The sequence below is a fragment of the Apium graveolens genome, chromosome 8, assembly GCF_009905375.1.
Source record: "Apium graveolens cultivar Ventura chromosome 8, ASM990537v1, whole genome shotgun sequence".
NCBI classification, from domain to species: Eukaryota; Viridiplantae; Streptophyta; class Magnoliopsida; order Apiales; family Apiaceae; genus Apium; species Apium graveolens.
The window spans coordinates 21507970-21580058 of NC_133654.1; the positions used below are offsets into that span (position 1 = coordinate 21507970).

At 35.2% G+C, this 72089-nt stretch overlaps 7 protein-coding genes across 7 annotated transcripts; all 7 read left to right on the forward strand.

Moving 5' to 3' along the window:
• Positions 1-6741: 6741 nt before the first annotated feature.
• Positions 6742-15235, forward strand: LOC141677109 (uncharacterized). The gene is made up of 6 exons (XM_074482863.1): positions 6742-7012; positions 7671-7713; positions 7797-7880; positions 11565-11727; positions 12935-13208; positions 14651-15235. The coding sequence occupies exons 1-6, from the start codon at positions 6953-6955 to the stop codon at positions 14840-14842; spliced, it is 816 nt and encodes a 271-aa protein (XP_074338964.1). The 5' UTR covers positions 6742-6952; the 3' UTR covers positions 14843-15235.
• Positions 15236-15707: 472 nt separating this feature from the next.
• On the forward strand, positions 15708-19217 carry LOC141677110 (uncharacterized). Its single transcript, XM_074482865.1, has 3 exons — positions 15708-16147; positions 16248-16365; positions 18524-19217. The coding sequence occupies exons 1-3, from the start codon at positions 16014-16016 to the stop codon at positions 18593-18595; spliced, it is 324 nt and encodes a 107-aa protein (XP_074338966.1). The 5' UTR covers positions 15708-16013; the 3' UTR covers positions 18596-19217.
• A 7994-nt stretch (positions 19218-27211) lies between these two features.
• On the forward strand, positions 27212-29261 carry LOC141679378 (uncharacterized). Its single transcript, XM_074485878.1, has 5 exons — positions 27212-27326; positions 27412-27576; positions 27657-27794; positions 27887-28855; positions 28960-29261. Exons 1-5 carry the CDS (start codon positions 27212-27214, stop codon positions 29259-29261), a joined length of 1689 nt encoding a protein of 562 aa, XP_074341979.1.
• A 30-nt stretch (positions 29262-29291) lies between these two features.
• Positions 29292-30681, forward strand: LOC141679379 (uncharacterized). Its single transcript, XM_074485879.1, has 3 exons — positions 29292-29418; positions 29573-29756; positions 29829-30681. The coding sequence occupies exons 1-3, from the start codon at positions 29292-29294 to the stop codon at positions 30679-30681; spliced, it is 1164 nt and encodes a 387-aa protein (XP_074341980.1).
• Positions 30682-30753: 72 nt separating this feature from the next.
• LOC141679380 (uncharacterized) lies at positions 30754-31833 on the forward strand. The gene is made up of 2 exons (XM_074485880.1): positions 30754-30847; positions 30950-31833. Exons 1-2 carry the CDS (start codon positions 30754-30756, stop codon positions 31831-31833), a joined length of 978 nt encoding a protein of 325 aa, XP_074341981.1.
• Position 31834: 1 nt separating this feature from the next.
• LOC141679381 (uncharacterized) lies at positions 31835-32581 on the forward strand. The gene has a single exon (XM_074485881.1). The coding sequence runs from the start codon at positions 31835-31837 to the stop codon at positions 32579-32581; it is 747 nt and encodes a 248-aa protein (XP_074341982.1).
• A 10663-nt stretch (positions 32582-43244) lies between these two features.
• LOC141679159 (uncharacterized) lies at positions 43245-44270 on the forward strand. Its single transcript, XM_074485668.1, has 3 exons — positions 43245-43489; positions 43590-43707; positions 43949-44270. Exons 1-3 carry the CDS (start codon positions 43356-43358, stop codon positions 44018-44020), a joined length of 324 nt encoding a protein of 107 aa, XP_074341769.1. The 5' UTR covers positions 43245-43355; the 3' UTR covers positions 44021-44270.
• The last annotated feature ends 27819 nt before the right edge of the window (positions 44271-72089 follow it).

Genomic DNA, 72089 nt, shown 5'->3' on the forward strand with positions numbered 1-72089 from the left:
TCATTTTGAAGACTTGACCCTGCCAACACTCAACAATCGCCTAACCGTAGCCTTTCTATCGAAGTGCTCTGGGTAGTGTTGCAGATATATCCAATTGGATGATGAACTCATTACGGGAGTTTGCCGCGCCAGGAAGACCACTTACGATGATCAGTCGTAGTAGTACAACCCCACCATTTTCTACATGTAGAGGAGAACCTGTCGGATTTACTTATCAACCGAACACTAGACTCCTAAGGAATGGACCGTCTTAGCAGAACTTCCGGGCCATTTGGGCCAATATAATAAGGCTGGGTCAGCGCTACTCGACCACTTACGTCACTCCTAGTTCAGATGAAATCCATGACTCTGAAACGTAAAGCTCGTCCCCCTTTCCCCAAGTAGAAACTTGTTGATACGGCTCCACCAAGAAGTCGTATCTAGTTGGAAAGGAAAACTCACCGATATTTCCCAGGCGATGCCTGTTAATGGATTAACTTGTTCCGAGAATTTTACTTCCCGAGTGTTGGGTAAGTAATCAAAAACTCTTTTATCAAAATAGCAACCTTGTTGCGAATATGAAACACACCACAGAGCCGGATCCCTCAGGTTTTGAGCGAGTATTTAAATCCCTTTCGAAAGGAGGATCTTAAATATAAAAATGAGTTTTGGGATCCGGCCTAACCCTTTAAAATTATTTTGAAGACTTGAAAATATTTTTAAGAATGTTTGGAGTGATGCTGATTTAATAAAATAAATCAGTCCCAATATATTAGAAAATATCTGAATATTATTATTTAAATAATATTCCCATAAAGAATAATCTTTATAAAAATAATTGAAGTAGAAGTTGTAAAACTTATACTTGAAATGAATATTAAATAACCAAAGATATACTTATACGAAAGTAATATCTTTATTTGAATAATCAAAAGTAAGTTTGATTATCGACACATTATTCTTTAATAAAATAAAGAATATTATTTAGTAAATAATCGGAGTCATAAGTCCTCGAATTAATATTCAAAATAATATTCATTAATAAAATAAACGGAGTCATAAGCCCTCGAATGAATATTCAAAATAATATTCATTAATAAAATAAACGGAGTCATAAGCCCTCGAATGAATATTCAAAATAATATTTATTAAGTAAAATAAAGTTATCGAATAAACCTTATTCGAATAATAGTTTTGAAAACTATTCATATATATATATATATATTATACTCGGGAACATCGACTCCCGATTTAGAAAATGTTTACCTTTGGGTCCCCTATACTAAGGGTATATGCAACTACTGCTTATCTCTAGCATAGGTATTATGCAACTATAAGCATTTGAATCAACAATTAGATATCAAGATTACAAAACAAGCATGCATATATACCATATCAACATGCTCCAATATATCGCAAGATTTGCTAATAACAATCATGCACTTATCACAAGATAATGCATATACATATATACATCACAACAATAGTATAACGGGTAGAAAACTTGTCTGAGTTCTCCCGGATAGACTTAAGCTTAGAGTGGGTCCGATAACCTATGAACAACAACATAAGTCGGAATTAAACCCCGGTCGCTTAAGAAACTAGACTTTAACCATTTAGAGTCCTAACGTTCACTGTCGCGCTTAACGATTCACCTAAGTCGCTCGAGTACCCTCGGCTCCACCATTTTTAATAAATTAACCATTAAGAGTTTTAAGGCGATTCTTTAGCGAGTGCCTTACCAACTGCCTAATACTCTCTACATAAATGTTTCATACCCCAATTAGTCATTTAAGGTCCTTAACCAAGATTTCAAAGTAAGACGAGGGTTAATGGTACGGTCACGAAACGCCGTTACTTAAAACGGTCGTTTCTCCTAAACCGTTCATCGGATTCAAGCGTACCATCTTTATCTGGTTATGAATGTTATGAATGTTATCTGGTCCTTAACCAAGAGTTATGAATGTTGTCTTGGGGATGTCCTTTGGGTTCATCTTTATCTGGTTGTATCCGGAGAAGGCGTCCATGAAGCTGAGCATAATGTGTCCGGAGGTGACATCTATCAGTTGATCAATGTTTGGAAGAGGATATGGGTCCTTCGGGCATGCGTCATTCAGGTCAGTATAGTCCACACACATTCTCCATTTGCCGTTGGATTTCTTAACCATGACCACATTAGCTAGCCACTTCGGATATTTGATTTCTTTGATGATTCCTGCTTTGAGTAGCTTTTCTACTTCTTCGTCAATGGCTTTTTGCCTCTCCGGAGCAAAGTTTCTTCTCTTCTGTTTTACTAGTTTTCTGTTGGGGTTGACATCTAAGCTGTGCATTGCTATGGACTCATGTAGTCCTGGCATGTCCCTTGGACTCCAGGAAAAAACATCTATGTACTCCCGGAGCAAGGATACTAATCTCTTCTTGAAGGACTCCTCGAGTCCTGACCCAACTTTCATTTTTTGCTAGAATTGATTTCGTCTACTTCGACTTCCTCTGTTTCGACTGCAGCTTTGATTTTTGCTTGTTCTTTGTTTGATATCATTTGGTGAATTCGGGATTCAGAGTTCTTCTTCAGATAGATGTTTGCTTGTTCAGGTTCTTTTGTTGCTTTCATAGTAGGATTAGGTTGGTTTGGGACTTGGTTTGTCTTGTCCAGTACCATGACTTGGTTGCTTGCCAGTTCTTCTGGACTTTTTTTGTTCACTTCTTCCCGTGTCTGGGGTCGGTGCTTCTTCATGCTTTGTTGCTTGCGAAGGACTGTAGCCTTCCTTTTGTTATCTTGATATGTCTCTTCCATAACTAATCCCTGGTTGTAGCATGTTTCAGCGACTCCATAATCTCCTTTAATTTCTCCGACTCCTGTCGGGGTTGGGAATTTGATCTTGAGATGGGAGATTGAAGTTATTGCCATAATGGTTAGAGATGATCTGCCAATGATTCCGTTGTATGAAGAAGGAGCATTGATCACATAAAATTTGATGACATGAGTCACTTGGTTAGGAGCTGATCCAAAAATGACTGGTAGATACAAAGTTCCTTGGATCGGGACTAAGTTGTGGCCGAAGCCATAGAGTGGGTCTTCTCGACATTCATTTGAGCGGACGCTCCCTAACTACATTCTATCCACTGTGTGCTTGAAGAGAATATTTACCGAGGAGCCATTGTCTATGAGCATTCTTCTTACTTCATTATCAAAAATGTCTAGGGTGACAACCATAGCTGCATTGTGATGAGGGTTGACTCCTTCATAGTCCTTGCTGCTGAAGGATATCACCAGGTATGGGGGTGATTGGATTGAGAGCACTTCTTCGCCAAAGTCCGGGCTCCGGGGTGGGGAGTAGGATCCACCTAGGACCACATTGACTACATTATTTCCTCTCTTCTGCGCTTCCCCTCTGTTGTCCCGAACTAAGCACTTCTTCATGTTCCCCTTCTTCACTTGGTCCTCGATGAAGTACTTAAGTGATAAGCAATTCTCGGTCTTGTGGCCATGCGTCTCGTGGTAATCACACTGCCTATTATAAGGCCTGCTTTCCGGAGGAGTTTGCATTGGTTTAGGAGGATTATAGAAAGGCTTGTCTTTTACCTCTTTCAAGATTTCCTCCTGGGTCATGTTGAGAGGAGTCCAGTCCGGCTCCTGCTTTAGCTCTCGGGGCTGCTTCGCAGGTCCTGGGTCACTGTTTGACTCCTTCTTAGGACCAAGTCTCTGGAAAATTGGAGTAGTTTGTCTTTCTTGGCCTTGGTTGCTTTGCTTGAACTTCTTATCCTGATGGTAACCCCCTTTCGGTCGGTCATCAGTGTTTTTGCTCCTGGACCCCCCATTCCGGGTCATCCTCATTGCCTGGAGCACATCTGTTTCCTTAATGAACCTGGCAGCCATGGAATAAGCTGCTGCCAGACTTTGCGGCTCCTTATTGATTAGCTCCACTATATACCTCTCGTTGTGCTCTGGATCCAGATTTCTTCTGAAAATGCTTAAAGCTTCCCTCTCATCCAAACTTGAAACTTTATTGATTGCTTCCTGGAACCGGCGCATGTATGCAGAGAGGGACTCATTGTCATGCTGCCGGATCGTCTCCAGGTGACACATGTGCATTTCGTGCGTTTTGTTTGCCCGAAATCTCCGAAGGAAGGAGGCTCAGAATTCCTTCCAGGAGTGGATGCTACGGGAGGGGATTATGCTGAACCATCTCTGGGCCCCTCCTTTAAGAGTTGAAGCGAAGAACCTTGATTTCGTCAAGTCATTGTAGTAATATATCTGCGATATCTGCTCAAAGTAGTTCAAGTGCTCCTCCGGGTCCCCTAGTCCATCGAAGGAGTCGAAGTTGTAATGCTTCAAGTTCCGCTGTCGGGGGATAGCTTCCAAGGAGTGGCTAAATGGAGTTAATGTTTCTCCAACCTCTACTCCTGAGTCTCTGTCCATCTTTCTCTGCAATTCACAGATCATATCTTTGAGGTCCTTCTGCCCCTCTTCTTCTTCGTCATCAGAAATCAGTTCCAGAGTAGGATCTCTCCGGGTTCTTTTGCTCCTAGACTTGGCCAATAGCTTTTCTTCTTCTAGCTGCATTCTTTTTTGGATCTTTAGCTCTAGCTTTGCTTCTTCTTCTTTCCTGATTTGCCCCCGGACTTCTTCCAACTTTCTTTGCTTAGCAGCTTCTGCTTCTTTCTTGTTTTGATCTTTTTTGCTTTTCTTCCCTTTGGCTCCAATTCGGTCGAACACAGACCTCTTTGATTGCTGTGAGTCTCCGGATTCCTCTGGTTCCTCCTCTAGTTCGGCTTCTTCTTGGAGCCGGGTCTGCTCCTGCCTATATAGTCTGATTGCTTCTGCTAGTTCATCGCTTGTAAGGTTTGCCATGTGCTCTTCGTCTACCGGGACATTGGTGTACTTGTACTGATTGAGCTCTATGAGGGTCCTGGCATCCCTGGAGTTTACAATTCTCTCCACTACGGGAGTGTGTAGTGGTTGCTCCTGGAACGTTTCTCTCTCGGCTCCTGGGTCAAGGGCCTGGGAGTGGTCCGGCTCCTGGACCTGAGCACTAGCAGATGGTCTTCCAGAGGTATTCTTTCCTGGTCTTGCCATTTCTCAACAATACCAACAACGAATAACAACAATATGCCACAAAGAATATCGATCTAAGGTTGCTTTATGAAATTTGCAGAAACTACCCAGAATAACAACAGACACTAACAAATAGCTTCCTGGGAGCAGTTCAAACAATTTACTGGGACTACTCAACGATGAAGTATAACGCAAATGCCATATTCAAACTAGAGCAATAATAATTAAAACTAACGACGGCTCACACAAACGTGGCTTAAATAAACAAAACGGGCTCATACAAACGTGGCCTAAAATAACGAGCACACACAAACGTGGCTGAAATAAACAACATTCATGCTTATGGAAAAGGTTGGTTGATTGGGTTCTTACAAGTTTGAATAAATGGACTCTTTGAAGAGTTTGTTGATGAAGGTGAATCCAGGGGCACCGAGACCCAAGGATGGAGAGCCCCTCCTTCTAGCGCCAAATGATAACTCCTGGTGGCGGGGCTGCTCCTTCGTCGCCGTTCTGGATCCTTCGCCGCTGTAGAGGTGTAGCTGTGGTTGGGTTCCTACAAAACAACACCGGAAGGGGGGTTGAAGTCCCGCGGCGCCTCCGGCGTGAGAGTAAGAACTAGCTTTTTGGGAAGATGAAGATGAATATGAATGCAGGGTGGCTCTGTGTGTATATGAGTGTGAGAGTGTGATTAACCCCAAAACCTCACCTTCTTGGGCTATTTATAGCCCAAGGGTTTTGGGGTTGGTACCTTTAGATCATAGCCATTGGTTCTAGGAGCGGAGGACACCTGGCTGGAGTGCATGCTTTACACGTGTCAGTGCGGGACTGGATGACGAATGTTCTGAGGATCCTCTGACACGTGCCATGATTATTCCCATGATTGATGTGTGACAGTTGTCCCCATCATGTGCCTGAGCCAATGTCTCACGTGCTGGGATTTACCAAGGTTAGGCTTGCGGGACTGAGTTGGTTGGGAGCGGTAGTGTGTGGGACTACTCCTTCCAGGAGCTGCGTGGAGTTAGGGGCCTAGGAGTAGTCCTCCCAAGAGTCATATGGAGTTAGGAGCTTAGTAGTAGTCCTTCTAGGAGCTGTATTGAGTTGAAGGCCTAGGAGTAGTCCTTCCAGGAGCTATATGTACTATCAGTGCCCATGTTTTTGGAATGTTATTGTGTTATGTATTGCTGTTTTGTGTGTTCTGTTATGAATTTCGATAACTTTTATGAGAAGGATTTATATGGTATTTTGGAAGATCTGTAAGACTCGCATCGGATCTGAGACGGTGGTGAATATCGCAAAAACCCACCTTTCATAACAAAAAAATATTCATATTTTGGGGGTATTTGTTACTCCAATAGTTCTGAATATTGGGCTACATATGTTATTTACGTGAAGGTCTGTGATGCTACTGGTTCCATAACTGGTGTAGGTTGGATTGATCGAGACGTCATTGTAATACTTTTTAAATCAAAGAATTTGAATATTACATGTGTTAAGCAATTCGAAAATAAAACGGTTATTTATTTTTTATTTCACAATCAAATTATAGTTTACAGTTCAGAGGCCGTGTTATAATGTTTTAATATATCTTTCGTTTATTTGTAAAAACAAAAAAGGTCACATTAATAACTTTGATTAGCTGTTAGCGTGCTGCTGCTCCCACAATTGCTATAGCCCCAGGTCTGGTTGGAGTTTCGCGGTAAAATAATTAATAACATTTCCGGTCAACGTCGGGAATAGTAGCTTAAATAAATGTGAAGAAAGCCTTGTTTATTAAGCAAAAGTAAATTAAACGACTGCAAAAACGAGGAGAGGATTTGGGTCTCTTCTCTAAATTTCAAAATTCTCATCCAAATATTTAAAACTTTATATAAATGAATTGATTCTGTTCTTACTACATAGATCTTGTTTTTCTTCACAATGTCTTCTGATGAATCATACACTAGTCTTCCTACTAGCCACTTGCTTGGCTCTGTTCCGGTACACTCTCTCTCTCTCTCTCTCTCTCTCTCTCTCCTGGTGTGTGTATAAGCTTATGATATGCAATTGACATGTGTTACCTAATCATTGAATCGGATTGATTATATAAGTTTGTTAATGATGAGGTGGTTGTTTAGTTTGATTGTTAAATTGAGGTGAAATACATGTGAATTTAATGACTTCTGTATCCGATTAATGTTTACGCTTCTTGATTTAGTGTTCGTTTCGTGTTTATTGTTACAGTCATGATGATACTGAGTATGTTGCTTAAGGATTGCTAGATTCAGAGCCAAGTGTTCTCTATTGCGATTTATGGGTTAATAGATTTTTAATCACGTGTTTGTAATTCCATTTGCGTGGTATATTGTTGCAAGTTATATTAAGGGTCTTGGAAAGGTTCTTATTAGTTAATTTTATTAATTTATATTGATGCACTTCTTCATAAATGACAGTGAGAATTAATTTGTTTAATTTGTGACATGAATGCCCTCTCCTATGAGCATGAGAGTCTCGTGATTATGAGTATGTTGTTGTTGGCACCACAACGTATGTGTTGGTGTTATATATAAGTTTTTGTTGAATTAGTGTAATATATGAGTTATGTCTTATAACAATACCTGATACTGATAGCACTTTTTTACCTCATATTCGCTTTCAGGCTGTCATCAGTGAAGAAAAGATTAATTCTGCAGCTCACAGCAGTAAGCGCATTGTTTGTCGTCTATCTATTTTAGCTATTGAGTGTTTGTTGATTATGATATTTTCGCAAATTTCTTTGTTGCAGTTCCTGAAGCAAATTTGCAAATATTTCCTCCGAATAGTAATGGAGGAGGACGGCAGGGATACCAAACTATGGCTGGTCCTAGCGGTATGACTTATAGATTAACTATTCTGATCTGCTTTACTTTATTGGGAACTAGTCTATGTTGTAATCATATAAGTGGCCACTTTGATAGTTATGTCGTGTTTTCTGAGATATCATTTTCTTTTGGACTCCTTAGCAGAGTATGTACTTATAAGTATATCATTATACTGCACTTTTAAAGGGAGCCTAATTGCAGCAAATCTGCTGCATTGCACCATCACTGGTGGTGAATATGCAGATTCTCAACCAAATTGAATCATAACGTATAGTAAAATAAATTGAAATTCCTTATATATCTGTTATTAACATACAAGAACATTAATATGAAAAATATAAAAGATTATTGTTCAGATTATAATTAGCTAGTTAATTTATTTGCCTTCATAATGGAAGCGAAAACGCCTCTACAAGGCATCCTCATAAATCTCAATAGCTGATAAAACGAACTTTTGGAATACCTTGGCAAAATGAATCAACAATTGGCTGTCTTTGATCAAAATTTGGCTTGTCTGTCCTTAGTTATAAATAGGCTTTCAGAGTTTCACCTTCTCTTATTCACTATGACTAGAATTTTGGTTTTTGGAGAAGCCTTCGCAGATTAGTAGACCATTCACAGCTGAGGCAGGTCTAATTTTTTGGTGCATCTTGTAACTTTCGTTGTAACTTTAGAATGATGTTGTAGAGAAAATAAATAGGCTTATTTTACGGAGGACCCAAGATGCTTTTTAGAAATGAGCTTATTACTACCAATCATAGACGATGAGGATAATAGTGTTACCTCCACAAATGATGAATGTAGTTTTTATTTCTTATTGTTTTAGGATTTTTGGTTTAATTGGCATGTCCATTGCTCTAGGTAATATAATTTGACGCATATTGTATTTGTAAGTATAGGTGTTTCTGAAGATAAAGCTGTTGATTGTATAAATTCCTTCCATGATGGTCTAATATTGGAGCATTTATGGTTGTGGCATGTGTTGTAGATGTGTTAGAACTTCAAAATCTTCGAGGAGCAATATTGATAATAACTAGAGGTTTGAAGATGTACATGAATACACACACAAAAAGCTATACACGATTGCATGAAAAAAAGAGAAATGTCAGTGACTGTGTATTAAATAAAGTGGTGTTTCTAGCTGGATCTCAAACATAGAAGTCTTATAGTTGTGCATATTATGTATATAGCGACGATTTGTGTAAATGCATAAATGCATGTGAAAAGGTGAAAGCATTTTATGTAACAGTAGCAAGTCAGCAACTCAATAATAAATATTTTTCATAGTTTGTAGGTTGGTGAATTGTTTAGAGTGATAATAGTAAAAAAACTGGTCATCGTTTGTAGGTTGGTGAATTGTTTAGAGTGGTAATAAATATAATGATGCAAGGGATGAGTTAGTGTTAAGTTTTCAAGCCTGTAAATAAGGTTTGCCTATATGCATTGTAATTTTACTGAAGTGAAGTTCTAATAGATACAAGGAAGAGAAAATAGAGTTTGAGCTCTTCGAGAGAAAAAGGAAGGATGTAGCATTGTTGTGTAACAAAGTAAAAGTTGTAGCTTTGTGAGTGACAATAAAAAATGAGTGTTTCATTATCAAACATTCTGTTATCCAATATATCTTAATTTAATATGTCAGATGCTTGGTGTATTTACAAATTTGGTGAGAAGCCGATTATGTGCCCAACTACAATGCTTTTGGGTGTTGGTTTTGAAATCCATGAATTTTGTGAGCTACATTAACTGTAATAAACAACTGGCAGATTGATATTAGTGATGGGGCAGTCATGTAAGAGCTTATGAATTAGACATCTCAGCATGCCAATTTCTTACAACGATTGGCGTTAAAGTTGTAAAAGTTTAAAGAGATTAGGAGTTGCTTTCACAATGCAATTATGAGCTCGTTATGCCCTCTTTCCACTATATCCCAGTTATCATAGGAAACGAGCAACACCTCTATTTATATGATCCAGTTCTTGTAACTTGCATCTGTCAATTTCAGAATTTACATTTTACAGTTGAATCATATTTGCCTTCATTTTTTTTCATAAATGGATCCTTTGCTCTGACACTACTTGTTGGATGTCAATGGCTCAATCAAATTATTTTCGTATGTTGTATCTGAAATAAAACAACGCTTGCGTTTTTCTTTAAAAGCTATAGCTTTTTATTTGCTTCACATAAGACTACAAGGCTATACTTTGATAAAAGAGACAAGCTTCAGTTTTTTATTATTCTCTAAACTGATATAACTTTTACTTCAATCAATATAATAAATAAGCTTGCCGAGATGTCTTATTTGTAGGCTCTAATTTGAATGCTTCATTTCTTACATCAGTCCCCGGGTACTTCATTGCTAACATCAATCCACCAATTGTTGCCTTCTTTCCACTTAATAGAGCCCGCCATATTTATGGCTCCGACAGCAGCAACATCCAGAAGCATTCTAGTTGGATATGTGCTTTTAAACCAAATGTATTTTACATCTATTTTACATGTAGATATTTTGGATGATAGAATTTATCATTCTTGATAATAAAGCTCCAAAAGAGAAAAACAGCAACGCCAAGAAAAAAAGTAGTCCTAACAAAACAAATTATAATGGAAACACAATAATAAAGCTCACGATGTTTAATTATTACTCACAGAGTTATAGCTTTTATTTTGTAACACGCACAACATGCTACAACCTTCTTTCTCTTCTCTCAAAGAGCTACAACTCTATCTCTTTTCTATGTCTATACAAATTAAATTTGATACAATTACAATGCATATGAGCAGCCTTACATGCATGCTTGCAAACTAACACCACATCATGCCTTGCATCATTGTATTTATTACTAGTCTAAATGATTTACCAGCCTACAATCTATGCCTTTTTACTGAGTTCGACTTACTGCTACTGTATAATGCTTTCACCTTTTCACATGCATCGTTGCAATGTGTACATGTCTCTTGCATATGAACTCAAGCAATATCTTTCTTGACAATTGCCTTCTCCCTGCACAATCGTAAGATTCTTTTCTTTGAACTCTAACTAAAACACATTTAATAATAGACACGCACTTGACTATCACCTTGCATGCATATTAAAAACCAGGAAACAGAGCATCTTTTCTTTATTTCCAATGCAATCTGTTATAGCTACTTCTTTGTATCATGGGCATATTCAAACCACCAGCCGTTATTAATGATTTTTCTTCTCGAAGAGTTTGCAACTTTAAAAATATATTCGATGTCAGAATCATCAAACATCTTCGTCATCCTTAAAATTTCATCATTTGAATAGTGCTATGGGACCGAGTTGTTGCTGTTGATGATGAAGGCAACACAGATAAAATAATTTAATCACCTTACTTTATGAATTACATGACAATGTTTAGGTATTAACTTGGTTTCATTAATTGATTCAAGCTTTTATCTTGTGCAAGAAAAATCTAGCTTCTTCTAGTTTGTAACACTTTTTATAAAATTCTAGGACGTATATCTTTTAACAAAAAATAACTGGCACTTTAGCCATGATTCTATTGCCATCACGTCTAGGGGAAAAATTATAATACGTCAGCATTTTTATTTATGTGTACTTGCTTTGAAGCTAACACTACGCATGATAAGGTTTTGCAAGTTTCAGTAATTCGTTGACCAAAAACATATATGAACGTTATTCTTACTGTTGTGGCTTGTATGTGCAGAGGGTGATGGACAGCAATCTGCAAACAGCTGGAAAGGAGTATTTAGCATCTCATCATACACGCAGTACTTCAATGTAGATACAGATGTTGTCCTGAACAGAGTGACTAGTTCTTTGTTTCCAAGTGGAGATTTTTTCAGTAAGATTGACGCAAATCCTGATCTGTAAGTTCTGCACTATTATAATGAACTTGTATACTATATATATATATACTCTTTATTAATAAGCGAAACAATGTATAATTTGGTGCTAAAAGTACCAAAGTACCAAATTTGGTACTTATCTGATATAAGTTGACTTCTATTCTCAATAAACTTTGTTTTTAACACAAATCGACTTATATTGTTTATAAATTTTATTTTATTTTTAGTTAGTGTTCATTCAATCGTCTATTTACTTTATAAAATAAAAATATTTTTTAAATGATTTGTAAATTATATTAAAAATTTATTAAGTTACGTTAAATTAAGTAAAATAACTTATAAGGCCCGTGTGTCACACGGGTTATCAACTATCAATATTAATAAGGAAACCATGTTTAGGTCCTAAATCTTGGTACTCACTAAAAAATTATACAACTATTTTTAAAATTTTATGTAATAAAATCTCAACGGACAAAAATTAACTTTTACTCTCTGTAAATTTTATTTCTCTTTCAATTTTTATTTGTTGCTGAACATCCAAGTGTCGGTTTACTTTAAAATAATTGTATTAGTAAGTTAACATGTCAGATTTATATAAGTAAATAATTAGGTGCATCCATAACTAGAACTATACGTTAAAATTTTAGAGTTACACTTAACTTCGACTTTTTTAACTACATATTTTAACAACATTTTATGTATTATATTTAGATTTGTATTTTGCAGGATTATGTTTCAGTTTTATGCAAATAATAATGTGATACTATTATTTTTAATTTCGGACCCGTGCTTCGCACGGGTTACCAACTAGTACCCTATAAAAGTGAATACAGTAGTTAGGTTGTTTTGAGAACAACCCTGCTCTAAAGCACCTCTGTGTGGATGGCACGCAATAATATTCCTTCATCGGCATGTTCAATAAACTGATAAGAATGAGACATTTTGTTAAAATTACATATGAATATATTCGAAATGTGTGTGTTCTACGGTAGGGGAAATTTACCAGGAATCAGTCATCTGATTAGATAGCATGATGGAGTTAAAATGCTACGAGACGGTCAGAACAGTCATGAAATGGTAGATTTGAATGTGCAATTTGTAACCAGCGGTAGCTTTAGAATAAATATCTACATTGCAGACCTCGCATGGTGCCTGTGTCCCAACACTAATGCCATAATTGTTAACTTAATAAATTTTGTGTTGTGGTGCTGAATATTTTACGTAACAGCTATGGGCTTGTCTGGATATCCACTACATTGGTATTTGTGATTGCTTCCTTTGGCAACTGTGCAACATATCTGATGCAAAAAAGAAGTGTCAGCAATAGTTCTTGGAACTTTGATGTCAGCTATATCAATATGGCAGCAGGCGCAGTTTATGGTTATGCACTTCTTGTGCCTATGGTATTCTACTTCTTGCTCCAGTATCTGGGTTCAAATGTCAGCCTTGTACGCTTTTGGTGCATGTGGGGATACTCTCTCTCCATCTTTATCTTCAGCTCTGTAAGTATCAATTCAATCTGTTTCTATATTTTCCTTTGACAATCGAAATATATCTATACATCTGTACTTGAACCTCTATTGACAAGGCTGAATTTGGCTTCAAGCATTAAAGTTGTATGTTAGAGCGTATAATTTTCATTTTAAGCTCTATCCAAGCCTGCCCCTTGCAGGTCTGTGAAGGAGTATCTTTAGATTCTTTTTTGCATTTGATAAATGTAGGTGCATTTCGTTAGAGCCTCATTACTGGAGTAGGTTTATTTACATTTAGAAAGCAGCTGAAACGGAAGATTAAAGAAGAAACAATGAGAAACTCTACAAAAAAATTGAATTGAGTTATCTATTAAATAATAGAGAACTTATATACTTTTGTGTGTGCATATGCATATGCTAAAAGGTGTGTGGACCATGTTAGTATAGTTCATTTCTCAAATTCTTCATGATAATATTTAGTAAAAGAAGTAGCTTAATTATTGAGAAAACATGAACTTCACACTTGTTACACTTATAACCTACAAGGTTTTTATAAAAAAACGAATTAATTTATTTTGACCCTATTTTTGCTGCCTTCACCTGATAAATATTTTATTCGTGCTTGGTCAATATTTGTTCTCTGAATACTCAAGTCTAAAAGTGACTAACAATATTTATTTGTCGCTGCTGGGCCATTGGTCATTTGGTCTACTGAACTATCCCCCCCCCCAAAACCACCTATCATAGTTTCTAGGTCGTAGGCCCCGTTCACAGATCATAGTACATTCCTGATGCCTCTTTGCACATCTCCTCAACTAAAAGTGCCTCCCACACCTTCCACTCATCTATATATAATATAAGATCCTGGAAAGGGCTATTCTCTAACACCTTGAGGTTTTAGAGTAACTGGTTCCTTGACATGGTATCAGAGCTCAGACTGATATGGTATCAGAGCTCAGGCTGGCAGAGGACTCAGGTTCGATCCCTGCCACCCCCAATATTTCTCACAATCTATGAGGGACACGAAAGACAAATTTATACCCCAAAGATGGGCGCCCGTGATCCACTCTTCGACCCATAAATGGGCTCTCGAGTGAGGGGGGGTGTTAGAATAATATAAGATCCCGGAAAGGGCCATTCTCTAACACCTTGAGGTTTTAGAGTAACTGGTTCCTTGACAATATATACCGTCATTATATGTGGATGACTTCGGTATATAACACTCTTGTCAGCCCACGTTCTTGCATCTTTTCCTATCTTTTTATTTCTTTGCCGATGGGACCAGGGCCAATCAATCCTTCCAGATACATATAGAATTTTACGTGTTACCTTGTTACACAGTTATTGTACCTGGTCCTTTTTTGCAAGATACAAAACCTTACAGTACACATTTTAGGCTAGAAAATTTACAGATCATTAATGAAATTTGAAGTCCTTTTTCCCCTAACATATTCTACTTGTATTACATGCAGTTCTTATTGGTTATACCTGTGGAGTTTATCCGGTGGACCATCATTCTCATTGCAGGTGCTGCATCAGCTAGCTTTGTCACTTTAAATCTAAGGTCTTATTCGCAGATGAATGATCTAACAGTGGTGTTGGTTGCTGCATGTGTCTTGCAATATGGGTTGGCATTTTTCATCAAGATGTGGTTTTTTGCCTAATCTCTTGGCAGTAGGATTGTGGTAGACACATGGGCCAGTTTTTAGTTTTGTCAGTATATTTGACTAACTAATATAGAAGGTACATTGTCTTGGTTTATGTCCTGTTTCTACTATGTAGCATTGGTATACTTACTGGGTTTATTGCAGTGAGGTGATCAGTCATTTTAATGCAAGGAATTTTTAAGTAACTAAGTGAATTTGACTAGCGACTTCACGAAGTTGGCTGGTTCCGGTTGTTTTGTTATGAATTTTAGAAGCCCAATGTTCGATACATGCAACTCTGTTGTACAAAACTTGTATGTTGGAGAGTTTGTGTGCGCATTTGTTGCATTTTCACTTTGTACATAGATGCTGCTTAAATATATAAAGATAATAGACATTTCTTTTTATACAGCACACAAGTATTTCTTGATATCTTTACAATACAATAATGGCAAAGCTGCATTATAGAGATGCACAAAAAGCCTGCATGTAACCAGCATTCCACGTATTCTACTATTCTTCCGATTTCCAGTCATGGGGTGTAGTGTAAATTGTACTTGCTAAGTTTAGTTGCTCGGTTTCTCATGAGACTGAGAATATGGAATCACGATATCCCTCTAATGGATATACGTTTTATTGACGAGTTGTAATTCATGGTTGCTCTTGCTCTGTTAGTTTGGTGTCTGGTGAAAATGGGTGTTTGGGAGGGGAATGAATGAAATTTGTCGAGTAAGCATTCATAGTTTGCATGCTGTACGCGTTTCGGGGAAAGAACCAGTCGACTGGTGACATACTTGAGAGAACATACATGACCTTGATGGTTGGACTAAATGCGGAATGTGTTGACATTCATATGCTTCTTCGACTTTACATAAACACCCCAGTTGCTATAATACGACACTAGTACATTTTGTGGGCAAAGTAGATTCATAATTTCTTTCAAGTTGTATAAAGTTTAGACTGCAAGCACATCACAAGTCAACTACATAGTCATTTTCCGTTGAAAACAAACAGCCAACCTATTGATCAAGCAAACAACTAATACATATTACTCAATTAGTCTCGTTCTCAATTACTACTACTACTGCTGCTACTATATATAACATGAACAATCTGCACAAAATATTTGAACACGCAAATATCCTAGCAGAAGATTGCATAGTTTGTACTCAGATTACGGATACAGACCATGGCGAAAGTGTTTATTACCTTCATTTGCTTGCTCGTATCGGTCAGTGCCTACACAACCAACATTTCCTCTAATTTCATTACCTTCGATGAATTCATCAAACTCAGCTTATCCGATGCTAAACTTCTATACAAGTATGCGCCTCTGATCTTCAGTTCTTTCACTTCTTTGTATTTTCCAACTACGTACTTTGGAATATTGTGAAGGATATTACTGATAGTTTGCATTTACCAGGCTCATGATTACAGTGACCGTTGTCGGAGCAATTGCGTTTGTTCTCTCGCAATTTGCATCCTCAATCTACGAAGCCACCTGTGTTGGCTTCCAATTTGTAGGCTACTGCGGTTACAAGGTACATTATTCATGAAATTTAACTTGACATTATCAGCATAGAATAAAACTTATATATAATTGTTCAAATATTGTATATTCGAAATTTATAACTTGACATAATCGGCATAAAGCAAAACTTATAGAGTAAATTACAGGGTGTGGCTAACGTTTACACTCATTTTCAAAATATTTATTTTCAAAATATTAGCCGAACTTTCAAATTCACAAAATAGTGGCTGAATTTCATTTTCGCCTTTCAAAAACGTCCCTCCAGTCAAGACCGTTAAGTTCGCACCATTAATCCAAATAAAAAACGTAAAAAACAGGGGTATAAAGGTAAAAATACTTATGTGTTTAAGAAAAATAAATAATGAAAATATATAATATTCTCTGCAAGTCCCCGTCCCCAACTTCAACTCCTCCCCACAAATCATCCACTCCAACCTAATTTAGAATCTCACCCCTAATCTTTCTCTTCCTCCTCCTAATCGTCGCCGCACTCCTTCCCTCTCCATCTCTCGCCAAAGTCAAAACCCTAAAAGTCGTCAACGACTAAATCCTAAATAACAACAACAATACATACAAACTATACATCACTGGATGTGATTGGAAATTTAGGGATTTGTAATGGATTTGATCGGAAATTTGGAGGTAATTGGAGAATTTGGGGGTGTCGGTGGCGGCCACCATCGGCCGATGGCAACGGCGGTGGTGGTAGGTGATGGAGACGGAGAAAGGGATTTTATTATTTTTGAACTGGGGAGGGTTTGGTGGTTTTAAATGATCGGAGACGGAAGAGACAGATGGATGATATTGTGCTTATGTTGTGGGTGTATTTTGTGTGTTTATCGGAAAACAAGTGGGACTGAGAGGCTTAGTATGAGAGATTAGAGCACCCCCAGTATGAGAGATTAGAGCACCCCCAGTGCGTGCGGGGCTACTTGACTGCATGGGGACACTAAATGCTCCACATGACTGGACACTTTATAAAATAACCATTGCATGAGACACTTGAAAGTGGCTGGAGATGGTTAACTGGGTCGGGGTCAGGGTCTGAATTTCATTTACAATTTATTTTATCTAACAACGGTTATGTTAATGTTAGGAACTGAACAAATATATTTTCAAACGGTAAACTTTTTATTTCTATAAATACCAAATTTTATACCTTATTTTTCACACTCTGTACTCTAATTTTTTTTTTGCAAAAAAATGAATCCAAACAATCTCCATCTTCAAATCAAAATCCAAATTCACAAAATATAAATCATCAATTTTCATATCTAAGAGAGGAGTTAATTACGTTTTTTTGTCTTATTTAATTAGCATATTTAAAATTTTAATCACTTTTATTTGATTATTATAATTTTCAAATTGTTACTTAATTAAAATTTTAAGCTAGTACAATCGAGTTATATTTGCAAATTAAATATATAAGTTAATGTCGAGTTAATGAAAATGTATAATTAAATTAGTGCAATCAAATTTAATAAAAGAGAACTAATACATTTATATATATATAAGTAGATGTATAAAATATTATAAAAATAATTTTAAAAGGAGGCTAAACTGACCCTCCATTGGACAAACTCGTCCACTTGATTCTCAGGGACATATTAACTTAGGTGTACGTTAAAAGGGGTTCACTAAATTTAAAAAGAGGCACTCTCTGTACGTTAAAAGGGGTCCACTAAATTTAAAAAGAGGCTGCCTCTCCACTGTGGGTGCTCTTAGAGATAAGGCTGAGTGTGTGTTGAGTAGATTTGTGTGCGCAGCAGGAATAAGGCAAAGCAACCACTATGGTGGCGATGGTGTTCCCAAATCTAAATAAAGAAGATGATGATGATGAAAAGCTGAAGTGAGGACCGGCAGAAACCGAAGTGAAAAAAGGACAAAAAAGTGAAGAAAATGATAGATAATTAAATGGATAAAGAAATTTATTATAAATAAAAAAATTCAAAAATACCCTTTGCTCCGTTAGAGCCATTAGGCTATATTTGACGGGAGACACATTTTTAAAAGACGGGAAGGAAATTTAGCCACAATTTTGTAAATTTATAAATCTGGCTAATATTTTGAAAATGAGTGTATACGTTGGCCACACCACCGTGATTTACTCAAACTTATATATAATTCAAATTTTGTATACTTGTCCATGATTATTTGTTTTTTACTAGGTTGTCAGAGTTGCAGTTGCTGTCGGGGACAAGACGTTGCAGCTTGGCGACAAGTTGCAGCTTGACAACTAAAATTTCAAAAGGTTAATGCAGCTTCGATAGATGCTGCTTCTGATGAGCATTTCTCTTCACAGTTCCATTTCAAGTTTTAACGCTCACCTGAGAGCCTAGTTCCTTTTCTTTGTCCTTGATTCGAAAGTGTATGTACCTGTTTTTGGAATAAGATGTAGTCGGTGTTGTAAATCTCACTAACAAATATAGTAACATAGAAGTAAGTGTATAAAGAATTTAGGAAGTTTAGGCCAAGACCACAGTTAACAAAACAAAACATGCAGGTAAACAAAATCAGTAACTGAAATAACGAAGAGAGAAAGAAAGATGTACCCGAAACCATAGCTTTTAACAGTGACTGAAATAAAGGTTCACAGATACAAAATGCCAAAAAAATGATCACAGCTGAGTCACCAGGCCTTGCTCGAAGTCCTGGCTGCTCTTGAAGAGAATATTGCCCCTACCTGCTGCGTTTGGGATGCGCACAATATCTCCACCAGGATAAAACAGCTCGGAGTTTATGTTAACAGCAGCAACAAAAGCTCCACTTCGACCAGCACCTCAGTCGCCGGAAAATATCAGCACTTCAGGACTTTTGGGAAAGAAATGCAGAGAGGTTGAAGAGAAGAGAAGAGAATGTAGTGTATATAATACATTCACTTTAACCTCTATTTATAGGAGAGGAAAAAATGAAACTGTCCACACACTTAATGTCTGAATTAAACTGCTTCATTAATAAAAAATCAAAACTGATCAGATTTTGAATTTAAATTACTTGTAACAGCTTTTCACATTAACACCCATTAAAACCCACATTATTATCAGAACTTAAGTTAATTTCTGATCTGATATCAGAACTTAAGTTAAGTTCTGATATCAGAACTTAAGTTAAGTTCTGAGATATCATATCAGAACTTAAGTTCTGATTTTATTCATCAGTTACAGATCAGATTATATTATTTGTCCAGGTTCAAGGTATTTAGACTAAGCCCAACAATTTATAATAATCCAATCACTGATAAATAAATTCGAATTAAAATTAATTCTCAAATAAATAAAATCCTCGCCCAGGTCACCTCGCGTACGCGAGACGCCGAGACATTCGCCCAAATCGCCCTTCGACTCGACCCGGTCCGGTCCGGTGTGGTGCGTGGCGTGGCGTGGCGGGGCGCGCGTGTGTGTGTGTGCGCGCGTGAAGCACACAACAACACAATGGACCATCACACACCTTAGTAGTTGTATACTACTCATGTGGGTAATACCATATAAAGCACACAACCCCCTTTATTTATTTCAATGTGGGACAAACATTCTCAAATTTTTCCAAGCTTTTCCAAGCTACTTTCAACTCTCATTTCATATGGATTTCATTAAGAAAATTCTTAAAACCATACATGAAAATTTAAGTCCAAATATCATTGAACAATTTACAATAATTAGATTTTAGGATTAACATCAAGAACATAATTAAATTAAGCTCTAAAATCCTAATTTTCTAACAGTCGGTTCAGTCCTAATTTTTTAGAAAATTCCGAATAGACCGAAATAAAATTCGGTTCGGTCCGGTTCTTGTAAAAAATATTTCGGTCCGGACCGAATATACCGAATAGACCAAATCATAAATACTATAAATTTATATTATATCTTTTACATATATCTTAAAAATTTTAATCATAAATTTTAATTTAAAATTGTATTTATACACTCCTAGAACTCTATATATCACCTTACTTTAATTATATTTTAGATTTTATATTTTTTGGTTTAAAATTTTAATATAATTTTATTTTTAAAAAAAAACTTTGGTCCGTTCGGTCCAAAACCGGATCGAACCGAATTATTTCGGTTCGGTCTGGTCCGATCCATATTACAATTTCGGTCCAAGGAAATATGATAATTCGGTTTTTCGGTCTATTCGGTTCGGTCCGGTTTTGGACCGAACTGATCGATTGCTCAGCCCTAACTCGGTTCAATAGCACTTTTTTGTGACTACGTTCCCTTCACTTGTGATTGTTGTATGTTGCAACACCCTTTTTTAATAATAAAATGAGATATTACTTAAAGTCCATAAACCTGCAAATAGAGCACTAATATATTTCTAAACAATAATTCAACAATCTAAAAATCTCCAAAATAATATTGAATCTCCAAACTGTCTAAACCAATAATATAAATATCGAATTCTCTAAATAAATAATTAAGTCTAGATAATGATAAAATCGGAAATCCTAATCAATGAAATGGGGCAGCCCTCCATCACACAGTCTCATATTCCCCTAAGCACCTGCTAGAAAAAGAATACGGCATGAGTCAAACGCCTAGTACGGATTTGGAATACAGTTTATAAAACAAAGAGATCAGAAATAAATAATCTGCAATTTATAATAAAACAACAATTTTTAAAATAAGTAAGGCTGACGCAACGAGGGGTTAGGATATTTCATACTGAGATCAGAACATATACAGATACACACATCATAGGGTACCTAATGCGTGCAACGGAATGAATAACGTGTACGACATATACAACTTTACCATAAATCAAACCACAAATCAAACTCTGAGTGCGCCCATGTATCCTGAACAAATATCAAATGCGCAAAAACTACTCTCAAGAGCTAACAGAAGGATACGCCGTGACAAATCACACTGTCACGGAAGTATCATGTCACTGGTGCCGCAATGACATGGTTGTAGTACTAGTACCCCTACAGCGGGTTAACTCGGCATACCCTAAATCACACTAAAAGTTCATAATAAAATATCCTTGCAAAAATTACAATCACCTGAGACAAGTAATTCAGATTTCCAAAATAGAGGGTGTCATAACTAATTTTTGAAAACTGCATAAACAAATATTTAAGATTTTCCAAATCATTTTTAAAATAATTTTCGGAAGTCAGAAAAAGTCAAATCAAATATTGAATGAGCAGGATACAGAAGAACTGAACGAATCAAATATTTCTAAATGCTACGAGAAGCGGCGCAAAATAAAAAGGGGAAAGAATACCTCGAAAATTACAATCTTGCAGTTTAATGAAACTTGCAAACCACCTTACTAAATTCTCGAATCCCCACCTAATAAAAAAATTATAATTTATCATATGGATACATTACTAATGATTAGCAACTAAATATATATTGATACTATATTATATTGATTTTGATTTATTCTATTTATTTAAGTTGACAACTTACCATATTAATGTAACTAAATATAAAAAGCAAGACAAAAATCTAGCCATTAAGGTTATTGATGTGAACTTGTTTACACGCATAACTAATTTTTGAAAATCGCATAAACAAATATTTAAGATTTTCTAAATCATTTTCAAAATAATTTTCGGAAGTCAGAAAAAGTCAAATTAAATATTGAATGAGCAGGAATTGAACAAATCAAATATTTCTAAATGCTAAGAGGATCGGCGCTGAATAAAAAGGGGAAAGAATCTGTACCTCGAAAATTACAATCTTGCAGTTTAACGAAACTTGCAAACCACCTTACTAAATTCTCGAATCCCCGCCTAATAACAAAATTATAATTTATCATTTGAATACATTACTAAAGATTAGCAACTAAATATATATTGATATTATATTATATTGATTTTGATTTATTCTATTTATTTAAATTGACAACATACCATATTAATGTAATTAAATATAAAAAGCAAGACAAAAATCTAGTTATTAAGATTAATGATGTGAACTAGTTTGCACTCTCACAATTCAAATGATATATATTTGCACGTGGCCTCTGTTAGGTAATAAAATAAAAATATATAAGTTTGCTCTTAATTAACTCTAGCTTAAACTTTCTCATATTTTAATCTTTATATATATTATTACTTACTTGCTCACCGTAATCATGCAAATTATTAATTAGGAATTATTAATATTACAATTTTAAATCTAAATTACGAACTCATTGCGGTGTCTCAAGATTTGACTCTAGTTATTGAATTTAAATACACCTACATAATTTCTCAGATATTTCTATTTGGTTAAACTATAAATAAATTCATATTTTAATAACAAATTAATTATAATACTAAAATTATGGCCATCCACCTAGACTAGGGCTGTAATTCGGGCCGAGCGAGCCGAGTTTCGAGCCAGACATTATTCGAGCCGATATTAATCGAGTCGAGCCGAGCCAGCTCGTTTAACTAATCGAGCCTAAACCCTTACCCGAACTCGACTCGTTTAATTTCACGAGACGAGTCGAGCCGGCTCGTTTAGCTAAATGAGCCGATTTTAACGAGTCGGGCGAGCCGTCTCGTTTAATTTTACACTTAATCGGCCAAAAACTCTTATCCGAACTCGGCTCGTTTAATTTCACGAGTCGAGTCGAGCCGGCTGAGGTAATTAAACGAGCCGGAACTTCTGCCCGAACTCGGCTCGTTTAACTAAACGAGCCGAGTCGAGCCCACTTAAACAAGTTCAAGCCGGGTAAGCTCACGAGCCGCCCGACTCGAATTACAGCCCTAACGTAGACCATAGCTTGCCCTGATGTGATGCCTTGCATATATACATGATTAATTAAATAGAAGCACTATCACTTGCACATGAATTGAATGACTTATCTTAATTAATTTTATGTCTTGCATATAATAGTTAGATGTAATACCTAAAAGCAATATCTTATATTTTGAACTCGCCACTCCGTTCCTCTATTTTGGTTTCGGCAACTCTCCCTAGCGCAGCACTTTAGGGTTTGATCTATTAGATCTCTGTGTTTGGCTAAAACAACATTATGTAGGGCGAGTGACCAAAATACCCACAATTTGGGGAGATTTTCCAAAAATACCCACCTGCGGGAAAAATGTCCAAAATACCGACGAAATACGTATTATTATCTTGCGTATTATGATTTTCAATTTTTTTACAAAGAATACGCATGTCAGACATGCGTATTGACTGTTAGAATACGCATGTCAGACATGCACATTCTTTATAAAAATTTGAAAATCAGAATACGCATCTCTCAAATGCGCATTTTGTCGGTATTTTGGGCATTTTTCCCGCCGGTGGGTATTTTGGGCAGTTGAAGCTGGAAAGTGGTGTATTTTGGGCATTCTTTCCTGTATATTTATGTATTTTCTAAATGTCCTATTGCTATAAAAAATAAAATTTATATTAACTAAATGTTATTAATCATTTTTCTTTTCTAATAAGCACATATATTAAATCACTAGTTCTTATCCTAATGCAAATCTCATTCTTATTCTTATTCTTATTATTATTATTATTATTATCATTATTATTATTAAAATTCACATATATTACATATGTGTGATAAATAAATTTTTAGTTTTAATGTTTTACTTCATAGATTTCCCTATTATTGATATAGTTGATAACTCGTGCGAATCATTAGCCCGAGATCAAAATATCAATATTAAATAATGATTATAGAAATTAGTTCTAAATTATAATTAAAATATATTATAAATAAAATTTTGCAATTATTACAATTTTTATTTTGAAATTATATGTAGTTTTTATTTACTCAAATTTTATTAGTACAATAAACTCGACCTTATTTTGTCCCTGTTGTCTGAAAAGACATAAAAATGATTCCATTTTATTATTTTAATACAAATAAACAATAATTTTATGAAAAATAGAAATATCGTAATTATAATATGATTCGAACAATCTATATTTCGTTAAAAATAACATATTTATCTACATGAAATAAAAATCTAGAAGTGAAACCAAAACACGGCGTGGTCATACTAATATGAAATCAAGTACTCTATAAAGAAAAAATTTAGAGTCCTACGGAAATAGAATTGTAATCATAATAAGGTTTGGACATTTTTATTATTTTACGGGGATGAAATCAAAATACAGTGTCTATAATATCCATATCATTTTCTTAAAATGGAATTCCACCAACAAATTAAAAAATTATAAATTAAAATATTTCAATTTAAATACATTATCTACTTACTTGGTCATGGTTTATATTTTTCTGAAATTATTTAGTTGGGCCAATTTATAAACCTATTTATTTTAAAACATAATTAAAAATAGGATTCAAACCTATAAAATAATAAAAAGCATGGCTTCTAAAATTCAATAAATGGGTAAAAATAATATATATATAATTATATAAGTAAATCAAAAAAGATAAAAAATAATACACTTGAAATTAAGACATGACTCATAAAAAGTGAAAACAAAAGGTGGTGAAATAAAAAAAAATAAGTAAAATCAAATTACTACTTAAAAAGGGGTTTCACTTATTAATAAGTGAAACTAAAATACGGCGTAACCGTACTAAGACGAAATCAAGTACTCTGTGAAGAAATAATTTAGAGTTCTACGGAAATAGAATTGTAATCATGATATAGTTTGAACAAATTTTTTATTTTTAGGGGTGAAGCCAAATACATTGTCTATAATACTCGTATCATTTTATTAAAATGGAATTCCACTAACGAATTAAAAAATTCCAATTTAAACACATGACCTATTTACTTGGCCGTGATTTATATTTTTCAGAAATTATTTATTTGGGCCAATTTATCAACCTCTTTATTTTAAAACATAATTTAAAATAAGATTCAAACCTATAAAAATAATAAAAAAACATGGCTTCTAAAATTCAAAAAATGGGTAAAAATAATACATATAGGATTATAAGTGATATAAGAATGAAAAAAAAATAAAAATAATACACTTAGAGTTATAACATTAATCATAAAAGTTGAAAGTAAAAGATGGTGGGACTAAAAAATAAGTGTAATCAAAGTACCACTTAAAAAAAGTTTCGCTTATTAATGAGTGAAACCAAAATACGGCGTAACTGTACTAAGATGAAATCAAGTACTCTATGAAAAAATAATTTAGAATTATCCGAAAATAAATTTGTAATCATAATACGGTTTAAACAAATTATATCCATATCTTTTTACTAAAATGGAATTCCACCAACAAATTAAAAAATTCTAAATTAAAATATTCCAGTTTAACCACATGACTTATTTTCTTGGTCATGGTTTATATTTTTCAGAAACTATTTAGTTGGGCCAATTTATGAACCTATTTATTTTGAAACATAATTAAAAATAGGATTCAAACCTATAAAAAAATAAAAAATTATGGCTTCTAAAATTCAAAAAACGGGTAAAAATATTACATATAGAATTATAAGTCATATAAGAATAAAAAAAGATAAAAAAATAATACATTTGGAGTTATAACATGAATCATAAGATATGAAACCAAAAGGTGGTGACCAAAAAAATTAGTGAAACTAAAGTATCACTTAAAAAGAAGTTTCGCTTATTAATAAAGATTACTAATCATGGATAAACTTGTCCAAAATGCATTGCTAGCTTCTGTTGATCCTCCTCTTGCTTCGACTGTTGCCAATGTTGCTTCTACAAAAAGTTCCTACGAATCACTTCATACCGCTTTCGCCAATAAATCACAGACATGGATTTTTAGTTTACGCGATCAACTGGCTCATGTCACCAAAGACAATCGCTCAGTTGCTGAATATCTTCGTAATATCCGTTCTCTAGCAGATGAACTTGCTACCGCGGGCTCTCTAGTAACCAATGATGAGCTCATTGTCAAAATTCTTAGTGGACTAGGGAAGGAGTTTTATACTATTGCGGGTGCCATCAGGGCACGTGAGCCTCCGATTTCATATGAAGATATGAAAAACTACTAGATCATGAATTATTTTTAAAACATACTGAAATCGCCCAAGCTCCTCCTCCCATTACAGTTGCCGTTGCGCAAAGTCACTCAAAAACGCCCCTATCACAATCTTCGTGGCGTCCATCATTTCCACAATCTCATTCTCATTCTAATGTATGGCGACTGCTTATAATGCCAATTTTAATGGATCTCTTCTCCGCTGTCAACTATGTGATCGTTATGGTCATTCTGCTAAATTTTGTCGCTCTCGCTCAAATAGATGTTCAAAAAATCTGAACCCCGAAATCCGATCCGATCCGAAAAAACTTGAAAAGCTCGATCCGGAAAAAAATCCAGTCTGGTTCAGTCCGGCCCGCGGGCCTTAAATAGGCCTCCTTTTTTCTCGAAAATCCGGCTCGGCCTGAAACACGAAAAGTCCGAATAAAAGCCTGGCTCGACCCAGATAAAAGCCCGGGCTTTTTGAAAAATCCGATTAGTGAATGGTTAGATATAATTTTATTAGTTGTTCGAGTCTTGTGCTTCGTTTAAAGCTTTTTCTGTAAGCTTTCCCAGTTAGTGAATGGTTAGATATAATTTTATTGGTTGTTCAGCCCAAGCAATTTAGTCAAATGCAGATATACAAGCTATCTATTGGAGAGTGATTTCTTCAGGAGGAGAACTGATCATCCCGTAGGGCCTATATTTCATAGTGATTCCTCCAAAAATGGTATGTTCGAGTCTTGTGCTTCGTAAATTCATTATCGTCTGTTTTCTTATAACTCATCCTGAATGTAATAGGCCAGTACTAAACCAAAATCATGGCATCTGTTTTCGTCGGAGGATATGATTGGGGGTTATGCTCGGAAGAAAGTGGTAAAACCGAAGAAGAAATATTACAAAGATTTGCCAGCAAGTGATGTACGTGATCGTCTATCCCATATTACCAGTAACAGTGTACAATCTAAGGGCAAATAGAGGATGACTAAAGTTTCTCTGCAAGTCACATCTGAACGAAATATAGTGGGAACTCCTTCATCAAAATCGTTTAGAGTTTTGTTTGGTGGAGAGGCGCCCTTGCACACTCCTGATAGTGGTGAGTTAACCTGCCTCAATGTGCTGCAAGCTCTATTTCAGTTTTTTTAATTTTGCATTGTTGAAATGTTGTTGCAATCAAGCAGGTGCGTATTGGAGTTCAAATATTACAGAGGAATTTCCACTACCATTTGATGTGCATTCTTCATATGTGAAGAGGAAGAGATGTGAATTTTCCGGTGACTTTGGTCGAACTTTATTTAGATCCCATACAATAGAAAACAGTGAGCCTGCTGATGACTTCCTGGAAGGTAACATTCTATGTGTACTCCACATTAGCTATGAAATTGGGGGCTGGGTATTATAAGATAAACTCCTCTTCTTTTTGCAGGTTCAAATGTTGAGATGCCCCATCTCTTTAGTTCTGACTCTGAGGGTTCTGGGAACTTCAATGGTAATGCAGAGGATTTCAGTGACATCGGAGGTTATTCTTCTCGTGAAGAGTCTGATGAAATTGATAAAGGCCTTGGTATTTATTGCTCGGAGACATAATATATATTACTGATGCATGTATCACCGAGTTTCAGTTTAATCAATTTTTGTTATGTATGTCAATTGCAGAAGAAGGTATGATTCAGTTGAACCCAGGCAGGAATAAGAGACGTTCCAAGCGCTTTATTCCGGAAGAGTATTCCAGTTTGGGGGTACCTTCTGAAATATGCTCAAAGTGCAGTGCTCGAATGTGGAAACAAGAAAGGGTGAATAAGAATGTGACTAAGGGTCCTCCTATATTTTCACTCTGTTGTATGAAGAGGACCGTTAAATTGCCAGAGGTGCATCCTACTCCGCAGTACCTTTTGGAATTGTATAATGACTCTGTCCGAGGTCCAATCTTTCCACGTATGATAAGGCTTTACAATTGTATGTTTAGCTTTACCTCAACTGGTGGTAATATAGATCATTCGATAAATAAGGGGAGAGGTCCTTATATTTATAGATTGAATGGTCAAAATCATCATGCTTTTGGTTCTTTGATTCCAGATGATAGTGAAACGCCAAAATTCTGTCAGTTGTACATTTACGATACTGCGAATGAGGTGAGTAATCGGTTACGGTGGGTTAATCCTGGTGATCAGACATCTGTTGATAGTGATTTTGTTCAGGGGCTTATCACCATGTTGGATGAAACCAATGAACTGGTTCACAAGTTCCAACAGCAGCGTGACAGATTTGAGAGTGGTGAAATTGTTGATCTCGAGGTTACACTTAAAGTTTTTAGGGCAGAAAACGGGCGTGAGAATCATGTTGGCCCAAGTAACGAGGTAGCAGGTATAATTGTGGGTGATACGGAGGATACCTGTGGATTTCGGGATATAGTTATTGATGATCAAATTAAAGGGTTGGTGCGTGCATCATACGTTCACCCAAAATTGATGGCTCTGCAATATCCTTTACTTTTCCCACGGGGAGAAGACGACTTTCACCCCATAATTAAGTTCATTAAGGGTGCTGAAAATGCAACTCGGTCTCGTGGTTATTTGTCAATGAAGGATGATTATCAATATACGTTGCATGTTAGGAGCAATGAAGGTTTGTATTTGAGGTTGATATTGGTAATTTTATTTTGCTGATTATTTTCTTGGTTTGTAGCATTAAATTTATATTCTAACTAATGTCCATATTTCAATTTGCAGGTATGACACCACGCCTCGGTGGCCGACTATTTCAGCAATATTTAGTTGATGCATTTTCGTCAATAGAACAAACTCGACTGTGGTGGTTCCGGGAACATCAGACTATACTACGCAATGAGTTGTATAGCCATATTTGTGACTCTGTGCGCAAAGGTGACTCTAATTCGTCCAATGTTGGTAAAGGCGTCATTCTTCCTGCTGGGTTTGTTGGTTCGAAGCGCTACATGCAACAGAATTTTCAGGATGTGTTGGCTGTGTGTCGTTATGTGGGTCATCCTGACATCTTTCTTACGATGATGTGAAATCCGCTATGGGATGAAATTTTGTAGATGATGGAGTATCTTCCAGGCTGCGATTCAGCAAATTGTCCGGACATTATTACTCGTGTGTTTAGGTTGAAGCTTGATCAACTTTTGAAATACATAAAGAAAAATGGCTACTTTGGTGTTTATAGCGGAGGTGCATGTGAAATTTACTTTATGTTTGTGGATTTAATATTACTTCTTATTTATTACGTACTATTCATATTTCTGCGATTTGTGCCAGTTATGTACGTTGTTGAGTTTCAAAAGCGAGGTCTTCCGCACGTTCACATGTTGATTTGGCTTGACAGTGCTTCAAAAAAAACTGAGACAGAATATGGACAGGTTTGTTAGTGCAGAGATTCTGGACCCTGATTTGGATCCGGTTGGTTATGCAGCTGTGAAAGAATTCATGATTCATGGTACTTGTGGATTGCAAAATCCAAAATGTGCATGTATGAAAGATATGCGTTGTATTAGGCATTTTCCAAAGAGGTATTCATTCTTGATTTTGCATAAATTAATTGCTTTAGAAAATCATATTGATTTATAAACAATTTTATCTAGGTATTGTGATAAGACCACTTTTGATGATAGTGGGTTTCCTATATACCGGCGTCACCAACAAGATATTTCAGTTCATGTTCGTAAGGCTGAATTGGACAATCGATGGGTCGTGCCATATAATCGTAATTTATTAGTCAAATATCAGTGCCATATGAATGTGGAGATTTATTGTCATGCACGCAACTTGAAATATCTATTCAAATATTGCTTAAAAGGTTATGATCGTGCCATAATCGAAGTTAATAGGAGGAAACGGAGGAAAAAAGCCGATTCTACTGAGGATGCTGTTGATGAGAGAAGTGCATATTTTGATGGTAGATATTTGTGTGGGGCTGAAGCTGCATACATGATATTTGGTTTTGCAATTCATCACAGGAGTATTTCTGTGGAGCGTTTGCCATTTCACCTTCCAAATCAGAGGAATTGCACTTTTCGTGCCAACGAGTCACTGGCCAAGGTTGCTGCCCAGGAGAAGTACATGCAAAGTAAACTTGAAGCATTTTTCCAGCTTAATGGTGTTGATGAAGATGCACGTCAATACACTTATGATGAGATACCACAACATTACGTGTGGAATGATAGTGCAAGGCAGTGGAATAGAAGAAAACGAGGATTTCAGATTGGGAGGATTTGCTACACACACCACAGTAGTGGTGAGTCTTGGTTCTTGAGATTGTTACTTACTAAAGTACGTGGTGCGACTTCTTTTAAAAGTATTAGGACTGTTAATGGTGTTCATTTTGATACTTTTCGGGAAGCTTGCAAAGAATATGGTTTGCTAGAGGACGACAATGAGTGGCATGAGGTATTATCTCAGTGTGCGAAAGGTGGTTTACCTCCCCAGATCCGATAACTTTTTGTTCACATTATTGTAAACTGCAAAGTGACTGATATTAAAAATCTGTGGAGTTGTCACTGGAAACATATGATTGAGGATATTTTGTTGAGGCGGCGCAGATTAGTAAAGAACGATAAATTAATTCTTAATGAAAAGCAGCTTGAGTTCTATGCCCTCAGTGGTATGTTAATTGTCATATTATGTTATTTGTCTTATTAATGTTATGCTCAATGATAACCTATGTCAGGATTATGTGAAAAATAAACTTTTTTTTGTTTTGTAGAGATTCACGAGTTGTTTCGTTCTATTGGGAAGTCGTTGAAATTTTTTGATCAGTTACCTCAGCCTCCTGACAGTTACTTGAACTTTGGCAACAATAACTTGGTACTCGAAGAGGCCAATTGCGATGTGTTGCAGATGAAAGCTGAGTATGAAAAGTTGTTGCAGAGTTGTAACCAAGAACAAATGCAAGTGCACAATCCTGTGCTTCAGTCTAGTAACAGTGGAGATGGTGGTCTTTTTTTTGTTTACGGCAGTGGGGGGTGTGGGAAGACCTACCTGTGGAGGACTCTCATAGCAAAATTACGGTCAGAGGGCGAAATTGTCCTTCCTGTAGCAATATCTGGAATAGCAGCAACATTAATGCCTGGTGGGAGGACTGCGCACTCAAGGTTCAAAATTCCCATTATTCTTGATGAATTTTCTGTATGTGGTATAGGCCATGATTCAGATATTAATCAACTGATCAAGCAAACTAAGCTCATTATTTGGGGTGAGGCTCCTATGCAACATCGACATGCATTTGAGTGTTTAGATCGTTCGTTGAAGGATATTATGAAAGCTGTTCATCCATCTCGCTTGGAGCTTCCTTTTGGTGGTATCACCGTCGTATTAGGTGGTGATTTTCGACAAATCTTGCCTGTGATCCCACTTGGTGAAAGAGATGATGTTGTTTCAGCTGTCATTACACGTTCGCGGTTGTGGGATATTTGCAATTTTTTCCAGCTGAAACAAAACATAAGATTACATAAAGGGAATTCCAATATAGAGCTTGAACAATTGAAACTTTTCGGCAAATGGGTTCTTGATATTGGAGAGGGTAAGGTTGCAGCACCTGAAGGTCTGCACAATGATGATGCCATAACAATTCCTGATATGTTTTTGTGATATGAAGAGTAACAACACTGTTGAGAAGATGATTTTAAGTACTTATCCCAATTTTATGGAAAAGAGCTTGGTTCCTCGGTACTTAAGTGAGAGAGCAATTTTGATACCAACAAACCAGACTGCTGGGCTGCTAAACTCTTTCATTGTTGAAAAAGTTGATGGTGAGTGTTTTTCTTACTTCAGTGTTGATGTTGCTGAGGATTTTGGAGGTAGTGAAGACGAACTTAATTCAGCATTTCCTGTAGAGTATTTAAATGCTATTAACATACCAGGATTGCCACTACATGAATTAAAATTAAAAGTTGGGGTGGTTGTAATGCTAATGAGGAATTTGAATCAGACATTGGGTTTGTGCAACAGAACTCGCATGATTGTGACAAAGTGTCTAAAATTCTGTGTTGAGTGTGAGGTGATATGCAGGTCTTTTGTGGGTAGTCGCCATTTTATACCACGTATGGAGTTATGTCCCAGTGACACCAGGTTGTCCTTCAAATTGGTACGTAAACAAATGCCTCTGCAGCTCTGCTATGCGATGACTATAAATAAATTCCAGGGCCAGAGTCTTGAAAATGTTGGCCTGTATTTGCCAAATTTTATTTTTTCCCATGGTCAGTTCTATGTATCAATCAGTAGGGTTACATTGCCAAAAGGTCTATCTATCTTTGTTGATGATAAAAATGGAAATGCCACCAATATAACAAACAATGTGGTGTATAAAGAAATATTTTGCGCTTTACCTAAGACGTAGAATATACTTAGTTATGTTTTGTGTGTGGTCAATGTAACACATTTTGTTAGTAAGCTAAATTTTCAGTTATGATTAATATAAGTTATGTTGATATGAACATGGAAAATGTAGTGGAAGTTGGAATCTTTATAAAGTTATCTTTATCCTTATTACCAGGAAATAGTATATTTGATGGCTAGATGAGCATTTTCTATGAATGGTAATCAGGTGTAATTGCTAAAAATTCCAGGCACAGGGTTACATTACAAGTTTCTGTAGCTATTTGACACTTTTAATTTTGAGCACAAAATTTCCCTCATAAAGAAATTGTAGCTTTTTTCCTTGCTCAAATTTGTTGTTGCAGCTTAATTTGTTCCATCCACAAGCCAAATCTGCATTTTCTACCCCATGGAAGAATAACATCAGTCCATTGTTTGTTGTAGAACTGCAGTGTGACCAATTTTCCTATTTTTCAGGCTGATAAAGTTTAAGCGTTTGAAATTTGTCCTGGTAGGGTTAGTGAGTTGAGTTGGTGTATTGTCAGTTTTTTTACTTTTGTTACTGGAGACTGCAAATATAGTTTCAAAAAATTTCCCAAACTAATTACAAGGTAGCCATACATTTTAGGTATGGCAACATACAATTCTATCTTTTTCTGAGTATCAAGTTGTGGATCAGCGAGCTGAAAGAGAAAGCTCTTGGTATCTTGATCTGTGATGCAAAAGACATGAGAACTATTGTATGACATATTTTTGTGAAAATATGGTTCCTTTGATTGTTGGTGAATTTAATTGGAATCATCAGTTGGCTTGAGAGTGTTAATTCAGGCTCTGGGACATATTTGGTCTGCAGTCATTCCATAAATAATTGATTTATCTTTAATAATAATTTTCTTCTTCATAGCCCCAGAAGAAAAAATGAGCATTTCAGTTATTACTGTAACTGCAGGCAGGTTTAAAGATATTTATACAAATTAAGGTCTATTGATAAGTAGTCGAAAATTATTACAGCCTTCCCAATATTTATGTGGTGACTCTATGCTTAATTTTTTTTGTAATTTCTGCTAAATTTGTTGACAACTGTTCTGCTAAATTAACTTCAAATACATTTTTTCAGTGCATCTAAATATCTAGCAGAAAACATGTCTGATATTGTTTAATTTCTTAGGAATCAAAGGATGATATTGTTTAATTTTTTAGAAATCACAAGATAAATTGCAGTGCCCAAGTCCCAACTGTATGTGCACTGCTGATTATTTTCCATTATATATGATTTTTAAAGTTTTAGACTCTGCTTAAAGATAAAAATGACTACAGTGACATTAGGGTCACGTCTTATTATGTATCCCTAAAGTAGATTCATTATTGTATGCATATAGTGGTATGTAGTAAAGCTCTCTAAAAAATGGATGGTAATTGCTCTGGCCTCATCTCCATGGAAGGAGATTATGTCTATCTTATTGATCTAGAAATTACGCTAACAGAGCAGTGGACCATAATGGTACGAGTGGCAAGGAAATGGCCTAATAACAATGTCCTTGGCGAGCTCAGAGGATTTTATTTGATTCTCATTGATGAATGCGTGAGTTATTGTCATATATTTAACTTATTGTTTTTATTTTTATGCAAGTAATTTAATTCAAATTATGTCTTAGCATAAGCGTATGCATGCTTGGGTTGGTTGTGAACAAGTTCCAGATGCAGCCGACATGTTTGAACAAGGGAAAAACTTTATGCTACGAAACTTCATCGTAGAGCCCTTCTCTGGAAAATATCGATGTTTCAAAGGACAGAAGCACATTGTTGTTACCAGTGGTACATCTGTTACACCTCTTCCTGATGCTTGGGGTCTGATTCCTCATGATGTGTGTTACTTCACCAATCTTCAAGATATTGAAACCATTGAGCCTAAAGATAGTTATTAAATAGGTAAGGTTTTTATTTTAGTCTGTTTAAATTTTATACTTCATTCTGTTTATTCACCTCAATCTAATATATAATTATGTAGATGTTGCTAGAATCGTGGAAAATGTTAGGGTCGTTCAAAATGTTACTAATAAAAGAGGCGAGCAACAGAAATATATTGACTTTACCATTTCTGACTTCAGGTTAATATAATTTTCATAGAATATGGTTTATGCTTCCTTCAAAATATTAATGTTTAGTGGAGAGTTTATAATGATTATGCCTAAGCAGCTATGAGGTTAGAGTACGCCTTTGGAATGAATTGGCGCATTCCTTTGAGATTTTATACTACGATTGTACGGAGTATCCTGTTATCATTATCATTCACTCAGCCAGAATGCTTCGCAATGACTATAATGGTGTATGTAGCTTAACCAGCATGCTTGCTACCTCATTTGACTTCAATTCCAACTGTGCAAAAGTGGACAACTTGCGTAAAAGGTATATCTTGTGAAGTTATTTATTATTTGTCACAAATATTTGTGATTTTTTGCTAATTCGCTTCTTTTCTTTTGTAGATTCTGGGAAGTTAATGGGATGGAACAGCAACCTTCAAGTTATGGGAATGATTTTTAAAAACGTAGTGGTTTTGCTCTATTACTTTGGTTTTGGTCATAATGTTTGTGATGTGTATTATCATGTTTCCTGTATAATTATGTTTGGTGTTGTTAATGCCCCAACGTGTTGTAAAATCAGTCTCGCTCTGTAAGGATGTGAAAGTGACTACAAACATGTCATATTATGTCTCCCAACGCTCCCGTTAGTAGTATGGTTGGTTAGTAGTGTGCTGGGTTACTACTTGGTTCCATTGTAACTTTGGCTGTCTTACTACATGTTTAAATATAAATTTATTAATTTATGCATGAACCTCCTATGTAGTTAGAGCAAAAAGTTTCATTTTTAGAATTATATATTATTGATTCAGATAAGTATTAGCAATCATATCGTACATAATATAATATATAACATAAAAATTATTTTCTTATATTAAGAACACCAACATATTTTAATTATATTAATTAGTAAACAGACTCTTAAAAATATTTATTAATATTAAAAACTAAATAACCTGATTTTTTTTAAGTTCATTAGTATTATAATATTAATCCGATTACTAAGAATGGAATAGAACTATATGTATTTTTGTGCTAAAATTTTATTTACATTTTAACATGTTGAACCAAAATCTTTTAACATGAAAATATCAATTTTAAATATTATAATTTATAATTTAAATTATATTACTACTCATTTGGTGTTGTAAAGAATCATTTATCGTTGTACGTTTGTTAACATTTGAAATATTGAAATTCAAAATTCAATTTTTCAAAAATTTAGAAATGATAAAGACATAAATAATATATAATACTTTAATTTCAATATTATCGCAATATAAAATAGTTTAAAGTAGCTAAAAGAAATTGAGAAGAAAAATAGATAACATATTTTTAAAGTGACATGAAAGATGAAGACAAAAATGAGGGTAGTTTAGGTAAAATTTAAAGTAGAATGTGCAACTATAACTCTAAGATGTGGAGATATCACCATCCAAAAGAAATTGAGAATAAAAGAGATATAACATATATTTAAAATGACATGAAAGATCAAGACAAATAGAAGGGTAGTTTAGGTAAAATTCAAGGCAGGGTGTGCAACTACAACTCTAAAGTGTGCAAATATCATTACTCTACATATTACATAAAATTTATTTTCTTATATTAAGAACACCAACTTATTTTAATTATATTAATTATTAATCAAACTCTTAAACATATTTATTAATATTAAAAACAAAATAAGCTGATTTTTTAAAGATCATTAGTATTATAATATTAATCCAATTAATAAGAATGGAATGGACCTATATCTATTTTTGTGCTAAAATTTTATTTACATTTTAACATGTTGAACCAAAATCTTATAACATGAAAATATCAATTTTAAATATTATAATTCTAAAATTTAAATTATATTACCACTTATTAAGTGTTATAAAGAATCATTTATCGTTGTAAATTTGTTAATGATTAAAATATTAAAATTCAAAACTCAATTTTTGAAGAATTTAGAAATGATAAAATACACAAATAATATAATAATACTTTAATTTCAATATTATCGAAATATAAATTAGTTTGAAGTAGGAAAAATAAATTGAGAATAAGAGAAAAGACATATATTTAAAATAATATGAAAGATGAAGACAAATTTTAAAATAGTGCATGTAACTATAATTCTAAGATGTGCAAATAATACCCTCCATTTTTTTTCTTGCACTATATATACTAATAATTGAAGGAATATGTTAAAACCCCCAAATTTTCTTTGTGTCAGGCAATCTTTTATTTTATTGTTTATATGCTCATGAACTGCCTCAATGTAATTGCAACCATGTCATTAACTTTAACAAAAGAGTCGTATACGTGGTAAGGGTTAAGCCCGGTTTTCTAAATTGTTCAGTACCACTTGCATGCCGTTGTTATTATCAAGCTGCACGTGTCCTATATAAAAATTTACTGTAATAAGTAATTGTGTCAGTACTACTTTCTCTTGCTAAAAGAATAATTATTGAGTGAAGAGGAGTGGATCATTTACACCCACAAAAGTATAGCAAGGACTGGGAGCAACAACTGCAAGCAAGATGCGGTCGTCAGTTAAGACCTTTACTTCCTTATTAAAGTTTCAACCATTTTATCTCATTCATTTACAGGTTTGCAGATCTACAAATATGGAACTTAACAAGTACGACTCATTAATGAAGTTGGAAATGTCTTCTTATGACTGGTGTTGTCGAGTAAGAGCACAGGCGGTGTGGAAAGGAATGAACCGGCAAACGCATGAATTTTGGGGAATGAATATGCTAATAATTGATGATTCAGTACGTTTTTACTAACCTTAATCCATCAATCTAATATTACGCCTTTACTATATGCCGCAATATTAAAATAATCTTAATATATTATCCTTAATAATCAAATTATTTTAGAACAACCGTATCCATGCATATGCGAACGCAAAAGTTTGTGAAAACATAACAGAGGGTTTTGAGGAAGGAAATGTTTACATCTTGGAGAACTTTAAAGTGAAGGACTTCCTAGGCGATGAAAATTATAGACCTGTGAGAAACAACAAACACATATATTTCTCAAAGGATACAAAATGGACAAGAGAGAACAGTGAGAACCCACTGAAAATTGATAAGTACGCTTTTGATTTGGTTCATATGAAAGACATAGCTAAGATGGCTAACGACAATCATTTTTTAGTAGGTTAGTGGAAAAATTCAATATTTTAATTTTCACACTTTTACAAAAACGCTTTGCTTTCTTGTGCTATAACCAATTATCTACTTTCCCGTTTAACATTGTAGACATGGTGGGCATCATGAAAAATAAAAGCCCCATTGTTCAGAGTAGTAAGAATGATCAGAACTAGTACCGTCTAAAGTTTGAAATTGTTGATGGCGGGTTAGTACATTCTTTTGCTAGATACCCTATACAATTTCATGTAATCCATGTTCTGAACAAAACAACAATAAATTATGTGAATTAGGCAAACAACAAAGGTGACACTGTTTGATAAATTTGCTTTGGAAGTTGATCAGCGCTTTTCTAAGGCGACTGGAAGAGATGTCATAGTAATTATTTCATGTGCTAGGGTCACACGATATGATGGTTAGTAAATTAGGTATATATGTTTATAGTTTCGATTGTTATTTGGCATAAAATAATTTTGTTCTTCCACAATGGGCAGGTGAACCGCAACTCACAAATTACCCCGCTACAAGGATCTACATTGAACCTGATCACTACTGTGTTGACATGCTGAGGAAGAAGTGATGACCTTAATACTCTTTCTTAAGAAAAATAAGGTTAATTTGTATTTGCTTAACTACTCGCTACTAAATATAGGGTACAAGAATCTATGCATCTTTCAGATGGGGATGATGAAATGGAAACTCCTGTGATGACCGTGATGCAGATAAAATCCTTACAATTGAAGGATATTGAGGTATCCCTTCACAGTACCAGCTTACATATATTAATAATTTAATTATACCTCAGAACTCTGTTCTGCTACCAGGAACAAGTGAACTGTGAGATTGTGGTTACAAAGGTGGTGGATAGGAATAAATGGTACACAATTTTTTGTTCGAATTGCACAACTAAAGTAGCAATCATTGCTGGAATCATTAAATGCCCTGACTGCAAACAGTTGATTCCTTACCCCAGGCGAAGGTGCAATGCCTCTTTATACCTATAGTAATTTCATCGACAGCAAAATTTAGTGTTGATTTAGATATTAAACTTTATTTTTAAAAAATGTGCAGCTTCAATATCAAAACAGATTGCTCAGATGGGAGTGGTTCAATTGAAGTTATGTTTAGCGATGAGGATGTATGTAGGATTATAGGCAAGAAAGTTGATGATATTTACTGCCCACAAGCTGAGGTAAATTTTCTGCATTACGTGGTACTAATCTTACTCATTTGATTAAACATAGTTTTGGAATTTTTTTAATAGGCGAAAGGAGAACAATTTTTTCCAGATATACTGAATCAGTTGGTCAGGCAGAAATATGTAATCACATTATCTATCACTAAACATAACATTGAGAACTCTTCAACTGTCTATGATGCAACTAATGTGGGTGAATGCATTGAATCAATTGGTAATACGACTCCTTCTCACCAGGATAGCATCATGGAACCTATGTCAATTTCAAAGGTAAATATCCTAACTTTCGTGGATATTGAACTACAACCGTATAACATTTTAATAGCTGATGTGTCCAAATTTACCTTTCCTGGTGAGAAGGAGTCGTATTACCAATTGATTCAATGCATTCACCCACATTAGTTGCATCATGGAACCTATGTCAATTTCAAAGGTAAATATCCTAACTTTCGTGGATATTGAACTACAACCGTATAACATTTTAATAGCTGATGTGTCAAAATTTAGGGGTCAGGTAATATGTTACAGGAAATGGGCTCACCGGAAACAGGAAAATCAACCAGCACGAAAGTGAGAGCAAGAAAGCAAATTGAACCACTTCCCTTTGATCTTCCAGTTAAACAAGGAAAACATCAATCCGTAAGATCATTAATCTACTGTCTTATTTAAATAATGAAATATTTTTTACTTTACTATACAAACAATCTTAATTCTAGAATGTATTGCATAGAAGAAGAAGGCAAAGTGAAGATAAATGCAATTGTGAAATATTATTTGTACCAAAATTGTAAGAACGCTGTAATATTTTTGCTTGATCGTACTGTGTTCACTTATTTCATTACCATGCTCAGAAACCCTCATTTCGTTTCTGCTTTGTCAGTAGCTAACTATGTATAAATAACTCGAAATTATGAACTTTAATTTGTACCAAGATATAATAAGTTAGATCACCACAATAACCATTATCCCAAAAAAAAATTAGAACACATGACAAGATACACGAAAATTCAATCTACGAGGGACACATTTAATTTTCTCAGCAACCTAAAAAACTATTAAACCCCTGTTTACTGTCTAATCAATATTTTATTAATTTTTTTAATCTCTTTTATTGTTCTAATATGTCCCCTTACCATAAATTCATACACTTGCATATCCACCTAACATACACTTCTATTACACCCAAATTCTAATGTCATCATCCTCCTCCAAAAATATAAGCATGTCCAAGAGCAAGTTTTTGGACCTAAGCTCCCTCAGGAAGGATAGATTTGACGGCAAAATCAAAGTAAGGGTGTTGCGTTTTTGGAGAGTTGTCAAAAGAAGTGGAGAAATATTCAAAGGTTTCAACCTGCTGCTGCTAGATCAAAAGGTACGTAATACCATCTAAATTTCTCTTACATTAGGCTCCAAATAATTTTCTTGCCAAATCTTAACAGAGTAATAGGATTCACGCCTTTGTGCCGGCAGTAGCTGCAGATACTTTGGAATCTAAATTCACTGTGGGAACTGTGTTAGTAATCAGAAATTTCACTGTTCAAAGTTATAAACCAGATGACAAGTTTAGATGCGTTAGAAAAGAAGTGCAACTAATATTTTCAAACGAAACACATATTGACCAAGTGGAAGATGACGGGAGAACTATTGCAGCAAATGCGTTCGATTTCGTGGACCACAGCGAGTTAATGGAAATGACAAAACAGACTACTTACTTGGCAGGTTCATACAAATTCTCATGTCCTGCATATGTTGTTATATGCCTTTCATATTTTACTTACATCAGGTGCATCTTATATAGATGTGGTTGGGATTATAAAATTCAGGGAAACCATATCTGATTTGGTAAACAGACTCGGTAATGCTCAAAAACAGTCAAAGTTTACCATCACAGATGGCAGGTACCTTTCAAATATTTATCCAGCTCATGTCCTTAAACTACACAACGCTATTTCTAATATTTAACATGTTGTTGAAGGTCCAACATCAAGGTTACTTTTTGGGACAATTTTGCTCTGAAGTTTGAGAAACTCTTCCTCCAGGTTGTGGAGGAACCTGTCATAATCATTTTAGGAAGTTGTCGTGTTGGATTGTGGAACGGTAATCCAACATAATTATGTAGATTGATATGATATTACATTATCTGTTGAAGTGCATGTTAATATATCATGAGTTTGTCTTATTTTTTACCACAGATGAGGTTGATTTGACTAGCGTTGCTGCCACAGAGTGTTTTGTCAACTATAATCACTTCAGTGTAACACATCTAAGGAAAATGTATACTGTTATTCAATATATTTACCACGCTTTTGTTTTCAAATTACAAAACTTATGTGAATTGTAATCTTGATGTCTAGGTTAACATCTCCTGAATTTGTTGCACAAATTTATGTTACCGTAAACGTACAAAATCTAAACTGCTCAAGGTGTCTGATATAACAGCTCTCGGGAAAGACTATATTGAGGTTAACACCTGATTCATTAGATTTTTCTTCTTCTTTTCCCCCCCTTCATGACATTTTTTATATGTTTAGAGGGAGGTTCTTGCTCATGTGAGAATACACTATGTGGAGGAAAAATAAAAGTGGTTCTCCCTGGTTTGTACAAGCTGTGACAAAGAAGTACAGCCGGATGATGAAGAATGGTTTTGCAATAAATGTATCTGCAACAAGCCGTACCCCGAAAAAAAGAAAATTTTTCAATCACTTTCCTGTTTAGTTTTTTAATCCCTTCAAATTAAAACATATGGTGTTCTTCACAGGTTTGAAATATCAGTGATCGCCACAGACGAAACTGGTGGAATTCAAGTTATTTTAGGAGATCAACAAGTGCGTGCAATACTGCAGAAAAGGGTAGCAGACGTCATCAAAGAGGTAAACCCAAAGCACACAGTTCAATAGAATGATATACACATACTACTCATATGCTCTTAATTCCTAAATTTAATCTGCTTGGATTGCATGATTTCAGGCCGATGGTGATGAACGTTTTCCTCAGGACTTGAAACAATTGGAAAAGAAGAAGTACACCTTGAAACTAACTATCAAAGAAGTGAATGTCTTGAATAAGATACAAATCTACTGGGCCACTAACATATGCAATGGATTTTATGTTCCAGATGATGCAGAGCCATCCATTGTAGATGAAGGAGCTGCTCAGGTAAGAGGGTACAACATAGTTGTATTGTTTGTACAATATTCCAGAAAAACACACAACTTAACTTATTAATATGCCCCTCGCAGGGTTCAACAACATCATATCACTTGGATGGTCTGTCAGAGCTCAACTTCAAATCCCCTAACACATCCACATCGGGACAACTTTAAAAAATCAGGGACTGGATACCAATATATGTACCAACTTTTGATGATAGACTATGTGTTAGACCTAATTATCTTTTTCTTTTACATTGTATTGTGAGGAGTAACTTGACTTATCTTTTGCTATGTTGTACTGTGATGTAACTCATATTTTCGGTTGTATATATCTATGTTACATTTTCACTTCATGAGCCTCAGCGTGGAGGCCAGTAATAGTCACAATTCTGATGAAAAAAATGAAATATTAGAATATTGATCTTCACAACAATGACAGAAAAAAATCTTTTACCTTTACTCACGAAACACCTTCTTCTCACGTAATGCCGAGCGGAGCGGGCACCAATACTAGTATGTATTTATATGTATATTCATGGTTGTTCTTGCTCTGTGAGTTTTGGGGTCGGTGAAAATGGGTGTTTGGGTGGTGAATGAATGAAAATTGTCAAAGTAAACATTCATAGTTTGCATGCTGTACGCGTTTCGGCGAAAGAACCAGTTGACTGGTGACAACATCCTTGTTCCCACGCCCTTAAACCAAAATTTTCCCTTGTCAAAAAACGAACATAAGAGAACATAAGCCAACAAGGTGTTCGTGTAGTGATTGAGCCCTCCTTGTACCCATTACGGGAGGTTAGGAGTTCGACTCCCGACATGTGCGTGTGACCTTTATGGTTGGACTAAATGTGAAATGCGTTGACATGCATATGCTTCTTCGACTTTACATAAACACCCCAGTTGCTATAATACGACACTAGTACATTTTGTGGGCAAAGCAGATTCATAATTTCTTTCAAATTGTATAATGTTTAGACTGTAAGCACATCACAAGTCAACTATATAGTCATTTTCCGCTGAAAACAAACAGCCAACCTATAGATCAAGCAAAGAACTAATACATTAATCAATTAGTCTCATTCTCATCATTTCCCTATTATTGATACTAATACTGCTACTACTGCTACTATATATAACATGAACAATCTGCACAAAATATTTGAACACGCAAATATCCTAGCAGAAGATTACCTAGTTTGTACTCGGATTACGGAAACAGACCATGGCGAAAGTGGTTATTACCTTCATTTGCTTGCTCATATCGGTCAGTGCCTACACAACCAACATTTCCTCTAATTTCATTACCTTCGATGAATACATCAAACTCAGCTTATCCGATGCTAAACTACTATACAAGTATGCGCCTCTGATCTTCAGTTCTTTTACTTCTTTGTATTTTTCAACTACGTACTTTGGAATATTGTCAAGGATATTACTGATTGTTTGCATTTACCAGGCTCATGATTACATTGACTGTTGTCGGAGCAATTGCGTTTGTTCTCTCGCAATTTGCATCCTCAATCTACGAAGCCACCTCTGTTGGCTTCCGATTTGTAGGCTACTACGGTGACAAGGTACATTATCACGAAATTTAACTTGACATTAGCATAGAGTAAAACTTATATATAATTGTTCAAATATGGTCATTTCCGAATTTAACTTGACATTATCAGTATAGAATAAAAGTTATACAACATTTTTAAAATACTGTATATTTTACGAAATTTATACCTTGACATAATCGGCATAGAGCAAAAGTTATATATAATTGTTCAAAATTTGTATACTCGTCCATGATTATTTGTTTTTTACTAGGTTTTCGGAGTTGCAGTTGCTGTCGGGGACAAGACGTTGCAGCTTGGCGACAAGTTGCAGCTTGGCAACTAAAATTTCAAAAGGTTAATGCAGCTTCGATAGATGCTGCTTCTGATGAGCATTTCTCTTCACAGTTCCATTTCAAGTTTTAACGCTCACCTGAGAGCCTAGTTCCTTTTCTTATGTTTTGTCCTTGATTCGAAAGTGTGTGTACCTGTTTTTGGAATAAGATGTACTCGGTTCAATAGCACTCTTTTGTGGCTACGTTCCCTTCACTTGTGATTGTTGTACGTGTGATAAATATATTTTTAGTTTTAATGTTTTACTTCATAGATTTCCCTATTTTTGATATAGTTGATAACCCGTGCTAAGAATTAGGCAGAGATCAAAATAAACATAAACAAGAATTCTACGAAATATAAAAATATTGTAATTATAATATGATTCAAACAATCTATATTTCGTAAAAAATAACATATTTATCTACATGAAATAAAAATTTAGAAGTGAAACCAAAATACGGCGTGATTGTACTAAGATAAAATCAAGTACCCTATAAACAAATAATTTAAAGTTCTACGGAAATAATTGTAATGTTTTGGACAAATTTATTATTTTACAAGGATGAAATCAAAAGTGTCTATAATATCCATATCATTTTCTTAAAATGGAATTTCATCAACAAATTAAAAAAATTCTAAATTAAAATATTCCAATTTAAATACACGACCTACTTACTTGGTCATGGTTTATATTTTTCGGTAAATGTTTAGTTGTGCCAATTTATAAACCTGTTTATTTCAAAACATAATTAAAAATAGGATTCAAACCTATTAAAATAATAAAAAGTATGGCTTCTAAAATTCAATAAATGGGTAAAAATAATACATATAGAATTATAAATAAATAAAAATAAAATAAAAAGATAAAAATAATACACTTGAAATTAAGACATGACTCATAAAAAGTGAAACCAAAAGATGCTGAAATCAAAAAATAAGTAGAACCAAATTACTACTTAAAAAGTAGTTTCGCTAATTAATGAGTGAAACCAAAAATACGGCGTAACCGTATTAAGACGAAATCAAGTATTCTCTGAAGAAATAATTTAGAGTTCTACGGAAATAAAATTGTAATCATAATAAGGTTTGAACAAATTTATTATTTTTTAAGGTTGAAACCAAAATACATTGTCTATAATACTTATATCATTTTATTAAATGGAATCCACCAACAAATTAAAAAATTCTAATTTAAACACATGACCTATTTACTTGGTCGTTTCAGAAATTATTTAGTTGGGCCAATTTATCAACCTATTTATTTTAAAACATAATTAAAAATAAGATTCAAACTTATTAAAATAATAAAAAAATATGGCTTCTAAAATTCAAAAAACGGGTAAAAATAATAAATATAGGATTATAAGTGATATAAGAATGAAAAAAATAAAAATAATAAATTTAGAGTTATAACATGAATTATAAAAGTTGAAAGTAAAAGATGGTGGGACTAAAAAATAAGTGTAATTAAAGTACCACTTAAAAAAAGTTTCGCTTATTAATGAGTGAAACCAAAATAAGGTGTAACTGTACTAATATGAAATCAAGTACCCTATGAAAAAATAATTTAGAGTTCTCCGAAAATAAATTTGTAATCATAATACGGTTTAAACAAATTATATCCATATCTTTTTATTAAAATGGAATTCCACCAACAAACTAAAAAATTCTAAATTAAAATATTCCAGTTTAACCACATGACTTATTTCCTTGGTCATGGTTTATATTTTTCAGAAATTATTTAGATGGGCCAATTTACGAACCTATTTATTTTGAAACATAATTAAAAATAGGATTCAAACCTATAAAAAAATAATAAAAAATATGGCTTCTAAAATTCAAAAAAATGGGTAAAAATATTACATATAGAATTATAAGTCATATAAGAATAAAAAAAGATAAAAAGATAATACATTTGGAGTTATAACATGAATCATAAGATATGAAACCAAAAGGTGGTGACCAAAAAAATTAGTGAAACTAAAGTATCACTTAAAAAGAAGTTTCGCTTATTAATAAAGATTATTAATCATGGATAAACTTGTCCAAAATGCATTGCTAGCTTCTGTTGATCCTCTTCTTGCTTCGACTGTTGCCAATGTTGCTTCTACAAAAAGTTCCTACGAATCACTGCATACCGCTTTCGCCAATAAATCACAGACATGGATTTTTAGTTTACGCGATCAGCTGGCTCATGTCACCAAAGACAATCGCTCAGTTGCTGAATATCTTCGTAATATCCGTTCTCTAGCAGATGAACTTGCTACCGCGGGCTCTCCAATAACCAATGATGAGCTCATTGTCAAAATTCTTAGTGGACTAGGGAAGGAGTTTTACACTATTGCGGGTGCCATCAGGGCACGTGAGCCTCCGATTTCATATGAAGATATGAAAAACTACTAGATCATGAATTATTTTTAAAACATACTGAAATCGCCCAAGCTCCTCCTCCCATTACAGTTGCCGTTGTGCAAAGTCACTCAAAAACGCCCCATATCACAATCTTCGTGGCGTCCATCATTTCCACAATCTCATTTTCATTCTAATGTATGGCGACTGCTTATAATGCCAATTTTAATGGATCTCTTCTCCGCTGTCATCTATGTGATCGTTATGGTCATTCTGCTAAATTTTGTCGCTCTCGCTCAAATAGATGTTCAAAAAATCTGAAGCCCGAAATCCGATCCGATCCGAAAAAACTTGAAAAGCCCGATCTGGAAAAAAATCCAGTCTGGTTCAGTCCGGCCCGCGGGCCTTAAATAGGCCTCCTTTTTTCTCGAAAATCCGGCTCGGCCCGAAACACGAAAAGTCCGAATAAAAACCCGGCTCGACCCGGATAAAAGCCCGGGCTTTTTGAAAAATCCGATTAAAAAACCGAATTTTTTATATAAAATTTAAAAATATACAATACTTTTTTATGATTTTTAAAACATTATATTATAATATTAAAAACAATTAAGTTATATATGATTATATGATTATTTATATATTATATTAAAAAATAATTATTTATTTCGGTGTCTAAACTACTTTATCTGATATATCAAGATATTATTTTCTCCGGTATTTAAACTCCTCATAATTAGAGTTATAAAATATTTTTTAATAAATAAATAAAAAGCCCGAATAAAGCCCGGTCCGACCCGATATAGCCCGGCCCGCGGGCCTAAAACGGGCATTATATTTCTTAGGAAGTCCGGCCAGGCCGACCCAATTTTTTAAAAAGCCCGGCCCAATCCGTTTTAAAAAAATCGGATTTTTTAAAGGCCTGATTGTGACGCCCTCAATCTCGGGGTTAGGAAATGAGGACCCACACACCTCTAATTTACTAATTAAATAAGCATAAACCCCGATTAGCTACTAACAGGATCAAACAGTATAAAGTATGAGACAAGATTACAACTACCAATCATACATATAACTTACAACCCCAAAAATAAAATAAAATAATCATATTCGATCCTGGCTTGGAACCGATAGATAACCCATTGTATCTTTACAACTCTCTGGTTAAGCGCTTGCTCAATCAAAAACTTTACTACCTGCTCTGACAACCGGAAGCCCTCAACACGATGGGGACCACCAGGTACGCTCTTACGAGCAGTGCGCCTAAGCCTGACCATCTTCTTGCATAACTGCCATGATTAGATTTAAACAAAACATATGAGTATAAAACTCAGCAAGTAACTATAAAGCAGTTCTACGATATCAAAATCCATAATATACTTTACCAATCTCAGGGCATTCTACTTTATCAGATCTAAGTGGTAGATTTCTATCTTTCGGGTTAAGAAAGGGTTATGAAGGAAAAATTTGGGGCTTTCAAGGAACAAGGCTCATAGCAGGGTGAAAGCCGACATTCATCACAAATCATTAAGGGATCAAAACAGATATTTCAAAAAGGAAAGCGACAATCTTTTCATTATATGGAATCAATTATATAATCAACAGAATAAAAATCAGGGTTCACGAGTTATAAGCTTCACAATATCACAATCAACTCTTTTCAAAGCAATATAAACCATTTTCATTTTCAAAGAATCAATTACTGAGTAGGAAATTTCAATTCCTTTTAAAATAATCAATATAGAACCCTTGATTGGACCACTTTATCTTTCAGTTCATTATAATACGGGTGATCAGCCCGTACCGACCTCCATCCGGTCCTTAAGGTACCAAATGGCATAATTTCAGCCTTAAACTGGACTAGCCCCTCTAGCCTCTTACTATGACTGAACTAGTCCCACTAGCCTCTTACGTCCCAATCCAATCTATCAGAAATTCGTTTGGAAAACCTTGAGTTGGAAAAAGTAGGTTTTCTAAATTCATTTTATCATTACCAAGAATATGAAATCATTCGGACTCTTTCAAGTCGAAATTCATTCTTAGATTCAATTTCAAGAAATCAAAGTTAAGGAAATGAATCAAGGATAGGAAGGTGCAATTCTAGGGATCTTGAATCAATGATAACAAGGTACTTAAGTTAGAAGAATCAAAACTGTTTCAAGGATCAATAGGGAATATGGTGATCTAGGATTGTAGCATCATTACAAGGGGTTCATAAAGGTACTTATAGGGTTTATAACAATTCATGGTATATCAAATAAGTAGAACATGAAAAAAAAGAGTTACAAAAGGGGGTTGGATCAATAAGCTTATCAATAACAGTTTTACAAGATCAAAGACAAGGTATCTCAAATCAATAACAGGGGTTCATTATTTTAACAGTTCAATACTCTACATGACATGAACAATATCCTCTCTATAACCATTTACACAAGTAATTAGAGTTACTTGCCTGAATTCGCTTTCCTGAAGGTTGAACTACTGCCACCTAGTATACCTTTCCCCTTCCTAGCGTGAATTCCCTCACGCTCCGAATCTACAATAAAAACCAAACCCTTAATCAGTTCTCAACTCTCGTTCCCGGAACGTTCACTCAATACGATAGCTCGGTTATACTCTTGACTCGAACTATACGAGTATAGCTTATATATACACATGCACATAGCACATAACACATTCTTTTCTCGTAGCCTCTATATCTTTATATACTCAATAATCAACTTATACTCGCTTTAATCTCGACTATTCTTTAAATCAAATGATTATAACTCATACGAGTATACGATTCATACACAACTAAATCTTTACGATTATAACTATCACTTATATCCTTTAAAATCAATCGTCTTAGTTCCCTTTTTCTTTTATTCCTTAATTCGAACCACATACTACAATCAAACAATCAAATCCATAGACATTTACATATGTACACCCAATCATTCTTTCGATTATCAAAAACCAAGTTTCATTCTAAGTTTATATGGCCTATTCGGCCTTCTTGCAATTACCAATCACAAAATCAATCAAATACTCACTTAGTTCGTATAAACACATACTCATTCAAAAACCTTTAAAGAATCATTTTCCTTTCTTTCAATTTACAAAAATTCGAACCATAAATATATATATATACAATCAAATTTCTCAAAAATTACACCATGCAACTTTAGTTCTAGCATAATCCAACATTTAAGTTATCACCATTTTCTTTATTGATAAAATTCGAACCAAATCATACATATATGCTCACATGCAAATCAAGTTCATCTCTTAATTAAATCAAACACTCATTTTTATCACAATTTTCGAATTACACATCAAAACATCACTTAGTGACTCAAGCTCAAATCAAATTTTCCAATTAAACATGCATGCATTTCACTTAGCATCAAATCAATCTCTTTTAGACCCATTTTCCATTCGGCTTAAATCATAAATCACAATTCAAGGACCAAACGATGACATGCATCACTAGTTCTTCTTTTAAACCAACATGCAATCACATTTCTCACTAATTAAGCTTAGTTTACACTAAGATCAAGTCTCAAAATCCAATTTCCCTTTTTATTAGTACAAATGCCGAACCAAAACCCCAACATGCAACCCTCAAATTTGATTTCTTAAGCATCCAATCAATTACACAAGTCCAAATACTTTTAAAACAATCATAGCAATCCTTTTATCAATCAACACACTTAAATTTCAAAGGAAGTACAAAACCCTTTTTGAACTCTTCAAGAAACCAAGACATGCAAATGCTACATATAATTTTTAAAGGGCATAAAGCTCAAAAATCACATTAGTACAACTAACACATCATTTTCCTAAAATCCTACAGGCTCTCCTTGGATCATGGCCGGTGGTGGTCGAACTTAAGAGTGCCCATAACGGGTCTCCTCTTGAGTTTTAAACCACAAAATCTCTTAAATCTTCTCTTATGATCATATATCAAGAAATCGTATTTCCTTGAACACAACCATAGAGATGGTGAGACCTTTGAATTTGGGTGAGTATTTGGTGTTGCATGCAAGAGAGAGAAGAGAGATGGGGAGAGAGCCGAGAGAGAGTGTTCGAGAGAGAGAGGAAGAAAGAAAGAGAGGGAGATAGGGGTTCTCAAGGAAAGAAAGAAGAAATAAGGGGGGGGTGAGTTTATATTTGTATTAGGGCCAAGGGTAGTTTAGTAATTTACTAATTCCCTTTTTGTTTGATTTATCCTATCTTTTTACTCAAATAAGATAGAAATCGAATATTGAATATATCCCTCTCGAAAGTCGAAAATTATTGCGAATGACAATTTTAAGACGTAGATCTCGAAATTAGCTTTCCAACCATTACTCATAATAAACTTTTGAGCGTAGGGTTGATTTTAATGATTTTCACAAGTTTGTGCTAAATATTGCATTTTATCACATAAAAATCAATTTAAAATGCAACGATCATCAAATAAATCAGTCCATCATTTTTAGAAAGTCTTTAGGACTATTTCGAAGATAATAGAATAAATCTCATGCCTTTATCTTACTCAGATAATTTTATAAAAATGCGCGAAGGTTAAATAAACCTTATTTAAATCAAATAATTCCCTTAAATCCATAAAAATATTAACAGATCACGTAATCGTGCATATAGACAAGCAAGCACATATATGGACACATCACAACTCATGTCTGATCATAAAAATTGTCCTTCTTTAATATTATTCCTTTCTACGCGTACCGGGTTACGTTCAGCCTGACGGCCCGACACTTAGCGTTTCATTTACGCTTCACAATATCGTTATCTACCGACACGTCATTAGAACACATTACTTTACTCAAGCATTTCATTTCACATAATAACACATAATTCACACTTTAAATACTTTAATCCCCTTTTTGGACGGGTTCCGTTCTTCTTGACGGCTCGACAACACAGCTTAACTCCTAAGCTGACTCTTTAAATTGGAACGCTTCTAATTACGCTCCTAGATACTAATAAACAATAAGGGCGATTAATCAACACTTAATCATATAATTCATATTTACAGCACATAAATCACACTTTATTCACTTATTTACGTCGCAAAATTCTCAGTCGTCACAATCTACCCTCCTTAAAAGGATTCTGTCCCCAGAATCTAGTCTAAGCAAATAGATGGGGATACTTTTCTTGCATTTCACTCTCTAATTCCCAAGTTGATTCTTCCACTATTGGATTTTTCCACAACACTCTAACTAGAGGTACAATTTTATTTCTAAGTGTCCTCTATTTTTGGTCTAAGATTCGAACTGGTTGTTCCACGTAAGACAAATCTGGTTGAATTTCCACTGGTTCCAATTTGATCACATGACTCGCATCAGCATTATACTTCTTCAGAAGAGATACATGAAATACATTGTGTAAATGTTGCATTTGCGGAGGTAGCGCTAATTCATATGCCACCTTCCCAACTCGTCGCAGTATCTCGAATGGTCCGATATACCTAGGACTCAACTTCCCTTTCTTTCCGAATCGGGTTAAACCTTTCCAAGGAGATATCTTTAACAAGACTTTGTCTCCAGATTCGAATTGCACATCTTTTCGTTCTCGATTTGCATACTTCGTTTGTCGATCTTGAGTTGCAACTAATCTTTTCCGAATCATTTCTACCTTTTCCTTCGTTTGTTGAACTAGCTCTAGGCCAATTAATTTGCGCTCACCAACCTCGTCCCAATACGTAGGGGACCTATATTTTCTTCCATACAACGCTTCAGAAGGCGACATGCCAATACTCGCGTGATAATTGTTGTTGTAGGAAAGCTCAATTAACGGCAAATGATCGTCCCAATTTCCTTTGAAATCTATTGCACAAGTTCGCAATATATCCTTAATTGTATAAATTGTCCTTTCACTTTTTCCGTCCATCTGCGGATGATATGACGTACTCATTTTTAGCTTAGTTCCCAAATGATCATGGAATTGTTTCCAAAATCTCGAGTTAAACCTTGGATCTCTATCAGACACGATAGATACAGGAACTCCATGACGCATCACAATCTCATCCAAATACAATTTGACCAACTTTTCTAACGAAAATCTTTCATTTATCGACAAGAAATGTTCTGACTTCGTCAATCGATCAATTACTACCCAAATCGCATCATGATTAGACTTGGTTTTAGGTAATTCTACCACGAAATCCATCGCAATATGTTCCCATTTCCATTCTGGTATGTCTAGTGGTTGAAGCAATCCACTTGGCCTTTGATGTTCCGCTTTGACTCTTTGACATGTATAACACTTACTTATCCATTCCTCAATTTCCTTTTTCATGTTGGGCCACCAATAACTTTTTTTTAAATCCTGTACATTTTCGTGCTTCCAGGGTGAATTGAAAATCTCGAGTTATGCGCTTCTTGCAAAATCTCGTGATTTAATTCCACAACATTAAGTATCCAAATACGTGAATTAACACGATATATCCCTTTCTCATCCTTTTGAGCTTTAATTTCTTCTCCAGATAACTTATCCTTTTCGCAATTCATCACTTGCTCTTGACAATATCGAATATTTCCGAAATTTCGGGTTGAAATGACATCGCATATATAGTTTACCTCCAAATTCTGGAGTCTGCACTTCTATTTCCATCTTTTCAAAATCCTTGATCAAATCTTCCGATGACGTTAACATATTCAACCTTTCTTTGCGACTTAGAGCATCTGCTACCACATTTGCCTTTCCAAGATGATAGTTTATCGTACAATCATAATCTTTGATCAAATCTAACCATCTTCTTTGTCTCATATTCAACTCCTTTTGAGTGAATATACACTTTAAACTTTTATGATCTGTATAAATCTCGCACTTTTCCCCGTATAAATAATGCCTCAAAATCTTAAGGGTAAACACAATTGCTGCCAATTCCAAATCATGCGTGGGATACTTTTGCTCGTGCGGCTTGAGTTGCCTCGACGCATATGCTATTACCTTTCCGTGTTGCATTAGCACACATCCAAGTCCTTTATATGAAGCATCACTAAATATTACAAATTCTCCTTTTTCATCTGGTAACACTAACACTGGGGCGGTTACCAACCTCTTCTTTAACTCTTGAAAGCTTTCTTCGCATTTTTCCGTCCATACAAACTTCTCGTTGTTCCTTGTCAACTTTGTTAATGGGACAGCAATCTTAGAGAAATCTTCCACAAACCTTCTCTAGTATCCGGATAATCCCAAAAAACTTCTGACTTCCGTAGGAGTCTTGGGTCTTTCTCAATTCATTACAACTTCTATCTTGGCTGGGTCCATTTTGATTCCTTCTTTATTAACTACGTGACCAAGAAATTGCACTTCCTTTAGCCAAAATTCACATTTTGAAAACTTAGCATACAACCTTTCTTTCATCAAAATTTCCAAGGAAATCCTCAAATGCTCCTTATGATCTTTTTCCGTCTTGGAATAAATCAGTATATCATCAATAAACACAATAACGAACTTATCCAAATATTGCTTGAACACTCTGTTCATAAGATCCATAAATGCGGCTGGCGTGTTCGTCAAACCAAACGCCATTACCAAAAACTCGTAGTGTCCATATCTCGTTCGAAATGCTGTCTTGGGTATATCTTCCGCTTTAATCTTTAATTGATGATACTCAGCTCTTAAATCAATCTTGGAGAAACACGAAGCTCCTTTTAGTTGATCAAACAAGTCATCGATTCGCAGTAGAGGGTACTTATTCTTAATCATCAACTTATTCAATTCTCTATAGTCAATGCACAACCTCAAACTTCCATCCTTTTTCTTTACAAACAACACCGGTGCGCCCCACGGGGATACACTCGTCCGAATTACTCCTTTATCTAACAATTCTTGCAACTGTGCTGCCAATTCCTTCATCTCTACTGGCGCCATACGATATGGAGCTTTCGATACTGGTTCCGTTCCAGGAGCCAAATCAATCGTAAACTCGATCTCTCTATTTGGAGGTAGTCCAGGCAATTCATCAGGATATACATCAGGAAAATTTCTTACTATTGGAATATCTTCAATCCTTACAGATTCTTTTTCCATGTCTTTAACATGAGCCAAATAAACTTCACATCCTTGACGTATTAATCTTCTCGCCTCGACAGCCGTTAGAAATTTCTTCTCTTTCCTTTTCCCTTTGAATATCACTTCCTCGCCATCCTTGGCTCTTAATTTCACCTTCTTACTTTTACATTCTATTTGCGCCTCATGGGTTGACAACCAATCCATTCCTAGTATAACCTCAAATTCTCCTAACTTAAAGGGAATTAAGTCAGCAGAAAAGTGCCGACCTTCTACAATCACATCGTAATTGGGACAAACTTTATTAACAATAACTTTCTCTTGATTTGCTACCTCTATAATCAAATTAGGTTCCAGAGGATACGCAACACAATTTAACTTATCAAGAATACTTTCAGAGATAAAAGATCTAGTTGCTCCAGAATCCATCAATACTTTTACTTCTACTGAGTTAATAACAAGCATACCTGCTACCATGTCCACATCTTGCACCGCATCTTTCATTGTCATATTAAAGGTCCTAGCTCTGGGTTTAGTTGATGGTGCTGGGAGAGACGGCGGTCCAGCAATCCTAAGAACATTGGCCTTCTGAACAGGCTCCTTGTAATTTCTGGTCATATGGCCCACCTTTCCACATTTGAAACAAGCCAAGTCAGGCTTCTTTGCTCCATTTGGATATTCTGAAGAGTAATGCTCTTTCTGGTTGCACTTGAAACAGGTCACGTCTAACTTATTACCCCTTCCCGGGTGTCTGTTTCCACAATTCTTGCATTCTTGAATCCAAGGTCTATCATCCTTCCCCGGTTGTCCTGCTTTCTGGAAACGGTTCTTCTGAGCTCCGTTACCGGGTTTAAACTTCTGAAACTTTTGGTGCTGACCTCCACCATTCCTTCCAAACTTTCCTCTAAACTTTGAACTCCCTTGCTCTTGCTCCGAGCTTTCAAACTTTCTTTTCCTTCCTTCATTTTCTCTCTTCGCAGCTTCACGCTCTCCTTCTACTATCATTGCCTTCTGTACCAAGGCAGCATAATTCTTGATCTCTAATAATGCCACTTGACTCCTAATCCATGACTTAAGTCCCTATTGGAACCTCTTAGCCTTCTTTGCCTCCGTATTTACATACTCAGGTACGAATCTAGACAGCTCCGAAAATTTCACTTCATACTCCGCTGCCGACATATCTTCTTGTCTAAGGTCCAGAAATTTCATTTCCAACTGATCTTGCATATAACTCGGCAAATATTTCTCCAGAAACATTTCAGTAAACTTCTCCCATGTTAAGTCCTTTCCTTCCAACAATGCCTTTGAAGATTCCCACCAGAAACTCGCTTCATCTTTAAGGTAATAACTCGCATACTGGGCTTTCTTGTCGTCCTTAACTTCTGCCAATTCAAAGGCTTTTTCCATTTCTCTTAACCACGACTGTGCTTTTATCGGATCGGGTAATCCTAAGAATTCGGGGGATGAACAGATTGAAAGTGTTTGAAGTTTCCAACTTTAGGGGCCACAGGTTGTTGCAAAAGCTGAGCAAGTCTGCTCATCATGGTGGTTTCTGGGTTTACTTCTGGGTCTTGGGTTGGAATTTCTTCTTCTTGGTGATCTGGTGAGTTGGCCATTTCTTACAAACCTGATTGAGCAATTATTTAGCAATACGATAGCATGGCTTATATAACAATATTTTACTATAAAATCTCTTTTGTGGGTTTTAAGCTTTACCCAATTTTGCACATGCAATTCTATTACTACATAATTCTCATATCAGTGTTGTTTTCTTATGGTACATGATAGGGTATTACGAATTTTAAACATGGTTATACGAAAACATGGTATTTAGAACAGTTTATGCAGATCTTTAGGGTGCATAATAGAAAACGAGATAATGAATTTATCAACACAGGGTTCATAAATAAAAGTCTGGTTACCAAAGTTCAGAAATAAGGTACAATAATATAGCAGGGTTAAACAGAGGAAAAACTGGAAAATATCCCCCTATCTACCCCTAACTTCTAACAGCTACTACTACCACAAAGTTCTGAAATACAATACAACAAATGAAAAAGGGATCCCGGCATCTGACCAAGTATCCCAAAACCTACTGGCGCTGATAAACAACAACTACGGGTTCAACCAAGAGACCCGCCTAACAACTAATCATCCAAAATCTCTCTCAACACAACCAACATCCAGCGAATGATCTTATGCAGCCTCTGGGCCTCAGCATCAGCATCACTGGTGGATGGTCCCTCATCCAATCTCCTCCGGGAAACCTGCTCCACCAACTGAACCCTAGCTCTCCACTCCTCATCCATAACTGAAGTACTCTGCCCAGAGTCTCGAATCAACCTATCCACCAAAGCTCCCAACTCAGGGATAAGGGAGTAAACAAAGTCTCGGTCCTGGGCTAACTTGCCACCAACACTGACAGGTACAGTCTTAGGCATCTCAGACTCTGCCAAAATCAAATTTTCCAATTAAACATGCATGCATTTCACTTAGCATCAAATCAATCTCTTTTAGACCCATTTTCCATTCGGCTAAAATCATAAATCACAATTCAAGGACCAAACGATGACATGCATCACTAGTTCTTCTTTTAAACCAACATGCAATCACATTTCTCACTAATTAAGCTTAGTTTACACTAAGATCAAGTCTCAAAATCCAATTTCCCTTTTTATTAGTACAAATGCCGAACCAAAACCCCAACATGCAACCCTCAAATTTGATTTCTTAAGCATCCAATCAATTACACAAGTCCAAATAATTTTAAAACAATCATAGCAATCCTTTTATCAATCAACACACTTAAATTTCAAAGGAAGTACAAAACCCTTTTTGAACTCTTCAAGAAACCAAGACATGCAAAGGTTATATATAATTTTTAAAGGGCATAAAACTCAAAAATCCATTAGTACAACTAACACATCATTTTCTTAAAATCCCACCGGCTCTCCTTGGATCATGGACGGTGGTGGTCGAACTTAAGAGTGCCCATAACGGGTCTCCTCTTGAGTTTTAAACCACAAAATCTCTTAAATCTTCTCTTATGATCATATATAAAAAAAATCGTATTTTCTTGAACACAACCATAGAGATGGAATCCATGAAACTTACATAAACACTTACATGCAAGTGGTCTTTGAGTAGTATATCGAAAATAGAAGCTATGGATGGTGAGAACTTTGAATTTGGGTGAGTATTTGGTGTTGCATGCAAGTGAGAAAAGAGAGATGGGGAGAGAGCCGAGAGAGAGTGTTCGAGAGAGAGAGGAAGAAAGAAAGAGAGGGAGAGAGGGGTGCTCGCGGAAAGAAAAAAAGAAAGAAGGGGGTGAGTTTATATTTGTATTAGGGCCAAGGGTAGTTTAGTAATTTACTAATTCCCTTTATGTTTGATTTATCCTATCTTTTTACTCAAATAAGATAGAAATCGAATATTGAATATATCCCTCTCGGAAACTCAAAAATTATTGTGAATGACAATTTTAAGACGTAGATCTCGAAATTAACATTCCAACCATTACTCATAATAAACTTTTGAGAGTACAGTTGATTTTATATGATTTTCACAAGTTTGTGCTAAATATAGCATTTTATCACATAAAAATCAATTTAAAATGCAACGATCATCAAATAAATCCGTCCATCATTTTTAGAAAGTCTTTAGGACTATTTCGAAGATAACAGAACAAATCTCATGCCTTTATCTTACTCAGATAATTTTATAAACACATCACAACTCATGTCTGATCATAAAAATTATCCTTCTTTAATATTATTCCTTTCTACGCGTACCGGGTCACGTTCAGCCTGACGGCCCGACGCTTACTGTTTCATTTACGCTTCACAATATCGTTATCGACCGACACGTCATTAGAACGCATTACTTTACTCAAGCATTTCATTTCACATAATAACACATAATTCACACTTTAAATACTTCAATCCCCTTTTTTGGACGGGTTCCGTTCTTCCTGACGGCCCGACAACACAGCTTAACTCCTAAGCTGACTCTTTAAATTGGAACGCTTCTAATTACGCTCCTAGATACTAATAAACAATAAGGGCGATTAATCAACACTTAATCACATAATTCATATTTACACTACATAAATCACACTTTATTCACTTAATTACGTCACAAAATTCTCAGTCGTCACATTGATAAAGTTCGGCCCTATGGGCTTTTTGAGCATCTCTACGGTCGCTCTCATAACCACTTCAAAGCCAAAGCCAATTCTGGTGACACAAATAACCAGCCAAATGTCCCTTAGATTATCGGCCCTGGTGCCTCCCACCACATCACATCTGACACTCAGAATCTTGCATATCTGCATGATTACAACGGTTCTTCTTCAAAATCGATGGGAGATGGTAATTCCATACCAATTACCCATTCTGGTAACACATGCCTCTCTACTCCTAATCATATTATCCAGCTTAATAACACCTTATGTGCTCCTGCAATTAAACAAAATTTAGTATCTATTTTTAAGTTTTGTTTAGATAACTCAACATCAATTGAATTCTCTCCAACTTCTTTTTGTGTGAAGAATCTGCATTCGGAAGTACCCCTAGTTCGCGGCTAGAATAAGGATGGTCTCTATCAATGGCTTCAATTATCAATGCCTTCAGCTCCAGGTCCTCGGTCTTATGTGGCCTCTAACAAACCTTCGCTCTTTCTTTGGCATCAACGACTCGGTCATCCGCATCTTTAGTCACTCAAGTTGTTTTTAAATTCCTTTTCATTACCATTTAGTCAGTCAAATAAATTTTCAGTGTGCAATTCTTGTAGCTGCAATAAAAGTCATAGGTTGTCTTTTTCCTGTCAGCACTTTACAGTGTGCTCGACCTTTGAAAATTCTCTTTAGTGATATATGGGGGCATTATCACGTACCTTCTATTGATAATAAATTATATTATGTAATTTTTGTTGATTTTTACACTAAATATACTTTATTGTACACACTGAAAAATAAAAATGAGATTTCGAATATTTTTAAAATCTTTAACCCATTAATTTAACGCCATTTTGAGAACAATATTAAATCTTTATATACTGATGGGGGTGGTGAATTTGTTGGGATTAGAGCAACTCCAAGTGACTCTCTATTTCTTCTCTTAAGTCATTTTTTGACAAAATTAATACAAAACTCAACTCCAACACACTCCTAATCACTCCCTAAATATTTAAAATCTTCAAAACTTTCCTCATTATTGAGGAACCTCTAATGTATGTTAAACTAATTTAATATTAGTATATATTTTCCCTCCAAAATGCTTTCACCGTTCCTATTTGTATTTGGTACATCAGATTCCCCCTATTTGTTGCCATTTAGTATCATGTCCAAAGATGATTCTGATTCCTCCTGCAAGTCCAAGCAACGGTAGCACAATAACAAATTTGAACCTCTGTGGGCAGCTCCTAACCACACTGTAGGAAAAAAAGCATGCCTAGTAGATGACAAAACGCTTCAGAACCTACCCAAGCACCTAGTTATAATTCTACAGGTACAGCAACTATATAGTTTCCTTTGCCCAATGCAGGTGACCGTTGTTATAAAACAGAATTAAAATGTATGAAGATACAAACTTTGAGGAGGGCTGTTGGAGCAGACCCAAATAATATGACTTAAGAGCCCATATAATATTTGTTTTTATAAGGAGGCTCACAGCAACTCTTGGAGTTGCTCTTAGTCCCTATCTTCAAGCCCATGATATTGAATATTTAACATCTCTGCATAACGTTGTCACTGTCACATCATTGAAACTGCTAAAACTTTGCTCCATCAGGCTTCATTACAGCTTCCTTTTGGTCATTCGCTTATCATCATGTTGTATATCTTATTAATAAATTACCTTCTCAATCTTTACATAATAAAACCCCATTTCAGGCATTATTCAATGATGTTCCAACATACACACTTACGTGTATTTGGTTGTTTATGTTATCCTTGGTTGCGACCCTATACATCTAATAAATTACATCCTCGTTCTACTCCTTTTGTGTATCTTGGATTTTCAACTCAACATCATGCACATCAGCGTTATGCACAATAATTCTCCTACACAGTGGGATGTTGTATTTTCTAACCAGTCACATTCAAGTTCACCAATAGCTTTCATTAAAGATCAAGTGTCACCCTTCCTTCCACCAATACCCATTTCCATTCTTCAACCATCATCATCATAGATTGAGCCGCCATCGATCATACCAGGGTACTTCCCACTTCACCGGGTTTGTTAAATTTCACGCCTCCTTTATTATCTTCATCTACTACTGATACATCATCATTTCTTCACGACTCATCTGCCACTAGTGTCCTTGAGAGCATCTCCAACAACCTCTTATGATCACTCTTTAATATAATATAAATTATTAGCTCTTAACAATTTAGTGTACATTCATCTCCAACAATACTCTTTATATCCACTCCTCATTCAATTTTATATTATTAAAAGTAACTTGAAATTATTAAAGTACAAAATATAAAGTGGAAAGAGAGAGAGTATATCTTACCAATTTATAATAAAATAATAGTTAAGAGCTAGCTAGTGGCTTTTAAAAATGAGGAGAGAGAATGGGCTCTTAAGCTTTTAAAGAGCCTCTAAGAGTCTCTTGAAGCTCAAATTTTAACACCACTCTTTATTTTTGAAATTAAGAGTCTATATGAAGAGTTTGTTGGAGATGCTCTGAGTCCCCCCTTCTTAGTGCACCGCAAATTTAATTAACTCACCAAATGAACACCCGTTCCAAGACTTAGATTCACAAACCAAAATTACCATTTGATTATACAGCCCAACTAACACATTTGGTTGTTCCCACTACATATAGACATGCACAATAACTTCCTCATTGGCGTAAGGCGATGCAAGATGAGTTTGATGCTTTACTTAAAAATCATACATGGGATCCTGTTTCTCGGGATGATTCAAAAAATATTTGTTGCTTGCAAATGTTCATTCTAAGTGAAGCATAAGTCTGATGGCTTCATTAACTTTTACAAAGTGCGACTTGTTGTTAAGGGTTTCACTCAACGCCTTGGATTGAATTACCATTCAACTTTCAGTCTTGTTATTATAGCTGCAACTATGCGTCTAGTACTGTCTATTGCTTTGCAAAATAAATGGCCACTCCACCAGCTTGATGTCAATAACGCTTTTTTTAAGGTCATTTGAATATGGATGTATAATGTTCCAATCCCCATGTATTGAACATCCTGATTTTTCGCATCATGTCTAAACTCAGAAAAGCATTTTATAGCCTTAGACAAGCCTTCCGGGTACGGTATACTGAACTAAAAAATTATCTTCTTTCTACGGGATTTATCATGTCACCGTTAGATACATCACCATTTATTTTGCATACTTCCCAATTTACAATATATGTGCTTGTTTATGTGGATGACATTATTCTGACTGGTTCTAACTACAGTATTATACAATAAGTTATCTCTTGTTTATCTACCAGATCACTTTAAAAGACCTTGGTTCACTCGAATATTTCTTGGGCTTTGCGGTGTTACACAGGCCTAAGAGCAACTCCAAGAGTTTGGTCCAAATTTGGACCGTACCTCGGTCTAAATTTGGACCGAACCCCTCTCCAACTCCAATAGTTTGGTCTAAATTTCGATCCAAATCTCAAAATGTATATTTAATTATTTTAAGGTCTTATAATAATAAATATATTATTTTTGTATGATATATGATATTAACTTTATATATTATTATTATTATTATAATTATTATTATAATTATTATTAATTACTTATTTTATTCAGTATTCTAAAAATCCCTGATTTTTAAAAAAAATCATCGATTAATCCCTGATTAGTCCCCTACAAAATATACGACCGATTCGATCTTTGAAATCCGATTTATTTTTACCATTTTTTTTATTGCAGTATATATAATTATTTATTAAAATTAAAATACTATATTAATTTAAATATGAATAATTATAGAAATTATGATATAATAAATATATATTTGTTAATAAATAACTAATATAATCATAATAATATATTAAATATAATTTAATATTATAATACATCAGATTTTGACCCCGATTAATCCTTCCGATTAATCCCCGATTTTCAATTAATCCTAAATCGGTAGCTCGGCCGATCTTCCCCAATTCTCGATTTTTACAACACTGGTTTTATTTTAAAATTGTTAATAAATGAATAATAAAATTATAATTAAACTTTAAATATATATAAAATAGTAAACACATTTAGTTATAATTTTTATAATAAAACCGTTAATAAAACATTACATTCAAATAAGAAAAGTACAAATATTAATTAAATCCTAATAATAATATCCTAATATCGGTTAATTGCATTTATAAATACCCGAAATCAAAACTTTATGTAATAAACTAAAAAAAATACATTAAAAACTATTATTTTAATCTCGGTCCAAATTTGGACCGATAAATAGTGTCGGCCAAAATTTAGGCCCGCACTATTCATCGGTCCAAATTTGGGCCGAGATTTAGGCCACTGTTGAGTAAATTTGGACCGAAATCGGTCCAAATTTGGACCTTTAGGACATTCTTGGAGTTGGCCTAATGGTATAATTCTTTCCTAGAAATAATATATCGGTACCTTGCTACAGGAGACTGAAATGACAGATAGTAATGGCGTACAGACACTAATGGCATCCACTCTTCCGCTTTCTTTAGACTCTGGGATCCCTGGAGTATATGAAACAGCATATCACAGGGTACTTGAAAAATTGCAATATCTTTCTTTTACGCGGCATGATATCTCTTTTGTGTCTATAAATTATCACAATTTATGCAATTTATACATTGTCCCAAATAGTCTCATTGGCAAGCTGTCAAGCGGCTCCGTCCCTTTTTTGGTATGTTTGAATGAAAAAGTCATTTATTTGGTACATCTGTTCAAAAAATGCCATTTATGGTACAGAACGCCAGTACTTGTGGGAATCAACCATTGACCCCCAGAACAAGTGGCGTTCTGGGGTCATTTTATTAAAAAAAAATCTCTTTTCCCCGGAATGAACTTGTGTTAGTGTGTTTTTGAAGGAAAAATAATTAGGTGAAGGGCTGTTTTTGGACTCCTATATTAAATAAATGGAAAATGTTTGTAGTTAATTTTTTTTGTGTTGTAATATAAACCTATTTTATGTGTGTATTTTTTAATTTAAAGAAAAAAACGTATAAATAAGACTTTTCTAGCTCCAAAAAAGGTGTCGTGCAATGTGAGTGCAAAATTTTTAGGTGAGGGCATGTTTTGACACGTGCGTATGTAAATAACCGTAGATTTTTTGGGTTCCAAATTTTTTTGTTGTATTGTAATGTAAACCTATATTTTGGGAAAAAAATAATTTTGAATTAAAAATTTATATGACCAAAACTTTTGTAGCTTGGAAGATGGTGTCTTGAGCGGCGAGTGCGTAATTATCACCGGGGGGGGGGGGAATTTGTGCACGGGCATATTTAAATAACCAAAAATTTTTTTAGGTCCATTTTTCTATTGTTTGGTAGGTATGTAAAAAAAGTTTGAGTTTGTATGATTAAATATAAAATTTTATTTATTCGAGAAAGGGTGTCATAACATTAAATATAATGGAAACCAAAATATTATGATAGAACAAGTAAATAATGAAATGGAAAACAAGGAAACAGAACCATATTACAAGTAGACTTCTTGTAATAGCAGTAGTATATATGTTTGACAACAAGATTAAGTGTTTCAGTGTGGGTGTCCTGGGCATTTCTTACTACGCTTGGTGTGACCTTCTTGGCTACATACACTACATTTCTTTCCAGACCGCGGACCATCAATCTCCGTTCGGATCCGTACCGATTGTCCCTTATCCCCGCGCTTTTTCTTTATCTTTTTCAAGGACTCTTCCGGCACTAACTTTCCATACCCCTGCCAAGGTACGGGTAAGTTGTAGTTCCAATATTGAGGTGGTTCCAACGGATAAATTATTGGCTTGTACAAGTCCTACATTGTTTGGTTCTTATGGAAATTTTCGATTAAATGCTCCCAACTCAATCCATTTATTATACAACCTGCCATTGCATGGGAGCACAGCATGTGATGGGTCGCCCATTTTCCACAGGTGCACGTACGGTCATTGAGGTTGACAACCTGGGTTTTACCTCCCTTTACCATTCCCTTAGCAGTTGTGTACTGATGTGTTAGTATTTTCATAATTCCGCGGAGACGATGGAAAGTAATAACCGTAGGTCCTGTTGCCTTCCTCCGAATTTTTGCTAACATAGCGGCGGAACGTGCACATAACTGTTGCCCCTCTTGTAGACCGTCATCCACTATGTTTCGATGTTTGTCTACAACTGTGACCTCCTTGTAAAAGAGGTACTCCATCATTGCTGTTACTGGAAGAAAACGAGCCCTCCTTATGTTGTCGTTGAAGCCCTCAAGCATGTTTGTGGTTGTTTAACCGTAGCGAACACCACTATCGTGGGAAAGTGTCCACCTCTCCACGGGTATTGTAGCAAGATATTGTAGGGCGGTGGGGGAAATTTCACCAATCCTTGACATATATGCGTCGTGCTTTGAGACTTGTGTGGTTCTTCCAGCTTTTCACATTAATTTTTTTAGTTCACCACCTGGGTAATGACTGCAAAAGTTACTTTTTACATGGAGGAGACAGAACCTATGGATGCCGAGTGGCTCAGCAAAACCGTTCTGAGGGTCTCGTAGGGCGGAGATAATGCTGGCTGCACGGTCAGAAATGATGCAGACGTCGGTCCGTTGCCGACAGACATGTCTTTGAAGACGCTGCAAAAACCAAGACCAGTTTTCGTACGTCTCCTCATCAACCAAGCCATAACAGAGAGGGAACGAGTGGTTGTTCGAATCAACACCCATAGAAATAAGCAGCTTGCCCCTATATCTTCCTTTCAAGAATGTCCCATCTATTGAAATCTTTTAGGTCTCAATATGTTTGTAGAAGGGGGGTTGAATACAAACAACACCGTTTAATCGAATAAAATGCGGAATAAAAAAGGTGAAACAAAATTCAAGTTAAATAAAATTATTATTAAACTTGAAAGGTGTTACAACAACGGTATCGTTTACAAGGGATTAATCTCAAATCAATTATTACAAATCTAGAATAAATTCGACATGAACTTTTTCTATATTTGCAATAAAAAGATCAAATGCTAAAAGCGATTTGAGATTAAGTTCTAGGGATTCCGATCCGCTAGATAGTTACACAAGAACAAGAAAAGTATTTCTAGTGGATTGGATTTACCAATAAATACTAGAAATAAATGATCTGTGAATTTGCAATAATTTCTCTGCAGGTTTCTTTTGTTCTGTGTTCTGCTGAAAGATATTCAATGCTATGCTCTGATGATGAATTATGTTGCTTCTGCTTCTTTTTATCAAACAGCCGAATAGAATGAACTGCAATGACAATCCAATTAGCTCAGCAAGACAATCCATTTGAACTAGAAAGACTTTCGGTAGGACTATCAAATTTCCAGTAGAACTTTCGGCAAGACCATTGTTTGTACTAGCATGACTTTCGGTAGGACTATCAATTGTCATACCGATTGTCATATTAGTACAATCAGATTATCTTGTTGAATTTAAATAGATTTTAATCCAATTTAAATTCTGAAAATCCTTAATATTAATTCTGAATTAATTAATCAATTAATCAATAAATTAATCTTTGCAGATATAATTTATTTTCTTAATTAAATTATATGACTTAATTAATTAATAGAGAATTAATACTGATCTTGAGCAGCAACCATTCTTCTGAATATCTTCTGAAAATCACTGAAAATTATGAATCAATTCCACCACTTCAATGTTGACACTCGATGCACTGTCTGGTTCATGAGTGACTAACTTCCGTGACGTTTCTTCATGCCTTGACCTTGATACTCTTGATTTTCTTCAGACTAAATCCTTGTAATTAATTGATACCCTGACGAGATCTCTGTCACTTGATTAAATCCACAATCTTGATTTATATCACTGAGGCTTGATCAATTGCTTGAGCTTCTTCCAGTGAATTAAGTCATCAAGTCTGTAGAAGAACAATGTTATTTAATCCTTTGACATATGTTACTCTGTGAGATCTCTCTGACGATAGATCCACTATTTACTTATTACATTTTTATTTGAGTTGAGTTAAATCCTCGAATAAACAAATAGGCTATGACATATGCCTTTCAATCTCCCCCTATTTGTTTTTTAGACAATAACAACAAATACCTAGAGGATAACTCAACTAACAAATAAGAAAAATATATAAACAGTAATGCAAAGTAAATAGCAGAAAAGTTCTGGATTATATTTAACATTTTCCAGATTCCAAACGAAATTTACAAGTGAATACAAGATAGATATTCCTCTAGCCTGAACATGTAACTACATTAGTCTATCTTGATTCATAAAGCTCTAATCATATTACATTGAGTTTTGAGCTAATTGAATTCAGTTGTCTTCTCTTCCGACTTTACCTTCTTCCAACTCATCACCTTCTTCCAAATCTTGAAGCAACTCATTGTCAAAGACACGATCCTTTTCTGAAGTGAAGATGTCTGGCCTGACTGGTTGAACTCCAACTGTCTTTAGTTTATTCTTGAGTTGATTGTACCTTTTAATATTCTTTTCACAATAAGCTTGAATCAAATCAGCTGCTTGAGTTTTCAACATGGATGAATATCCAGCAGTTCTTAGGTGATGTTCCATCCAGACCAGATGCTTAGCTGAGTAGTCTTTAAGAGATTGTGAATCGAGCTGGAAGATTTGAAGACAGTCAGACTTAAAGAATCTTACCTGATGAGGATTGTTGACCACTTGAGGACTAGCCCTGCTGGCAAACTCTTTGAGTATTTCTCTAAGAACTTCATTCAATTCTGAGCTTCTTTTGACTTTGTTGAGAAGAACCCAAATCTCTGACAAAGAACGATTCTCAAACAGATGAAGTGACACCTTGAAAGATCCTTCGCTCTGACAATATACAAATATGCTCATCTCATTTAGTGATCTGTCAAAGGCAGATGTGATCCTTGAGACTTCAGTCTTTATAGCATTCATGTACATGTCATTGTTTGGATTAGAGATCTCCAGCTTGTCCGGAAGATGTAGAAACTGTCTATCATTATTTGTGCTCAGCTGAGGCATATCAAGTACTCTCCTAGCTTCATCCCATTTTTCACCCATCTTCAGTCTGACATCTCTTCTCCTTTCTTGAGCCTTAATGTCATGAAGACGTTGCTTTTGAAGAGTTTCTGTTCTTTGTATGTCTTTCCTCATGTCAATGATCTGGGATACCTTTTTGAGTTCAGCTTCTTTTCTTTTCATCTCTGAATGCTGCTGCTGAAACTCTTTCTCAAACAGAGGATCCACTTGATCTTCCTCTTCCCATTCTCCAAAATCACTTTCCTCCTCAGCTTCAAAGAAACCATCTTTATCTTCCAAGACTGGTTCAGTGGGAACGTCACAAATATCAAAGTCATCCTGTTCTCCACTATAGTAGATATCATCAGGCTTCCCTGTGCCTCCAGCAGACGACTCTTTTTCTTTTCCCTTTTCACTTCTCCCTTTCTTCTCCCCCTTAGTTGAGGAATCCTCTACAGACTTTCCCTTAGATCCTTCATGACCCCCATCACCTCCCGAGCTTGAGCCTCCACCAGACGGCCCTTCAAAGAAAGTCCTTTGTTCTTCATTGGGACAGTGAGAATTTTTGATCATGTAGTACAGGTGCTTCATCCCTTCATTCAGATGTTCCATACCCGTCTCTATCTTCAGAAATCTGGAGGAATCCAGTGAATGATTCATTTCAACCAAGTCTTCAAAAGAAGTCATTCTTGTATGTAGAGAGCAGAAGTTTGAAATGTCGTCAGCTGATAACGTTGGAGATGCCTGGATTGAGTTTAGCTTCGGTACAACAGATGTCTTCAAATCTGATATTTCAGTCCTGATAAGAGCCAGCTGATTATTGACAGAGGTGGAAGAAGAAGACCGTTCAACCACTTGTGCTTTGAATGATTGAGCTTCAGCCTGACTTTTTGCAAGTTGTTCTTTGAGATCAGCAATTTGAGCTAACAGATTTTCAGTGTTTGTGTCTGTGTGTGCACTCACCTGAATATCTCTCCAGTTTAATTCACTCAACTCATGTGCATGTGTATATCTCAATATAATTGCTCGTGAGGAGTCTTCCTGAGGCTGATCTTCTGTACCTGCATTTAAAATCACCCTAGCCTCTTCAAGAGAGGTCAGTGGTGGTGCAATGGGAATTCGCGAGTCCCGATCCTCAGTCAAACCTATCATTTCATGTGAAATAGATGTCTGAATTGCTTCAGGGATAGATTGACCGAGTTGCCCTCCACTTTCTCCAGATAAATCTGCGAGTGGAGAATCACGTGAGGGAGCCAGAGGTGTTGGATCTGGGAGGGGAGAAAATGACTCTATTGAAGGTGGCTGAGAGCAGATTTTCCCTCAGAAGCATGTGACTGCTCTTCTGCCGTAACTATGGCAGGCACTGTAACCGACTCTATGTGCACTCCTCGCTCCGTGTCCTGAGTATCATCTACTGGTCTGTATGCTTCCATTGTGAGTAATGGAATTGTGCTTGACTCAGTACAGGATGCCATGACCCTATGGCGAATTTCAATAGATTCATCCTGTTGAGAGAATGTTTCTAGTAACTGTTCAGTGGCCATTTCAAAGTCCATGTCCTGTTGGGAGGACAAGGATGGGCTTTCAGATGCCTCAGTAAATGTTCTTCTTTTCTTCGGAGGAGGCAGAGTTGAGGGTTCATTCACATCCACCAACAAACTACTTCCTATTAACCTTCTAGGCAACATTTTAGACAGTGAGGGAGAGGTTGAGATAGGTTGTGACTCTGTGTTTGGCTCTATGACCTGGGATTGAAGCTGTGGTTCTACAACTTCATGGTCAGTCCTATCAACCACTGGGGGTCTTTCAACAGAAGTAGGAATAGGTTGAGTTTGAGGAACTATTACCTGTAGAGGAAGAGCATCTGATGCTTGAGCCTGGGTGGTTTGAACCACTGGAGGTTGAGCTTGATGTTCATGACCGGGAAGATTGAAGATAGGTAAGGGAATATAAGTGGCCATGAAAGCAGATACAAGTACTGGAACTTGCATGAATTTGAAAGTTGTGTCTTGGCGGGTGTAAATCTTTTTGCTTACAGGAGGGGGTTCGGTTACTGCGGAGTTAGCAAAAAGGGCTTTATGCTCAGGTGAGAGAATATGTTCTGCTATGAGCATGAGAAAACGAGCATAGTAACACGAGACCCTACGATTTGTAGAATGATCACGTAAAGCAGTAGTGAGACGTCTCAAAAGAATAGGTAAAAGTAGTTTGCCAAAATTGATTCTTTGATTGAAAACAACCGCAAGACCAATATACTGCATAGTGGAAGTGATGTTGTGAAAGTTGGATTTAGTGCAGTTGGCAAACACTTTAGAAAGTGTATCGAAGAAAATGTCCTATTCAGACACCAAATTGGATTTTGATAACTTGGTTAAATTAATTACCCCCTGATAGTGAATAGCATGGAAAAAGTTTGAAATATCATTTTCAGAGGGCAAATTACAGAAATTGTCCATAGGAAAATTTAAAGCTCGATTGACGACTGTTTCATCAACCACATACTGTGTGTTTGCCACGGTGAATGAAAAAGATTTAAAATCATCGGCCACAGTAGAGGTTGTGCAAATCAGTCTTAGCAGATCAACATTTAAAATCACATTTGATTTAATAGCAGAGCTAACAATCGAATGGTCATTTAAAAATCTAATCCACGGCTTAAATTTTTCTACATCACATTTATCTGGATTAAAATAACCAATAAGATTATGCGAAACAATTTGGAAATTGAGAGTCATTTAAAAATAATGATAAGACACACACTTTCAGAATTTTAAGAATAATATTAAGAAAATTCGAATTAATTAAATTAATTTAATAATTCAAATTAAATAAATTATAATTGAAAAATTTAGAAAGAAATGTATCTCGTTAAAATTCTTAACTCACAAAAGCAGATTTGAAAAACCACAAGACACAAAACATAAATTAAAATAAAAATACCCAAAATCAAACAATCACAAACTGATTTTTTTTTTTAACAAAAAATCGACAGCACTTCTGTATGTATATACGTGTATGTATATATATCACAGGAGTGATGATTTTTTGAGAAGCTGAGTAAAAACTCGAGCAATAAGACAATGGAGGCAAGTTGATTAAGATCGAGTAGAGAGAGAGAAAAAAAAATGAGAGAAAAACTGATATAATTTGAAAGAAAAACTGAAGTGAATGAATTATAAAACAAAACAAACAAAAACTGTTAAGTAGACAACTGGTATGACAATTCAGGATAGTCTTACCGATTGTCATACCGATAGTCATACAAGGCAAATTTGAGAAAACAAAAAACAAAACAAACAAACAAAACAAATAATAATATATATAACTGGTATGACAATCTGATAGTCATACCGATTGTCATACCAGTACAAAATAAAACATAATATATCTGATATTAATTTTATTACTGACATGACAATCAATAGTCATACCGATTATCTTGCCAGTTATAAAATTAAACTGACTTAAAAATAAACATGTATTTGTACTAGAATGACTTTCAGCAAGACAATTTCAATTGTCTTGCCGATTGTCATTCTAGTATAAAATAAATTAAGTATTTAAATATACTGAATAATTAACATAAAAACTGTTAAAAATACATAAAAAAACAGAATATAGAAAATATTATAATTACAGAAAACTGAAATGAATATGGCAGAAAATATTTACATAAATAAAATATTTCAGAGATAATAATATTTTCAGTCCAAAAATAGATTTCTTTTGAATTTTAGCAAATAAAATTCATAGAAAAATATTTTTAGAGAAAATAAAATATTCTGAGACATTAAAATTAACAAGTTGAGTAAATAAATAAGATAAGATAATAAAAATTACATAGAAATAAGCAAGAAATTTTGGAAAATGATAAAATAAATTTGCAAATGAATTTTTCATTTATGAAAAATTCATTTGTAAATTCACTCAAGAACAGATTTCAGATATTCACAAGTTTAATCACTAAAGCTATTCAACATACCCAATTTACCAACTAATTTGGTAAATGTGGATTGATAAATAAAAGTTCCATCTAACCTTTGATTTACTTGTAATCCAAGAAAGAACTTCAGCTCTCCCATCATGCTCATTTTAAATTTGTTGTGCATTAACTTAGCAAATCTCTTACAGAGATTATCATTAGTAGACCCAAATATTATATCATCCACATAGACTTGGACTAATATAGTATCATTCTTATGCTTTTTAGAAAAGAGAGTTTTGTCTATGACACCTCTAATAAAGCTATTTTCAATAAGAAATTCAGAAAGAGTGTCATACCATTTTCTCGGAGACTGTTTGAGTCCATAGATAGCCTTGAACAGAAAGTAAACAAAATCTAAATGATCTGGATCTTCAAAACCAGGAGGTTGCTCTACAAATACCTCTTCATCCAGCTTTCCATTCAGAAAGGCACTCTTGACATCCATTTGATAAACTTTAAAGTAAGAGAATGCTGCAAATGCCAGAAATATCCTGATGGCCTCTAGTCTTGCCACTGGAGCATAGGTTTCATCATAATCAATGCCTTCAGCTTGAGAATACCCTTTAGCTACCAGTCTTGCTTTGTTTCTTG

Bases quoted from the DNA above. Each gene is read 5' to 3' on its own strand.
- LOC141677109 (XM_074482863.1), top strand. From the start codon at position 6,953: ATGTCTTCTGATGAATCATACACTAGTCTTCCTACTAGCCACTTGCTT. The intron at 11,728-12,934 runs GTAAGTTCTGCA...TTTACGTAACAG, and splicing joins ATTGACGCAAATCCTGATCT to CTATGGGCTTGTCTGGATAT. The intron at 13,209-14,650 runs GTAAGTATCAAT...TATTACATGCAG, and splicing joins CCATCTTTATCTTCAGCTCT to TTCTTATTGGTTATACCTGT.
- LOC141677110 (XM_074482865.1), top strand. From the start codon at position 16,014: ATGGCGAAAGTGTTTATTACCTTCATTTGCTTGCTCGTATCGGTCAGT. The intron at 16,148-16,247 runs GTATGCGCCTCT...TGCATTTACCAG, and splicing joins GATGCTAAACTTCTATACAA to GCTCATGATTACAGTGACCG. The intron at 16,366-18,523 runs GTACATTATTCA...GTTTTTTACTAG, and splicing joins TAGGCTACTGCGGTTACAAG to GTTGTCAGAGTTGCAGTTGC.
- LOC141679378 (XM_074485878.1), top strand. From the start codon at position 27,212: ATGACTAAAGTTTCTCTGCAAGTCACATCTGAACGAAATATAGTGGGA. The intron at 27,577-27,656 runs GTAACATTCTAT...TTCTTTTTGCAG, and splicing joins TGCTGATGACTTCCTGGAAG to GTTCAAATGTTGAGATGCCC. The intron at 27,795-27,886 runs GTATTTATTGCT...TGTCAATTGCAG, and splicing joins TGAAATTGATAAAGGCCTTG to AAGAAGGTATGATTCAGTTG.
- LOC141679379 (XM_074485879.1), top strand. From the start codon at position 29,292: ATGGAGTATCTTCCAGGCTGCGATTCAGCAAATTGTCCGGACATTATT. The intron at 29,419-29,572 runs GTGCATGTGAAA...TTGGCTTGACAG, and splicing joins CTTTGGTGTTTATAGCGGAG to TGCTTCAAAAAAAACTGAGA. The intron at 29,757-29,828 runs GTATTCATTCTT...AATTTTATCTAG, and splicing joins ATTAGGCATTTTCCAAAGAG to GTATTGTGATAAGACCACTT.
- LOC141679380 (XM_074485880.1), top strand. From the start codon at position 30,754: ATGATTGAGGATATTTTGTTGAGGCGGCGCAGATTAGTAAAGAACGAT. The intron at 30,848-30,949 runs GTATGTTAATTG...TTTGTTTTGTAG, and splicing joins TGAGTTCTATGCCCTCAGTG to AGATTCACGAGTTGTTTCGT.
- LOC141679381 (XM_074485881.1), top strand. From the start codon at position 31,835: ATGAAGAGTAACAACACTGTTGAGAAGATGATTTTAAGTACTTATCCC.
- LOC141679159 (XM_074485668.1), top strand. From the start codon at position 43,356: ATGGCGAAAGTGGTTATTACCTTCATTTGCTTGCTCATATCGGTCAGT. The intron at 43,490-43,589 runs GTATGCGCCTCT...TGCATTTACCAG, and splicing joins GATGCTAAACTACTATACAA to GCTCATGATTACATTGACTG. The intron at 43,708-43,948 runs GTACATTATCAC...GTTTTTTACTAG, and splicing joins TAGGCTACTACGGTGACAAG to GTTTTCGGAGTTGCAGTTGC.